The 72,089-nt window shown below is 36.8% G+C and overlaps 7 long non-coding RNA genes across 29 annotated transcripts; 2 read left to right on the forward strand and 5 right to left on the reverse strand.

The window, feature by feature from the left end:
• Positions 1–21,415: 21,415 nt before the first annotated feature.
• On the reverse strand, positions 21,416–23,189 carry LOC116650081 (uncharacterized). 5 transcript variants are annotated; one of them, XR_004303078.2, is made up of 5 exons: positions 23,089–23,189; positions 22,745–23,031; positions 22,495–22,608; positions 22,255–22,284; positions 21,416–22,168 (listed from the first exon to the last, which is right to left on the reverse strand). It is a non-coding gene; the product is annotated as an uncharacterized lncRNA (long non-coding RNA). The 5 variants fall into 5 exon arrangements; XR_004303077.2 differs by having other exon boundaries at positions 21,416–22,124; positions 22,217–22,284; XR_004303079.2 differs by lacking the exon at positions 22,255–22,284 and having other exon boundaries at positions 22,745–22,806; positions 22,860–23,031; positions 23,089–23,187.
• A 43-nt stretch (positions 23,190–23,232) lies between these two features.
• On the forward strand, positions 23,233–23,977 carry LOC116650082 (uncharacterized). The gene is made up of 3 exons (XR_004303081.2): positions 23,233–23,566; positions 23,748–23,844; positions 23,916–23,977. It is a non-coding gene; the product is annotated as an uncharacterized lncRNA (long non-coding RNA).
• A 2,066-nt stretch (positions 23,978–26,043) lies between these two features.
• On the reverse strand, positions 26,044–27,782 carry LOC116650085 (uncharacterized). Of its 3 annotated transcripts, none has more exons than XR_004303097.2 (5): positions 27,652–27,782; positions 27,308–27,594; positions 27,058–27,173; positions 26,817–26,846; positions 26,044–26,729 (listed from the first exon to the last, which is right to left on the reverse strand). It is a non-coding gene; the product is annotated as an uncharacterized lncRNA (long non-coding RNA). The 3 variants fall into 3 exon arrangements; XR_004303096.2 differs by having other exon boundaries at positions 26,044–26,685; positions 26,779–26,846; XR_004303095.2 differs by lacking the exon at positions 26,817–26,846 and having other exon boundaries at positions 27,652–27,781.
• Positions 27,783–27,954: 172 nt separating this feature from the next.
• LOC138911660 (uncharacterized) lies at positions 27,955–28,491 on the forward strand. The gene is made up of 3 exons (XR_011417346.1): positions 27,955–28,100; positions 28,282–28,378; positions 28,450–28,491. It is a non-coding gene; the product is annotated as an uncharacterized lncRNA (long non-coding RNA).
• A 2,112-nt stretch (positions 28,492–30,603) lies between these two features.
• LOC26530584 (uncharacterized) lies at positions 30,604–32,250 on the reverse strand. 4 transcript variants are annotated; one of them, XR_011417343.1, is made up of 5 exons: positions 32,178–32,250; positions 31,949–32,120; positions 31,583–31,895; positions 31,295–31,362; positions 30,604–31,202 (listed from the first exon to the last, which is right to left on the reverse strand). It is a non-coding gene; the product is annotated as an uncharacterized lncRNA (long non-coding RNA). The 4 variants fall into 4 exon arrangements; XR_011417342.1 differs by having other exon boundaries at positions 31,583–32,120; XR_011417344.1 differs by lacking the exon at positions 31,295–31,362 and having other exon boundaries at positions 31,583–32,120.
• A 2,892-nt stretch (positions 32,251–35,142) lies between these two features.
• On the reverse strand, positions 35,143–36,843 carry LOC116650084 (uncharacterized). 7 transcript variants are annotated; one of them, XR_011417341.1, is made up of 5 exons: positions 36,726–36,843; positions 36,365–36,668; positions 36,131–36,245; positions 35,852–35,919; positions 35,143–35,758 (listed from the first exon to the last, which is right to left on the reverse strand). It is a non-coding gene; the product is annotated as an uncharacterized lncRNA (long non-coding RNA). The 7 variants fall into 7 exon arrangements; XR_004303092.2 differs by having other exon boundaries at positions 35,150–35,802; positions 35,890–35,919; positions 36,382–36,668; positions 36,726–36,842; XR_004303091.2 differs by having other exon boundaries at positions 35,151–35,758; positions 36,382–36,668; positions 36,726–36,842.
• Positions 36,844–39,696: 2,853 nt separating this feature from the next.
• On the reverse strand, positions 39,697–41,491 carry LOC26530965 (uncharacterized). Of its 8 annotated transcripts, none has more exons than XR_011417339.1 (5): positions 41,366–41,491; positions 41,009–41,308; positions 40,770–40,884; positions 40,529–40,558; positions 39,697–40,441 (listed from the first exon to the last, which is right to left on the reverse strand). It is a non-coding gene; the product is annotated as an uncharacterized lncRNA (long non-coding RNA). The 8 variants fall into 8 exon arrangements; XR_011417338.1 differs by having other exon boundaries at positions 39,697–40,397; positions 40,491–40,558; XR_004303085.2 differs by lacking the exon at positions 40,529–40,558 and having other exon boundaries at positions 39,699–40,441; positions 41,022–41,083; positions 41,137–41,308.
• Positions 41,492–72,089: the final 30,598 nt, after the last annotated feature.

The following is a 72,089-nucleotide window of genomic DNA, read 5'->3' on the forward strand; positions in this document are numbered from 1 at the left end:
ATTAACAATGGTATCTATATGAAGATTGAAACAGAGTTTGGAATCAAAAATAACGCCTAGACCCTTAACTGTAAGTATACCTTGCAAAGGGATATTGTATAACTGATAAGGTGTAGTACGATTAAAAGTCATAAACATACACTTTGAACAATTTAGATGCAATTGATTGGCCGAACACCAAAGTTGCATAGCGTTCAAATCGTCTTGTAGACGAGAATGATGTAGGGGGTTAGTGTATGATAGAAAAAGTTTGACATCGTCCGCATACATGAGTACACGGGCATGTGATATAACAGAGGGAAGATCATTTATAAAAAGTGTAAAGAGTAAAGGTCCAAGATGACTACCTTGAGGAGCACCAGAAGTAACGTGAACCCTTTTAGAGGTAGTCAACCTCAGTATTACTCTTTGGTTCCTACCTTTTAAATAAGAATTAATCCAAAGTAAAAGGGACAGAGGGAAACCTATTCGGTCAAGTTTAAAAAGTAAAATGTCATGGTGCACAGAATCAAACGCCTTACTGAAGTCAGTGTAAATGACATCAGTTTGCATTTTCGAAAGGAAAGCATCATTTACCAAGGAAGTAAACTCAAGCAGATTGGTCGTAGTTGACCGATTCTTTACGAATCCATATTGAACAGGGGAAACAACTGATTTGCAGAAATGCTGCAAATTCGAAGTGATTATATTTTCAAATAATTAAGGAATAGCAGACAGTTTTGCAATGTCCCTGTAATTTTGTATATCAGACTTCCCACCTTTCTTGTGAGATGGAAAGACAGAAGTTTCAAGGGATAGGTTAAAAAGCTTTAGCAATGGATAGAAAAGGGAAGAACTACACTCCTTGGGTAGACAACTAGGAATATTGTCCGGCCCAGGAGAGTAAGAAGATTTTAGAGAGTTTATAGCTAATAGGAGAGAGGAGTGTGAAATAATGGGGGGAGGTATAGAACTAGCGGAAGAAATAGTATAAGGGTAAGAATTAGTATTAGGACAGACTGAAGAGTAAGTTGATTGGAAAAAATTAGCAAAGAGGTTAGCAGAATCAGTGTCATTGCTAGCTTTATCCATCCCAAGTAAAAAAAGAAGATGGCAAACTTGAAGATTTACGCTTCAAGTTTACAAAATTATAAAACTGTCTCGGATTTCGGGCGAATTGCCTTTTACAACGAATTAGATAATTCTCATAGCATTGAGAATTAAGAAGAAAGAAGTTCGACTTGGCTATGGAATATTTAGCCAAGTCTGTACACGAACCAGACTTTTTAAACTTTTTAAAATCTTTGGATTTTATATTTTTTAGATGTGATAATCTGGGAGTAAACCAGGGTTTTGAAAAAGTAGTCGAAGGAATTGACTTAGGAATACACACATCAAAGAGGGAGTTTAGGGTGATTTTAAAATGGCTGTTTTCATATCAACTGAGTCATATAAGAAAGACCAATCGGTTGAACAAATAAGCTGATTCAGCAAAGAATAATTTCCTTTGCGAAAGCAATAGCGGGGCTTATAGGCTGATGAGCACGAAATGAAAGGATTACAATTTAGCATTGCAATCTCTAAAGTTGGATGATAGACATCCTCAGGAAGAGATAAAGGAGGGGAGTTCTATGAGTTACACATTTCACTACAAAATTATAATACCCTCTTCAAGGGTATAATAATAAGAGAAAAACAAGCAATAGAAGAAGCAACAAGGAACGTTTTTAAAATCCCTCTGACCTTACATTAAATATACGCGACTAGGCGACAGACTGACTATCTCAAACAGACTGTCCTAAGCCCCCTTAAGTTTTAAAATGGTAGTAGTTACCAACAGATGCACATACAGATGCAGCAACCATCAATCACTTTGACGAACCATTAGGCGTTATTCAGGTTTTGAACGAAACCAGTATTTCAAAAAATAAAGAAATCGAGTATTTTGGAAAAAGGAAATTCCCTTAACCTAAATACTGTCGTTAACCAGCCGTAGGACAATTCTCACAGTCCTTTGTCCTTTTACATAACTTGATTATTGGCGTTATATTTTCTCCTTTTCTGCTAGGGCGTCTTCAATTCTCTGTTCCGGCTAGACCAACCAGAAATTATCGCCCCTTATTCCTATCTACGTGCACAACAGACTACACTATACGCAATCCTTTTCGCGTGCTATGCAAAAATTATACTATTTTGCATCACGTTTTCTCCACCAAACTTCCTCTACCCCTAATAAAATCGTTGCTTTCAGGATACCTTCGGGGAGTCACTGACCATTCCCAACTATGAGCAGGGGCATAGCTTGCCGGAAAGGCTTTAAATTTTCCCCCACCGGGTCGGTGAGTTCCCATTACTTTTCTCTTTGTCCTATCTTAACACTCTTTATATCTTACTTTTCTTTACTTTATTAACAATCTTCTTATTTTCTTTTTTCCTATTTATTGTATTTGTATAAAATATATTTCAATAATAACATAAAAACGTCAGTGGTGATTGACTTCGTTTTTAAAATTGTCTTTATTCAAAGTACATATAATGCACTGAGCCTATGGATACATCTATATACTTACGCTGTTATTGGTTGGCAGCTACAAAGAGAGGTAGATTGAGTAGCTTGCATATGCCTGTGTTAGTCAGCTAGAGAGGATAGTGACTGCGCTGCACCAATATATAAAGTGGCTCTGGTCTTGTTTAATGTGTAAGTGTTATTGCATATGACAAAGTGCCGCATACTTTATATTTGTTTATAAGGTGTTCTTTTAAAGGCATATACACACTACAGTGTAATTAGTATGTGATATTACTATATTATCTCTATCCTCTATTCCGATTACTTCATAGGGGTCTAAATATACTGGTTCTAATTTATGTCTAGTATCGTTTCTCAATAAAATTTTATCTCCTACTTTTAAATTAAAGTCAATAACCTTTTTATTATAATATTCTTTATTTTTTGCCTTATGATTTTCTAACATTATCCTGGCTCTTTTATATACGTGTTCTAGTCCAAAACTTTTTTCCTTAGCGTAATCATCTATATTATATATAGAGTCAATATTGTCTATTTTATCAATATATTTTGGCAAGTTGCTGTTTGCCGATAACTTACTCGTATGGACAATAATTGTGTGTCGTGTTAAAACAGAAAACAAACTATTGGAGCCATACATCCCAATCGGTTTTATCAACTGATATATAAGATCGTATGTATTCCTTAAAAGTTGTATGACTTCTTTCTACTGTTCCAACTGTCTGGTGGTGGTGTGCTTTAGACGTTAAATTGTTTAGGTAGTTGCACAGGTCATTTATAATAGAATTTTTAAATTCAGTTCCCATATCCGAAATAAACGTCTTCATAAAACATTCAAATATTGCTTTTGCAGCTGTCTTAGCGGATTTGTTTGGTATATACAAGATATTTTGTTAAGTCGCATATCATTGTAATTATATATTATATATATATTGTAAATACATATTCGTTTCTATTTTCGGATTTTGGTAGTGGGCCTATATTGTCCACTATCACTCTGTCGAACGCATTTATCGGAGTTTCTGTAGTAGTAGTAGGGTCTTTTTATTTTAGCTATCGTTGTTGAAATGCCAGGATGACCTTCTTGTATTGGATCGTCATGATATGTAAACAGTATCGCTACACCCATTAAAAATGAGTATAAGGATATATTGTATTTGTGCAAAATTCAAATGTATGTAAACAGGCAGAAGGAAGCATCTCCGACCCTATAAAGTAAATATATTCTTGATCAGCACCAATAACCGAGTCGATCTAGCTATGTTTGTCTGTCCGTCTGTCCGTATATATGAACGCAAGGATCTCAGAACCCCATAAAGTATATATATTCTTGATCAGCATCAATAGCCGAGACGATCTAGCCATGTCCGCCTGACCTATAAGAGGTAGAGATTTTAGATGTATGTGCTCCTAGTGCCTGCGCAGATCGAGTTTGTTTCCGATAATCAATAACTTACTCTGGTTCCAAGCAATCGATAAAAATCGATATCGATATCATGTTTTTTTGCCAATTTTGGTAAATAATAAGAGCTTGAGTCACCAAACTTGACATATAGCTATAAATAAAATATGTATATGCATTTGATGTTGGAAGAAGAGGGTTCAGGGTATCCCCTAGTCGGGAGCTATAGAACCTCTTACTTGTTATACTCTGTTCCCATGTCCGAGATGAACGTCTTCATTGGACCAAACTTAAGTATGAAATTTTCGAATATAGATTTTGCGACACTATTTGCATTTTAATTTTTAAATGATTACTAAATATTTTGTTAGGTCATATATTAATGTGACTATGTATTCATTGCCATTTTCCGATTTAGGTATCGGACCAACTGTATCCACTATCACTATATGGAAAGCATTCACAGGTGTTTCTGTGAGAGTTAAAGAAGTTTTGTGTGCGTCTTTGTTTTGGACATTTGATATTTATGACTTGTCATATTTTTCCAAGTAGTAGTGTCTTTTTATTTTCGCTAGCATTCATTTTATGCCACTATAACTCCTTGAATTGAGTCGTCATGGTATGTAGACCGTATTTGCTGTATCTCTTTTTCATCGTTTATTTGGGTCACTGGCTGGAGTGGCACTACTCTTAAAGACTTTAATATTTTATTGCCCATATTTTTAAAAGAATCTATTGAAACTGATTGAAAGATCTTTTACTCGGTGCCACTTTGAATTGATTTATTTTTAATATACCGGCTTCTGTTTCAAGCCTTTGGAAGAACTGACCTAAGTCGAAAATTCCATTGGTATAAAAATCGCTTACTTCAATTCTTGAGATAATTTTTTTTTTTCATGTTTAAATAAATATATTCTGTTATGCGCAAGGTCAGTACTTTTCGTACTTCATCATTTGTAATGACTTCATTTACTTGGGCTTAGATACATTTGTATGATTCTGCGTTGGCAGAAGTTCATAATTTTCTACTCTACAGTTTTTATTTTGTCTACTTTGTGGCCTGGTAGTGACTTTCAGGACTTTACGTTGCATAGCTTTGAGTTCTTTAATATTAATACGCGAAATTGAGTCTGCTACGAAATTATCTTTGCCCCTTAGGTGTTCTACTGTGAAGTCGTACTCGTCAAACTCTAACAGCATGCGAGTTAATTTCGAACTGGGATTAGTCATAGAAAAAAGAAATGCCAATGGTCTGTGATCCGTTTTAATAGTAAAGTGTTTGCCATAAGTATATGGTCTAAAATGGGTAATTGCTCAATGAATTGCCGCTAACTCTTGTTCTGTTGTGCTCTTATTGCTTTCCCTTTTTGTAAATGAACGAGATGCATAAGCTATTGGGAGCTGAATTCCGTCACGGTTCTGAGTTAAAATCGCTCCGCAAGCTGGTTTACTAGTATCTGTCATGATGCAAAATGCTTTGAGAAAATCAGGATATAGTAATAATGTGGGGTGCATAAGCTTTTCTTCAAGGTATTGGAATGCGTTTTGGCATTCACTTTACCATTCAAAAGGAACATTCTTTTTACATAATCTAGCTATATGCCGTGAATAATCGGCAACGTTTTTTCTAAATCGACGATAATAATTGTAGATTGGTACAAATAGTCTCGCGCTGTCCGCATCATAAGGGACAGGATAATTTTCGATGACGTCAAATTTCTTGTCATCTGGCAATACACCTTTGTCAGTGCATATGTGACCTAAGAATATCACTTCATGAAAAAAATGAAAAAAAAACATTTTTCTGAATGCAACTTTAGATTATATTTCCTACATATATTAAGAACATAAGTTAAGTTTTTAATCATGTGTTTTTCGGAACATCCTATCACCATTTAGTCATCCATATAAAGGAATGCCTGAGAGGGTTCTAAGCCCGAGAATGCTATAGTCATCATTCTCTGAAATGAATTTGGTGCAATTTTAAGACCAAATGGTAATCGCGTGAAGCGATATAAGCCACTGCTCTTTGAAAAAGATGTTATATTTCTTGTATTTTCTTTAAGTTCAATTTGGTGGAAACCTGACATTAAGTCAAGGCATGAAAAGTTTTTAGCTCTGCCCAGTTTGTCTAGAATATCATCAAAACTGGGGAGTAGGCATTTATCAGAAAGCAGTTTTCTGTTGATTTGGCGATAGTCAATTACTAATCGCCATTTCTTTTCTTCCGACTTTGGTAATGATTTTTTCGGAACTAACAAGAGTGGCTATTATACTCAGCCAATTGATTTAGACTTTGTGGCACGTTGATCTGAATATGTCGCCTGTTGGTGACAGTAATCAATCTTGTGTTTGGGGATTTTATTACCCTTAAGCATTTTCTATTGTGCTCAGATGTGAATTATTATTCATATCTCTTTACCATGGTAATTATTGTATTATATTCCCTTACTAATATTTCTATATGTTATTTTAGTGCCTCCGCTTTTATAACTGCATCTGTACATTTGTAAGATTTATCAAATTTGTAACGAAATACGGCGATATGTTTCGCAATTTCGTGCCATTCTATTCTTTTACTGGACTTTTCTTACTTATGTAAGCGTACTAACCATGTAGTTGCTATACCTAATTATTGGTTTTCTTTTTCTATTAAAGACCAAGAAAAGTACCATTGCCTTTTCTGCTTTATAGCAGTGTATAAGTGGGCTACAGATTCCGCCGAAACCTTCTATATAATCAGTCTCGAACTGATATACTGATACGACTCGCTATGGGAATGTACAACTCTAATCGCATTAATGCTTAAATTTGGAAAGCTTTCGTAAGCGTGATCTATTTTCTCTTTTAAATCCTATATAAGTAAATTTGCCCTACTCATGTATCTTTTTTCAATAATTTTATTATGATTAATATGAATTGTAAGCAGAAATTGTAAAACTGACCTATGGTGATAATTAATAACATGATCTACAACGATTTTGTATCGTCTTGACGTTGTTTACAAAGTGGGCATTATTGTCTTTTGCTTCACTTATTATATTTTTCTTTATTTAACAGTTTTTACATAAATTCAATGAGAAAAAAAATTTTTTGTACGTTCATGAAACAAATTTTTATACCCTGAACCCAGTAAAAATGGGAAAAGGTTATATTGTTCAAAATCCCAATGTATGTAACAGGCAGAAGGAAGCATCTCCGACCCCATAAAGTATATATATTCTTGATCAGCACCAATAGCCACTCGAACTAGCCATGTCCGTCTGTCTGTCTGTCCGTCTGTCCGTCAGTCCGTCTGTCCGTCAGTCCGTATGTATGAACGCAAGGATCTCAGAACTTATAAGAGCTAGAGAAATTGAAATTTTAGATGTAGATGCTCCTAGTGCCTGCGCAGATCGAGTTTGTTTCCGATAATCGATAGTTTACTCCGTTTCCAAGCAATCGATATCGATATCCTGTTTTTTGTGCAATTTTGGTAAATAACAAGAGCTAGAGTAACCAAACTTGACATATAGCTTCATAAATATAATATGTATATGCATTTCATGTTCGAATAAGAGGGTTCAGGAAGCTCCCGACAAGAACCTCTTGCAGTTAAAAAATGTATTTCATGAACGTTAAAAAAAATTTTGTTTTCTTATCGAATATATATAAAAGCAATTCAATTAAAGAGAAATATTCTCTTTCTCTAACCGTATTTGTTAGTGTAAGGCCTATCAGTGTTTAGTATTTTTTCAAGCAGCGGTTTCTCACATAGGCTTTTAGAACTTAATGTTAAAGCAAATTGGGGTGTTCGTAATTATGCAGCCCGTTTGCGTTCTTTCGCACCAACGCGAAGCTGCTGATCTAGGTGGTGAAGACGCTCTGTGTAGCTTTGGCTAACAGAATCATTTCCTTGACCAGTCGCCGTTGCTGCAAGAGTTTCACTCACCATTCACTCCTTTTGTGCTTTGGTATCGCTTTCTTTTCTTGTCGAGCCCGGTACTTAGCTATTGTGAGTGGGAGTGGTCCACCGGCTGGATTTGCCTGCAAGGACTTTTGCAACGTCCGCAAATTCCTTTGTTCAATCGGAACAGCTTTCTCGAACATGGGCTCCTCTGCAATCAATTATTTGGATTTTCAAGTCTTCAGCTGCCTTAGGATACTTTCCACTGCCAACGAATTCAATGTAATTTTTTAGTTGTGCCTGGGACTTTCAAAATTTCCACTTTGATTTTTGCAATGTTTTAATGCTTTTTTTTACCTGGTATTATGCCATTATGCACTTCGCACTTGTTGAACTAGGCTGCAGCCTGTGAGTCCTGTCACGTTCGCCATGTAATAACTCTTGGCAGGATCGGCAGGCAATAACTTTGAACTAATAAGTTCGAGCACAGGCCGTTTTTAGATTGGAGCGTCTGCTTCGTTCTGTTACTTAATTGAGAATCGTTCTTATATGTTCATGTTGGGTTTATATGTATGTATAAGTCTGTTGGTATATACATATGTATGCAGAAGGCATGAATATGTTTTGTATGGTTTGACCACTTGAGCTGCAAAGTGCATGCCCCGCATTCCTACGGACCACGATCGGCTTATGTATAAGCAAAGGATCGTAGAGCGTGTGCGCTGGAATGTTTATGTAATTCTAAGCGGTCTCTTAATGTACTTTGGACATTTGTATATTTGCATTTATTATGACAAGGTGTCACAATGTATTAACGGATTGTTATACCCTTTGATTTATGATAAGGTAGGGTAGATATGCTACACAACTTTTCAACAATGTAATTGACTCCGTAATTTTAGCATTTTCCTTATTAATATACTCTCTCAACGCATTATTTTCACTATTGATATGTCATCAAAAACGTCTTAAGTTTATTCAAGCTATTTGTATTTATACTCTTTAATTTAACATTTTCACTTATAAGATATTCTCTCAATTCATTATTTTCACTATTAATATACGTATACAAATAGTTTTTTGATTTTTGTAAGATTTTCTCAAAACCTTTTTTATTCTCTTCAAATTTTCCAAAAATCGTATTATTATATAAATTAATATTACTTCTCAGTTTAGGAATTTCAATATTAACTTTATTTAAAAGCTCGTTTATAGATTTATCTACTTCATCAACTTTATTATGTACGAGAAGCTCTAAATCCTCTTTTGATTTGTATAACATATTTTCAACATAAACTTTATTGTCAACTGAATCCCTCTTTTTAGCTGAGGAGTATGTCCAAACTTGTCGATCTCATTTTAATAATGTCAGTTAAATACAAATATTTTTCCCATTTATAAATTTATTCTATAATTTTTGGCTTCCGATGTTCTTCAACTATTGAAATTATCTCATTGTTATGATTACTATGACCAGCTGTTTGTGAGGCGATAAGAAGTTTTAATTTATCAACAATTTCAGTAGGATTATCCTAGTACATATATTTTGGTTTATTTGTATTGAACTTCATTATACCACTACCAGATATAGATGATTTTGATTGGTTTGGTGTTGATATGGCAATAGGTACTGTTGTATGAAAAAGAACTTATTAGGATAATTTTGGAAAAAGATGTTTAATTATAGTTAAATATTTTTTCGAACGATTTCCTTTAAGTTGTCCATCTGCTTTGTTATGTTTTCTGTGAACAGAACTTTTTATTAGAATATCTTTAAAATTTGGTAGATCTAGATCGTTATAATTCTGACGAGTATTTTCATAAATTATAAAATATAAGCCTATGGTGAGGTCCCATGTTTCACCAATTTTTCTTCTGATATATGATTAATTCACCATTTAAATCATTATATGGTCCATATGCTTTATCAAGTATCTTTTTTTTAGCTAATTCACTTAGATTAAACATATTTTCAACTCCAACATTAGATTGAGAGTAGAGTTGATTAACTGTTTTATCATAAATATCATCATCATGATCAGCATCAGCACTGATGACTAGTTTGATTGATTCTCGTATTATCATTATCTCATCATTTAATTTCCGTCGTCTAAATTGCGAACTATTTAACTCTGGCTTAATTTCAGTATTTGAAATAAGTGGCGTGTACGACCGCTCTCCTTTCTTCGGTTTCAAAAATGTATTATTTCCTTAATTACTCTTAGTAACGAGTTTCTGCAATGGGGTTGTTATGGGCTTTAATGTTTATTCCGGTTGTATTCAGCTTTACCTTATTTAAACTTTAAAATTTTTATTGATTGTTTTAGCGACATTTCCATATTTTACAATATTCGTAGGCTGGCTCGAGGTCCGGGCTTGTAAAAACAAACATTCAAACAATTTTATTTAATTTTTGTTTCCGCAAACCGTCTTCAGGGCACTAACACCAAACTGTAAGCAACAACAAGTGTAATAGTGTTAACATAGGTACAACAAAATCGAAACTAAGAAAAAGGATCAGTCAATATTAATGGAACTTCATATTAAGACATCAAAATAATGTACAGAAAACAGCACTCGTATGGACAATAATTGTGTGTCGTGTTTAAACAGAAAACAAACTATTGGAGCCATACATCCCAATCGGTTTTATCAATTGATATATAAGATCGTATGTATTCCTTAAAAGTTGTATGACTTCTTTCTACTGTTCCAACTGTCTGGTGGTGGTGTGCTTTAGACGTTAAATTGTTTAGGTAGTTGCACAGGTCATTTATAATAGAATTTTTAAATTCAGTTCCCATATCCGAAATAAACGTCTTTATAAAACATTCAAATATTGCTTTTGCAGCTGTCTTAGCGGATTTGTTTGGTATTGGAAGCTACAAGATATTTTGTTAAGTCGCATATCATTGTAATTATATATTATATATATATTGTAAATACATATTCGTTTCTATTTTCGGATTTTGATAGTGGGCCTATATTGTCCACTATCACTCTGTCGAACGCATTTATCGGAGTTTCTGTAGTAGTAGTAGGGTCTTTTTATTTTAGCTATCGTTGTTGAAATGCCAGGATGACCTTCTTGTATTGGATCGTCATGATATGTAAACAGTATCGCTACACCCATTAAAAATGGGTATAAGGATATATTGTATTTGTGCAAAATTCAAATGTATGTAAACAGGCAGAAGGAAGCATCTCCGACCCTATAAAGTATATATATTCTTGATCAGCACCAATAACCGAGTCGATCTAGCTATGTTTGTCTGTCCGTCTGTCCGTATATATGAACGCAAGGATCTCAGAATCCCATAAAGTATATATATTCTTGATCAGCACCAATAGCCGAGTCGATCTTGTCATGTCCGTCTGTCTGTCTGTCGGTCTGTCTGTCTGTCTGTCCGTCTGTCCGTATGTATGAACGCAAGGATCTCAGAACCTCTAAGACCTAGAGACTGAAATTTTAGATGTAGGTGCTCCTAGTGCCTGCGCAGATTGAGTTTGTTTCCGATAATCGATAAATTACTCCTTTTCCAAGCAATCGCTAAATATCGATATCGATATCCTGTTTTTTGCTCAATTTTGGTAAGTAATAAGAGCTAGAGGCACCAAACTTGACATATAGCTTCTAAAATAGAATATATATATGCATTTGATGTTGGAAGAAGAGGTGTTGGAATAAGAGTGTTCAGGGTATTCCGTAGTCGTGAGGTCCCGGCTAGAACCTCTTACTTGTTAATTTTCTACTACGGGCACCGGCTTGAGTAGCGCTACTCGTAAAAATTTTAATGTTTTGTTGCCCATATTTTTAATTGCTTCCACTGAAATAAGTTTAAATACCTTTTCGCTCGGTGCCAGTTTGAGTTGGCTTATCTCATGTATACCGGCTTCTTTTACAAGCCTTTGGAAAAACTGACCTAAGTCAAATGGTCCATTGTTCGACAGATCGCTAACATTAATTCTTGCTATAACTTTTATTCCATGTTTGAGGAAACATATATTATTTAATATGGGCAAGGCCACTATTCATATACGTTGGGCTCAGAAGCGTTTTCAACAGTTTGCATAGGTAAATCTACTTGATCTTTTTCTAAGCAGAAGTTTTTCTGTTTACTTTGGTGCCTGGTAGAGACTTTCAGGACTAACTTGTAAATCTTTAAGTTCTTTGATGGTTATTCTAGATACTCGACTGTGAAATCGTATTCTTCTAATTCGAGCCGCATACGTGTTAACTTTGAACTAGGACTGACTATTGAAAACAAATAAGTTAATGGTCTGTGATCTGTTCGTCCTGTAAAATGTTTGCCATAAATATATGGTCGAAAATGTGTAATTACCCAGTGTATTGCTGCTAATTCTTGTTCTGTTGTACTCTTATTACTTTCTCCCTTAGTAAATGAACGTAAGCAATTGGGTGTTGGAGCCTATTATGGTTTTGAGTTAAAACCGCTCCACAAGCTTGCTTACATGCATCAGTTATTTTTCAAAATTTATTGCTGAAATTCGGGTATTGTAATAATATTTGGTTTTTAATGCCGATATGAGAAGTTCGAAAGCATACTGGCAGTGGGCTTAACATATTTATACTTTGAACCCATTGAAAATGGTTAAAAGGGGTATATTGTTTTTGTGCAAAATCCAAATGTATGTATCAGGCAGTAGGAAGTATCTCCGAACCCATAAAGTGTATATATTCTTGATCAGCATCAATAGCTGAGACGATCTAGCCATGTCCGCCTGACCTATAAGAGGTAGAGATTTTAGATGTATGTGCTCCTAGTGCCTGCCCAGATCGAGTTTGTTTCCGATAATCGATAACTTACTCTGGTTCCAAGCAATCGATAAAAATCGATATCGATATCCTGTTTTTTTTGCAATTTTGGTAAATAATAAGAGCTTGAGTCACCAAACTTGACATATAGCTATAAATAAAATATGTATATGCATTTGATGTTGGAAGAAGAGGGTTCAGGGTATCTCCTAGTCGGGAGCTATAGAACCTCTTACTTGTTATACTCTGTTCCCATGTCCGAGATGAACGTCTTCATTGGACCAAACTTAAGTATGAAATTTTCGAATATAGATTTTGCGACACTATTTGCATTTTAATTTTTAAATGATTACTAAATATTTTGTTAGGTCATATATTAATGTGACTATGTATTCATTGCCATTTTCCGATTTAGGTATCGGACCAACTGTATCCACTATCACTATATGGAAAGCATTCACAGGTGTTTCTGTGAGAGTTAAAGAAGTTTTGTGTGCGTCTTTGTTTTGGACATTTGATATTTATGACTTGTCATATTTTTCCAAGTAGTAGTGTCTTTTTATTTTCGCTAGCATTCATTTTATGCCACTATAACTCCTTGAATTGAGTCGTCATGGTATGTAGACCGTATTTGCTGTATCTCTTTTTCATGGTTTATTTGGGTCACTGGCTGGAGTGGCACTACTCTTAAAGACTTTAATATTTTATTGCCCATATTTTTAAAAGAATCTATTGAAACTGATTGAAAGATCTTTTACTCGGTGCCACTTTGAATTGATTTATTTTTAATATACCGGCTTCTGTTTCAAGCCTTTGGAAGAACTGACCTAAGTCGAAAATTCCATTGGTATAAAAATCGCTTACTTCAATTCTTGAGATAATTTTTTTTTTCATGTTTAAATAAATATATTCTGTTATGCGCAAGGTCAGTACTTTTCGTACTTCATCATTTGTAATGACTTCATTTACTTGGGCTTAGATACATTTGTATGATTCTGCGTTGGCAGAAGTTCATAATTTTCTACTCTACAGTTTTTATTTTGTCTACTTTGTGGCCTGGTAGTGACTTTCAGGACTTTACGTTGCATAGCTTTGAGTTCTTTAATATTAATACGCGAAATTGAGTCTGCTACGAAATTATCTTTGCCCCTTAGGTGTTCTACTGTGAAGTCGTACTCGTCAAGCTCTAACAGCATGCGAATTAATTTCGAACTGGGATTAGTCATAGAAAAAAGAAATGCCAATGGTCTGTGATCCGTTTTAATAGTAAAGTGTTTGCCATAAGTATATGGTCTAAAGTGGGTAATTGCTCAATGAATTGCCGCTAACTCTTGTTCTGTTGTGCTCTTATTGCTTTCCCTTTTTGTAAATGAACGAGATGCATAAGCTATTGGGAGCTGAATTCCGTCACGGTTCTGAGTTAAAATCGCTCCGCAAGCTGGTTTACTAGTATCTGTCATGATGCAAAATGCTTGAGAAAATCAGGATATAGTAATAATGTGGGGTGCATAAGCTTTTCTTCAAGGTATTGGAATGCGTTTTGGCATTCACTTTACCATTCAAAAGGAACATTCTTTTTACATAATCTAGCTATATGCCGTGAATAATCGGCAACGTTTTTTATAAATCGACGATAATAATTGTAGATTGGTACAAATAGTCTCGCGCTGTCCGCATCATAAGGGACAGGATAATTTCTTGTCATCTGGCAATACACCTTTGTCAGTGCATATGTGACCTAAGAATATCACTTCATGAAAAATAAAAATAAACATTTTTCTGAATGCAACTTTAGATTATATTTCCTACATATATTAAGAACATAAGTTAAGTTTTTAATCATGTGTTTTTCGGAACATCCTATCACCATTTAGTCATCCATATAAAGGAATGCCTGAGAGGGTTCTAAGCCCGAGAATGCTATAGTCATCATTCTCTGAAATGAATTTGGTGCTATTTTAAGACCAAATGGTAATCGCGTGAAGCGATATAAGCCACTGCTCTTTGAAAAAGATGTTATATTTCTTGTATTTTCTTTAAGTTCAATTTGGTGGAAACCTGACATTAAGTCAAGGCATGAAAAGTTTTTAGCTCTGCCCAGTTTGTCTAGAATATCATAAAAACTGGGGAGTAGGCATTTATCAGAAAGCAGTTTTCTGTTGATTTGGCGATAGTCAATTACTAATCGCCATTTCTTTTCTTCCGACTTTGGTAATGATTTTTTCGGAACTAACAAGAGTGGCTGTTATACTCAGCCAATTGATTTAGACTTTGTGGCACGTTTATCTGAATATGTCGCCTGTTGGTGACAGTAATCAATCTTGTGTTTGGGGATTTTATTACCCTTAAGCATTTTCTATTGTGCTCAGATGTGAATTATTATTCATATCTCTTTACCATGGTAATTATTGTATTATATTCCCTTACTAATATTTCTATATGTTATTTTAGTGCCTCCGCTTTTATAACTGCATCTGTACATTTGTAAGATTTATCAAATTTGTAACGAAATACGGCGATATGTTTCGCAATTTCGTGCCATTCTATTCTTTTACTGGACTTTTCTTACTTATGTAAGCGTACTAACCATGTAGTTGCTATACCTAATTATTGGTTTTCTTTTTCTATTAAAGACCAAGAAAAGTACCATTGCCTTTTCTGCTTTATAGCAGTGTATAAGTGGGCTACAGATTCCGCCGAAACCTTCTATATAATCAGTCTCGAACTGATATACTGATACGACTCGCTATGGGAATGTACAACTCTAATCGCATTAATGCTTAAATTTGGAAAGCTTTCGTAAGCGTGATCTATTTTCTCTTTTAAATCCTATATAAGTTATTTGCCCTAATCATGTATCTTTTTTCAATAATTTTATTATGATTAATATGAATTGTAAGCAGAAATTGTAAAACTGATAATTAAGATCTACAACGATTTTGTATCGTCTTGACGTTGTTTACAAAGTTGGCATTATTGTCTTTTGCTTCACTTATTATATTTTTCTTTATTTAACAGTTTTTACACAAATTCAATGAGAAAAAAAATTTTTTGTACGTTCATGAAACAAATTTTTATACCCTGAACCCAGTAAAAATGGGAAAAGGTTATATTGTTCAAAATCCCAATGTATGTAACAGGCAGAAGGAAGCATCTCCGACCCCATAAAGTATATATATTCTTGATCAGCACCAATAGCCACTGGAACTAGCCATGTCCGTCTGTCTGTCTGTCCGTCTGTCCGTCAGTCCGTCAGTCCGTCAGTCCGTCTGTCCGTCAGTCCGTATGTATGAACGCAAGGATCTCAGAACTTATAAGAGCTAGAGAAATTGAAATTTTAGATGTAGATGCTCCTAGTGCCTGCGCAGATCGAGTTTGTTTCCGATAATCGATAGTTTACTCCGTTTCCAAGCAATCGATATCGATATCCTGTTTTTTGTGCAATTTTGGTAAATAATAAGAGCTAGAGTAACCAAACTTGACATATAGCTTCATAAATATAATATGTATATGCATTTCATGTTCGAATAAGAGGGTTCAGGAAGCTCCCGACAAGAACCTCCTGCAGTTAAAAAATGTATTTCATGAACGTTAAAAAAAATTTTGTTTTCTTATCGAATATATATAAAAGCAATTCAATTAAAGAGAAATATTCTCTTTCTCTAACCGTATTTGTTAGTGTAAGGCCTATCAGTGTTTAGTATTTTTTCAAGCAGCGGTTTCTCACATAGGCTTTTAGAACTTAATGTTAAAGCAAATTGGGGTGTTCATAATTATGCAGCCCGTTTGCGTTGTTTCGCACCAACGCGAAGCTGCTGATCTAGGTGTTGAAGACGCTCTGTGTAGCTTTGGCTAACAGAATCATTTCCTTGACCAGTCGCCGTTGCTGCAAGAGTTTCACTCACCATTCACTCCTTTTGTGCTTTGGTATCGCTTTCTTTTCTTGTCGAGCCCGGTACTTAGCTATTGTGAGTGGGAGTGGTCCACCGGCTGGATTTGCCTGCAAGGACTTTTGCAACGTCGGCAAATTCCTTTGTTCAATCGGAACAGCTTTCTCGAACATGGGCTCCTCTGCAATCAATTATTTGGATTTTCAAGTCTTCAGCTGCCTTAGGATACTTTCCACTGCCAACGAATTCAATGTAATTTTTTAGTTGTGCCTGGGACTTTCAAAATTCCCACTTTGATTTTTGCAATGTTTTAATGCTTTTTTTTACCTGGTATTATGCCATTATGCACTTCGCACTTGTTGAACTAGGCTGCAGCCTGTGAGTCCTGTCACGTTCGCCATGTAATAACTCCTGGCAGGATCGGCAGGCAATAACTTTGAACTAATAAGTTCGAGCACAGACCGTTTTTAGATTGGAGCGTCTGCTTCGTTCTGTTACTTAATTGAGAATCGTTCTTATATGTTCATGTTGGGTTTATATGTATGTATAAGTCTGTTGGTATATACATATGTATGCAGAAGGCATGAATATGTTTTGTATGGTTTGACCACTTGAGCTGCAAAGTGCATGCCCAGCATTCCTACGCACCACGATCGGCTTATGTATAAGCGAAGGATCGTAAAGCGTGTGCGCTGGAATGTTTATGTAATTCTAAGCGGTCGCTTAATGTACTTTGGACATTTGTATATTTGCGTTTATTATGACAAGGTGTCACAATGTATTAACGGATTGTTATACCCTTTGATTTATGATAAGGTAGGGTAGATATGCTACACAACTTTTCAACAATGTAATTGACTCCGTAATTTTAGCATTTTCCTTATTAATATACTCTCTCAACGCAATATTTTCACTATTGATATAAGTCATCAAAAACGTCTTAAGTTCATTCAAGCTATTTGTATTTATACTCTTTAATTTAACATTTTCACTTATAAGATATTCTCTCAATTCATTATTTTCACTATTAATATACGTATACAAATAGTTTTTTGATTTTTGTAAGATTTTCTCAAAACTTATTTTATTCTCTTCAAGTTTTCCAAAAATCGTATTATTATATAAATTAATATTACTTCTCAGTTTAGGAAATTCAATATTAACTTTATTTAAAAGCTCGTTTATAGATTTATCTACTTCATCAACTTTATTATGTACGAGAAGCTCTAAATCCTCTTTTGATTTGTATAATATATTTTCAACATAAACTTTATTGTCAACTGAATCCCTCTTTTTAGCTGAGGAGTATGTCCAAACTTGTCGATCTCATTTTAATAATATCAGTTAAATACAAATATTTTTCCCATTTATAAATTTATTCTATAATTTTTGTCTTCCGATGTTCTTCAACTATTGAAATTATCTCATTGTTATGATTACCATGACCAGCTGTTTGTGAGGCGATAAGAAGTTTTAATTTATCAACAATTTCAGTAGGATTATCCTAGTACATATATTTTGGTTTATTTGTATTGAACTTCATTATACCACTACCAGATATAGATGATTTTGATTGGTTTGGTGTTGATATGGCAATAGGTACTGTTGTATGAAAAAGAACTTATTAGGATAATTTTGGAAAAAGATGTTTAATTATAGTTAAATATTTTTTCGAACGATTTCCGTTAAGTTGTCCATCAGGTTTGTTATGTTTTCTGTGAACAGAACTTTTTATTAGAATATCTTTAAAATTTGGTAGATCTAGATCGTTATAATTCTGACGAGTATTTTCATGAATTATAAAATATAAGCCTATGGTGAGGTCCCATGTTTCACCAATTTTTCTTCTGATATATGATTAATTCACCATTTAAATCATTATATGGTCCATATGCTTTATCAAGTATCTTTTTTTTAGCTAATTCACTTAGATTAAACATATTTTCAACTCCAACATTAGATTGAGAGTAGAGTTGATTAACTGTTTTATCATAAATATCATCATCATGATCAGCATCAGCACTGATGACTAGTTTGATTGATTCTCGTATTATCATCATCTCATCATTTAATTTCCGTCGTCTAAATTGCGAACTATTTAACTCTGGCTTAATTTCAGTATTTGAAATAAGTGGCGTGTACGACCGCTCTCCTTTCTTCGGTTTCAAAAATGTATTATTTCCTTAATTACTCTTAGTAACGAGTTTCTGCAATGGTGTTGTTATGGGCTTTAATGTTTATTCCGGTTGTATTCAGCTTTACCTTATTTAAACTTTAAAATTTTTATTGATTGTTTTGGCGACATTTCCATATTTTACAATATTCGTAGGCTGGCTCGAGGTCCGGGCTTGTAAAAACAAACATTCAAACAATTTTATTTAATTTTTGTTTCCGCAAACCGTCTTCAGGGCACTAACACCAAACTGTAAGCAACAACAAGTGTAATAGTGTTAACATAGGTACAACAAAATCGAAACTAAGAAAAAGGATCAGTCAATATTAATGGAACTTCATATTAAGACATCAAAATAATGTACAGCAAACAGCACTAATGACCCACTGCATGAAAAGCAATCACACGCCAAATTTTTAAGACACAACAATCTGACAATTAATTAACACTACAACAAACGGCACACATAGGAAATGCTACACATAATTAACACACCCACTAACAACCGACTAAACTACAAGACAGACACAGAAAACAAAAAGAAAAAGCGTTCACTTCTACAGACACCTTTTAAACAGCCAAACAGCTTCAGTTTGAATCTCCACGTCAAAAGGCGCAGATGTGTAAAAAATTGTATGTAAAATGTTCAAATTAATGTTTATCTGTAATCTAATTGTTAATTATTTCTTGTATCTTGGTGTTAGTGCCCTGAAGCAGGTTTGCCGATGTGCAACCGAAATATATCGGAATCAAAAATTAAATAAAATTGTTTTAATGTTTGTTTTTACAAACCCGAACCAACGAACCTTTTTTTTTTCAAAACATTTCTAGTCTTTGATTATTCCTTTTATTTTATTTTATTTTATTAATGGTGGACAAAACGAGTATCTTCCTCATTATTCAATAGATTATATAAAAGATAATAGACTTATATGCTAAAAGCCTAGTTGAAGAACACAATTTTCTAAATAGCATCACCGACCGATGGAGGTGTTTTATTTGCCCATTTGCAGCTGTGCCCCTTTTCACAGCTAAGTGACGCTATTAGAGCCTACATTTAAGCAGAAGGTTGTAAGTAGGAAAAAAGTCTTCTGAAGTAAAACTAAAAATAATGCTCATTTGCTGTATTAATTAAAAAAATACAATAAATAGTCGAAAAGATAGTAAGTTTGCTAATAAAGTAAGGAAATGTAAGTAACATCATCATCATCATCATCCACATCAGCATAGACATCAGTTTGATTGATTCTTGTATTAGCATCAATAAAATCGTCATCATCATCATCGTAATCATTCCCATCATTTAGTTTCCGTCGTCTAAAATGCGAACTATCTAACTCTGGCTAAGTTCCAGTATTTGAATTAAGGTGCATGCTCTTCTTTCTTCGGTTTCAAAAATGTATTATTTAATTTATAACTCTTAGTAACGAGTTTCTGCAATGGTGCTGTTATGTGCCTTTCTTCCAATTGTAAAGCAGATGAAGCATTACCTAATTTAATACTTTAAAATTTTTTTTTTCAAAACATTTCTAGTCTTTGATAATATATATATGGATCATTTTTTATGCAATAGAGAGAAATGGAGATTGTATATACCGTATACAATAAAAAACAAGAGGTTCTAGTCGGGAACTCACGACTAGGCAGAAGGAAGCATCTCCGACCCCATAAAGTATATATATTCTTGATCAGCATCAATAGCCGAGTCGATCTAGCCATGTCCGTCTGTCTGTCCGTCCGTCCGTCCGTCTGTCCGTATGTATGAACGCAGGGATCTCAGAACCTATAAGAGTTAGAGACTTGAAATTTTAGATGTAGGTGCTCCTAGTGACTGCGCGGATAGAATTTTCTTTCCGATAATCGATAACTCTCGTTCCAAGCAATCGATAAATTTTGGTAAATAAAAAGAACTTGAGTCACCAAACTTGACATATAAATTCAAAAATAGAATATATATATGCATTTGATGTTGGAAGAAGAGGGTTCAGGGTATCCCCTCGTCGGGAGCTCTCGAATAGAACCTCTTGTTTTTTGTTTGTTTTCATTGCGTTCGTAACGAAAAATGCAGAAACTTTTTTTCCAATGCTTCAGTTAGATGCTTTGACTCTCTCCCAATCCTTATCATCTAAATTTACATCAGCTATGTGCCGTTTGCCTAATTCTTTGTTTTCTGAATATGCTATATCGTGCTTCCGGCTAGCTGCGTCTAATTGGCTAATGCCTTTATCCCCATGCTGTATGCGTTCTTTAAGTTTCATACCTGGGCCACAAAATTGATACCCCGGTAAATGCCATGCAATCGGAAGGCTATTAATTATGTTATTAACTAGACTACCTCCATAATAGGCATTTTGCTTACGACTGAATCTTTTATAAAAACAAAGAAACATTTTTATTGATACCTAATCGCTGAAGGTATATCAATGAATGATATTAATTTTGCGAGAATAAAATCATTAAACAGGCATTTGAAAAAAGAATATAGAAGTGAGAAATATGATGTTTCTTCCAATGAAAATAATATTCGACACAGTGTGTTATTACCAAACTCAATTGTATGTCCATCTAACTACGGAAAGACAAATGAGATGATCAGCTTAATAGAGAGTCCAAATTTAAATTTAAAAATATGTAGTTATACTCAATATCATTATTTCAACCGAAATATGAAAACTAAAAAATCTAGTAACCCCAATAAAACGTGTTATACCACCTGAGAAAGCTAAGCATAGCTCGATAATGATATTTGATGATGTAGCATGTGAAAAAAAATATATGTTCATACTCTTGTATGGGTCGACATAAAAACATCGACTCATTTTATTTATGTCAAACGTATACACGCATACCAAAACATCTTGTGCGCGATATTGTCAATTTAATAATAATATTCAATCAAGACCAACTTAATATAGAGCACATTTATCAAGATCATGTGGGAAACATTTTCGAAACATATATACAAATTTGTCAGTTATTGCATTTGACGTTATCGGCAGCACCGAGGGTTTACTTAGTTGGTTGCGTGCGATATTATCGGCCATGCCGATATCTTTTTGTCATATGGTCAGAGTATGCGGGGTCAAGCTGGGCCGGCGGCGGAGCTCAAATTTTTGAAGGGTGGCAACTCCAAACTTGCGATCCACGGCGCCACGATTGCTATTGGCCGCCCGGTTCACTCTTAATAAAAATATGAGGAAAGTGGATCGCATGCCCTTGGATATGCCCTTGACCGTCATTTGGGCCATTGACCCAAAAAAATGCAGCTGTGCAGATGGGTAGCAACGGTGCCCGCCTCGCCAATGTATGCACCGATGATGTTGCTGCCCAAATGTACGGAGAATTCGACTTTGTCAGCGGTCCACAGCGGACGTACCGGCTTGCAGTTAAGAATTTTTGAAGTTGGATATTTATTTTTTGCGGCGGCCACGGGCGAGACCACGCCCATATCATCCGAGTGAGTCTGTTCCATTTCGTGCCTCCTCACCTGAGTAAACGGCAGAGTCAGACGCAGACTTTCCATTGTGCTCCCTGAAAGAGAACCGATTTTTTTGTTATTAAAAACATAAAAATAATCACGACTAATTTAAATTAAGTAAATTTCCGAAAGTGCGAACCGGGAATGAAAGGGCCCAAAATTATTGCGTCTGCTGGGTAAAGAATGAAGTTAAAAGTTTTGATTTTGGACAACTTATGCACGAGTGATACCCACTTATACGTATATATATATGTTACGCACCTCAGGTACATATGCCCCCCACACACAGAGCTCTTTAGGCAGGCAAGGTAATATAAGCGCTTCGGTATACACGCATTTATTTTAGCGGGTACTTGCTCCCCATTGGTGAAATAATTACCTGTGTTTATATTTCTCCCCTTGTTTTCCTTTCCTTTGTTGACTGGCAATAACTTCTGGCCGTTTTTTTATTGGTTTCCGGTATTGTATGAAGGTCGCCAACAAAAAATGTATTCTTTACAAAAAAAAAGGAAATTTAATATATAGATAACTCATCAGTGAAGCAAAGTTGAAAGATGGAAAAAAAATTGAAATTTAAAACTTATATCCATTATTCTAAAAATAAGAATATACCAAGTTATCGTATGCACCTGGTTAAAAATGCCGGAAATGTTGCCGAGCACGAAATTATAAATAACAGCTTGAAGATAACCTGCAGGGGAATAAGAAATAAGATTAAATGTTAATAACGATAAGAAATGCAACCAATTATATGCCGTATCTGAAGAGAGAAATGCCCGGCTAAATTTTCTTTGATGGGGAGAGTTGGCATAACAGCCGGCACAGGCTGATGGCCATCTAATGGCAAAATGTGGGAGACGAGTAGGTGATTGTCTCATGGTTGGGCGGGTACGCTGGGTCCGGACCAGGGCCCGATCTGGAAGAGTAAGGTGTATAAATAGTGTTTTTTGTTAATTTATATTGAGTGTCTCACCTTTGTTGTTTACATGTTCATAGTTGTTACAGATGCTTATTTGGTTTATGAGTTAGAAGTTCCGATTGTTTGACGTTATCGATTTGTGGTTCGCTTTTGCATAGTGCTGTGTAAGTCTGTTTTGCTACAGACGTGTAGCTTCGTTGTTATCGATTGTGCGGACTGCTGGCCTGGGATGGAACTACACCCAGAGAAACCGATGAGCCAGCCGGCGTGGACCAAGCAGTTCCGTAACAATATGGCGCCCAAATTAAGAAAGCACTCGGCTTCTTTGAAGTCGGTGCGTAATCAAAAAAAAATCAATACGATATAAATGAAGGTACAGAGAAAAGGATGGCTTCAGGACCCAACCCGCTGAAGTTTTATGTGGCACGAGTCGGTAGCTAATAATCGCGTAGATGTAGTGGAATCCGAGAAGTACGACGAAAGTAGAGAATATCCATTAACATGAGAAGTTTTCTTGTAGTGGTTGCTGACGGTAAGTCACGTTCGCATGTTGGCAAAACGTTCGTAACCGTTTATCGTAACCTGGTGGTAGCCGCCACGACAAAATAACTTATGACATAATGTGATATTAGGGTACTCTTACCAGAGTTTGTTAATGTTTTTTATTTGTTTTGTCCCACTCTGTGCTAACGTTTGGGGTGTGCTGGCCGTAGTTAAATGAGCTTCGGAGACAGGTGACCCAGGACGATATAAAGCTGATCCTGCGCCGCACCTGTCACACAGTCAAAAGGCGCAGATGTGTAAAAAATTGTATGTAAAATGTTCAAATTAATGTTTATCTGTAATCTAATTGTTAATTATTTCTTGTATCTTGGTGTTAGTGCCCTGAAGCAGGTTTGCCGATGTGCAACCGAAATATATCGGAATCAAAAATTTAATAAAATTGTTTTAATGTTTGTTTTTACAAACCCGAACCTTTAACGAATCTTTAACATTTTTTTCACAACATTTCTAGTCTTTGATTATTCCTTTTATTTTATTTTTTTTTATTAATGGTGGACAAAACGAGTATCTTCCTCATTATTCAATAGATTATATAAAAGATAATAGACTTATATGCTAAAAGCCTAGTTGAAGAACACAATTTTCTAAATAGCCGACCGATGGAGGTGTTTTATTTGCCCATTTGCAGCTGTGCCCCTTTTCACAGCTAAGTGACGCTATTAGAGCCTACATTTAAGCAGAAGGTTGTAAGTAGGAAAAAAGTCTTCTGAAGTAAAACTAAAAATAATGCTCATTTGCTGTATTAATTAAAAAAATACAATAAATAGTCGAAAAGATAGTAAGTTTGCTAATAAAGTAAGGAAATGTAAATAACATCATCATCATCATCATCCACATCAGCATAGACATCAGTTTGATTGATTCTTGTATTAGCATCAATAAAATCGTCATCATCATCATCGTAATCATTCCCATCATTTAGTTTCCGTCGTCTAAAATGCGAACTATCTAACTCTGGCTAAGTTCCAGTATTTGAATTAAGGTGCATGCTCTTCTTTCTTCGGTTTCAAAAATGTATTATTTAATTTATAACTCTTAGTAACGAGTTTCTGCAATGGTGCTGTTATGTGCCTTAATGTTTCTTCCAATTGTAAAGCAGATTAAGCATTACCTAATTGAATACTTTACAAATTTTTTTTTTCAAAACATTTCTAGTCTTTGATAATATATATATGGATCATTTTTTATGCAACAGAGAGAGATGGAGATTGTATATACCGTATACAATAAAAAACAAGAGGTTCTAGTCGGGAACTCACGACTAGGCAGAAGGAAGCATCTCCGACCCCATAAAGTATATATATTCTTGATCAGCATCAATAGCCGAGGCGATCTAGCCATGTCCGTCTGTCTGTCCATCCGTCTGTCCGTATGTATGAACGCAGGGATCTCAGAACCTATAAGAGTTAGAGACTTGAAATTTTAGATGTAGGTGCTCCTAGTGACTGCGCGGATAGAATTTTCTTTCCGATAATCGATAACTCACTCTGGTTCCAAGCAATCGATAAAAATAGATATCGATATCCTGTTTTTTGGGCAATTTTGGTAAATAAAAAGAACTTGAGTCACCAAACTTGACATATAAATCCTAAAATAGAATATATATATGCATTTGATGTTGGAAGAAGAGGGTTCAGGGTATCCCCTCGTCGGGAGCTCTCGAATAGAACCTCTTGTTTTTTGTTTGTTTTCATTGCGTTCGTAACGAAAAATGCAGAAACTTTTTCTCCAATGCTTCAGTTAGATGCTTTGACTCTCTCCCAATCCTTATCATCTAAATTTACATCAGCTAAGTCCCGTTTGCCTAATTCTTTGTTTTCTGAATATGCTATATCGTGCTTCCAGCTAGCTGCGTCTAATTGGCTAATGCCTTTATCCCCATGCTGTATGCGTTCTTTAAGTTTCATACCTGGGCCACAAAATTGATACCCCGGTAAATGCCATGCAATCGGAAGGCTATTAATTATGTTATTAACTAGACTACCTCCATAATAGGCATTTTGCTTACGACTGAATCTTTTATAAAAACAAAGAAACATTTTTATTGATACCTAATCGCTGAAGGTATATCAATGAATGATATTAATTTTGCGAGAATAAAATCATTAAACAGGCATTTGAAGAAGCTAAAAAGAATATAGAAGTGAGAAATATGATGTTTCTTCCAATGAAAATAATATTCGACACAGTGTGTTATCACCAAAATCAATTGTATGTCCATCTAACTACGGAAAGACAAATGAGATGATCAGCTTAATAGAGAGTCCAAATTTAAATTTAAAAATATGTAGTTATACTCAATATCATTATTTCAACCGAAATATGAAAACAAAAAAATCTAGTAACCAAAATAAAACGTGTTATACCACCTGAGAAACCTAAGCATAGCTCGATAATGATATTTGATGATGTAGCATGTGAAAAATAATATAATATATGTTCATACTCTTGTATGGGTCGACATAAAAACATCGACTCATTTTATTTATGTCAAACGTATACACGCATACCAAAACATCTTGTGCGCGATGTTGTCAATTTAATAATAATATTCAATCAAGACCAACTTAATATAGAGCACATTTATCAAGATCATGTGGGAAAAATTTTCGAAACATATATACAAATTTGTCAGTTATTGCATTTGACGTTATCCGCAGCACCGAGGGTTTACTTAGTTGGTTGCGTGCGATATTATCGGCCATGCCGATTTTTTGAAGGGTGGCAACGCCAGACTTGCGATCCACGGCGCCACGATTGCTATTGGCCGCCCGGTTCACTCTTAATAAAATATGAGGAAAGTGGATTGCATGCCCTTGGATATGCCCTTGACCGTCATTTGGGCCATTGACCCAAAAAAATGCAGCTGTGCAGATGGGTAGCAACGGTGCCCGCCTCGCCAATGTATGCACCGATGATGTTGCTGCCCAAATGTACGGAGAATTCGACTTTGTCAGCGGTTCACAGCGGACGTACCGGCTTGCAGTTAAGAATTTTTGAAGTTGGATATTTATTTTTTGCGGCGGCCACGGGCGAGACCACGCCCATATCATCCGAGTGAGTCTGTTCCATTTCGTGCCTCCTCACCTGAGTAAACGGCAGAGTCAGACGCAGACTTTCCATTGTGCTCCCTGAAAGAGAACCGATTTTTTTTGTTATTAAAAACATAAAAATACTCACGACTAATTTAAATTAAGTAAATTTCCGAAAGTGCGAACCGGGAATGAAAGGGCCCAAAATTATTGCGTCTGCCGGGTAACGAATGAAGTTAAAAAGTTTTGATTTTGGACAACTTATGCACGAGTGATACCCACTTATACGTATATATATATGTTACGCACCTCAGGTACATATGCCCCCCACACACAGAGCTCTTTAGGCAGGCAAGGTAATATAAGCGCTTCGATATACACGCATTTATTTTAGCGGGTACTTGCTCCCCATTGGTGAAATAATTACCTGTGTTTATATTTCTCCCCTTGTTTTCCTTTCCTTTGTTGACTGGCAATAACTTCTGGCCGTTTTTTTTATTGGTTTCCGGTATTGTATGAAGGTCGCCAACAAAAAAATGTATTCTTTACAAAAAAAAGGAAATTTAATATATAGATAACTCATCAGTGAAGCAAAGTTGAAAGATGGAAAAAAAATTGAAATTTAAAACTTATATCCATTATTCTAAAAATAAGAATATACCAAGTATCGTATGCACCTGGTTAAAAATGCCGGAAATGTTGCCGAGCACGAAATTATAAATAACAGCTTGAAGATAACCAGCAGGGGAATAAGAAATAAGATTAAATGTTAATAACGATAAGAAATGCAACCAATTATATGCCGTATCTGAAGAGAGAAATGCCGGGCTAAATTTTCTTTGATGGGGAGAGTTGGCATAACAGGCGGCACAGGCTGATGGCCATCTAATGGCAAAATGTGGGAGACGAGTAGGTGATTGTCTCATGGTTGGGCGGGTACGCTGGGTCCGGACCAGGGCCCGATCTGGAAGACTAAGGTGTATAAATAGTGTTTTTTGTTAATTTATATTGAGTGTCTCACCTTTGTTGTTTACATGTTCATCGTTGTTACAGCTGCTTATTTGGTTTATGAGTTAGAAGTTCCGATTGTTTGACGTTATCGATTTGTGGTTCGCTTTTGCATAGTGCTGTGTAAGTCTGTTTTGCTACAGACGTGTAGCTTCGTTGTTATCGATTGTGCGGACTGCTAGCCAGGGATGGAACTACACCCAGAGAAACCGATGAGCCAGCCGGCGTGGACCAAGCAGTTCCGTAACAGTATGGCGCCCAAATTAAGAAAGCACTCGGCTTCTTTGAAGTCGGTGCGTAATCAAAAAAAAATCAATAGGACTTCAGGACCCAACCCGCTGAAGTTTTATGTGGCACGAGTAGGTAGCTAATAATCGCGTAGATGTAGTGGAATCCGAGAAGTACGACGAAAGTAGAGAATATCCATTAACATGAGAAGTTTTCTTGTAGTGGTTGCTGACGGTAAGTCACGTTCGCATGTTGGCAAAACGTTCGTAACCGTTTATCGTAACCTGGTGGTAGCCGCCACGACAAAATAACTTATGACATAATGTGATATTAGGGTACTCTTACCAGAGTTTGTTAATGTTTTTTATTTGTTTTGTCCCACTCTGCGCTAACGTTTGGGGTGTGCTGGCCGTAGTTAAATGAGCTTCGGAGACAGGTGACCCAGGACGATATAAAGCTGATCCTGCGCCGCACCTGTCACACAGTCAAAAGGCGCAGATGTGTTCAAAATTGTATGTAAAATGTTCAAATTAATGTTTATCTGTAATCTAATTGTTAATTATTTCTTGTATCTTGGTGTTAGTGCCCTGAAGCAGGTTTGCCGATGTGCAACCGAAATATATCGGAATCAAAAATTTAATAAAATTGTTTTAATGTTTGTTTTTACAAACCCGAACCTTTAACGAATCTTTAACATTTTTTTCACAACATTTCTAGTCTTTGATTATTCCTTTTATTTTATTTTATTTTATTAATGGTGGACAAAACGAGTATCTTCCTCATTATTCAATAGATTATATAAAAGATAATAGACTTATATGCTAAAAGCCTAGTTGAAGAACACAATTTTCTAAATAGCATCACCGACCGATGGAGGTGTTTTATTTGCCCATTTGCAGCTGTGCCCCTTTTCACAGCTAAGTGACGCTATTAGAGCCTACATTTAAGCATAAGGTTGTAAGTAGGAAAAAAGTCTTCTGAAGTAAAACTACAAATAATGCTCATTTGCTGTATTAATTAAAAAAATACAATAAATAGTCGAAAAGATAGTAAGTTTGCTAATAAAGTAAGGAAATGTAAGTAACATCATCATCATCATCATCCACATCAGCATAGACATCAGTTTGATTGATTCTTGTATTAGCATCAATATAATCGTCATCATCATCATCGTAATCATTCCCATCATTTAGTTTCCGTCGTCTAAAATGCGAACTATCTAACTCTGGCTAAGTTCCAGTATTTGAATTAAGGTGCATGCTCTTCTTTCTTCGGTTTCAAAAATGTATTATTTAATTTATAACTCTTAGTAACGAGTTTCTGCAATGGTGCTGTTATGTGCCTTAATGTTTCTTCCAATTGTAAAGCAGATTAAGCATTACCTAATTTAATACTTTAAAAAATTTTTTTTTCAAAACATTTCTAGTCTTTGATAATATATATATGGATCATTTTTTATGCAATAGAGAGAGATGGAGATTGTATATACCGTATACAATAAAAAACAAGAGGTTCTAGTCGGGAACTCACGACTAGGCAAAAGGAAGCATCTCCGACCCCATAAAGTATATATATTCTTGATCAGCATCAATAGCCGAGTCGATCTAGCCATATCCGTCTGTCTGTCCGTCCGTCCGTCCGTCTGTCCGTATGTATGAACGCAGGGATCTCAGAACCTATAAGAGTTAGAGACTTGAAATTTTAGATGTAGGTGCTCCTAGTGACTGGGCGGATAGAATTTTCTTTCCGATAATCGATAACTCACTCTGGTTCCAAGCAATCGATAAAAATAGATATCGATATCCTGTTTTTTGGGCAATTTTGGTAAATAAAAAGAACTTGAGTCACCAAACTTGACATATAAATTCTAAAATAGAATATATATATGCATTTGATGTTGGAAGAAGAGGGTTCAAGGTATCCCCTCGTCGGGAGCTCTCGAATAGAACCTCTTGTTTTTTGTTTGTTTTCATTGCGTTCGTAACGAAAAATGCAGAAACTTTTTCTCCAATGCTTCAGTTAGATGCTTTGACTCTCTCCCAATCCTTATCATCTAAATTTACATCAGCTATGTGCCGTTTGCCTAATTCTTTGTTTTCTGAATATGCTATATCGTGCTTCCGGCTAGCTGCGTCTGATTGGCTAATGCCTTTATCCCCATGCTGTATGCGTTCTTTAAGTTTCATACCTGGGCCACAAAATTGATACCCCGGTAAATGCCATGCAATCGGAAGGCTATTAATTATGTTATTAACTAGACTACCTCCATAATAGGCATTTTGCTTACGACTGAATCTTTTATAAAAACAAAGAAACATTTTTATTGATACCTAATCGCTGAAGGTAGACCAATGAATGATATTCATTTTGCGAGAATAAAATCATTAAACAGGCATTTGAAGAAGCTAAAAAGAATATAGAAGTGAGAAATATGATGTTTCTTCCAATGAAAATAATATTCGACACAGTGTGTTATTACCAAACTCAATTGTATGTCCATCTAACTATGGAGAGACAAATGAGATGATCAGCTTAATAGAGAGTCCAAATTTAAATTTAAAAATATGTAGTTATACTCAATATCATTATTTCAACCGAAATATGAAAACTAAAAAATCTAGTAACCCCAATAAAACGTGTTATACCACCTGAGAAAGCTAAGCATAGCTCGATAATGATATTTGATGATGTAGCATGTGAAAAACAATATAATATATGTTCATACTCTTGTATGGGTCGACATAAAAACATCGACTCATTTTAAACATCTTGTGCGCGATATTGTCAATTTAATAATAATATTCAATCAAGACCAACTTAATATAGAGCACATTTATCAAGATCATGTGGGAAACATTTTCGAAACATATATACAAATTTGTCAGTTATTGCATTTGACGTTATCCGCAGCACCGAGGGTTTACTTAGTTGGTTGCGTGCGATATTATCGGCCATGCCGATTTTTGAAGGGTGGCAACGCCAGACTTGCGATCCACGGCGCCACGATTGCTATTGGCCGCCCGGTTCACTCTTAATAAAATATGAGGAAAGTGGATCGCATGCCCTTGGATATGCCCTTGACCGTCATTTGGGCCATTGACCCAAAAAAATGCAGCTGTGCAGATGGGTAGCAACGGTGCCCGCCTCGCCAATGTATGCACCGATGATGTTGCTGCCCAAATGTACGGAGAATTCGACTTTGTCAGCGGTTCACAGCGGACGTACCGGCTTGCAGTTAAGAATTTTTGAAGTTGGATATTTATTTTTTGCGGCGGCCACGGGCGAGACCACGCCCATATCATCCGAGTGAGTCTGTTCCATTTCGTGCCTCCTCACCTGAGTAAACGGCAGAGTCGACGCAGACTTTCCATTGTGCTCCCTGAAAGAGAACCGATTTTTTTTGTTATTAAAAACATAAAAATACTCACGACTAATTTAAATTAAGTAAATTTCCGAAAGTGCGAACCGGGAATGAAAGGGCCCAAAATTATTGCGTCTGCCGGGTAAAGAATGAAGTTAAAAAGTTTTGATTTTGGACAACTTATGCACGAGTGATACCCACTTATACGTATATATATATGTTACGCACCTCAGGTACATATGCCCCCCACACACAGAGCTCTTTAGGCAGGCAAGGTAATATAAGCGCTTCGGTATACACGCATTTATTTTAGCGGGTATTTTGGTATCTTGCTCCCCATTGGTGAAATAATTACCTGTGTTTATATTTCTCCCCTTGTTTTCCTTTCCTTTGTTGACTGGCAATAACTTCTGGCCGTTTTTTTATTGGTTTCCGGTATTGTATGAAGGTCGCCAACAAAAAATGTATTCTTTACAAAAAAAAAGGAAATTTAATATATAGATAACTCATCAGTGAAGCAAAGTTGAAAGATGGAAAAAAAAATTGAAATTTAAAACTTATATCCATTATTCTAAAAATAAGAATATACCAACTTATCGTATGCAACTGGTTAAAAATGCCGGAAATGTTGCCGAGCACGAAATTATAAATAACAGCTTGAAGATAACCTGCAGGGGAATAAGAAATAAGATTAAATGTTAATAACGATAAGAAATGCAACCAATTATATGCCGTATCTGAAGAGAGAAATGCCCGGCTAAATTTTCTTTGATGGGGAGAGTTGGCATAACAGCCGGCACAGGCTGATGGCCATCTAATGGCAAAATGTGGGAGACGAGTAGGTGATTGTCTCATGGTTGGGCGGGTACGCTGGGTCCGGACCAGGGCTCGATCTGGAAGAGTAAGGTGTATAAATAGTGTTTTTTGTTAATTTATATTGAGTGTCTCACCTTTGTTGTTTACATGTTCATCGTTGTTACAGCTGCTTATTTGGTTTATGAGTTAGAAGTTCCGATTGTTTGACGTTATCGATTTGTGGTTCGCTTTTGCATAGTGTTGTGTAAGTCTGTTTTGCTACAGACGTGTAGCTTCGTTGTTATCGATTGTGCGGACTGCTGGCCAGGGATGGAACTACACCCAGAGAAACCGATGAGCCAGCCGGCGTGGACCAAGCAGTTCCGTAACAATATGGCGCCCAAATTAAGAAAGCACTCGGCTTCTTTGAAGTCGGTGCGTAATCAAAAAAAAATCAATACGATATAAATGAAGGTACAGAGAAAAGGATGGCTTCAGGACCCAACCCGCTGAAGTTTTATGTGGCACGAGTAGGTAGCTAATAATCGCGTAGATGTAGTGGAATCCGAGAAGTACGACGAAAGTAGAGAATATCCATTAACATGAGAAGTTTTCTTGTAGTGGTTGCTGACGGTAAGTCACGTTCGCATGTTGGCAAAACGTTCGTAACCGTTTATCGTAACCTGGTGGTAGCCGCCACGACAAAATAACTTATGACATAATGTGATATTAGGGTACTCTTACCAGAGTTTGTTAATGTTTTTTATTTGTTTTGTCCCACTCTGTGCTAACGTTTGGGGTGTGCTGGCCGTAGTTAAATGAGCTTCGGAGACAGGTGACCCAGGACGATATAAAGCTGATCCTGCGCCGCACCTGTCACACAGTCAAAAGGCGCAGATGTGTAAAAAATTGTATGTAAAATGTTCAAATTAATGTTTATCTGTAATCTAATTGTTAATTATTTCTTGTATCTTGGTGTTAATGCCCTGAAGCAGGTTCGCCGATGTGCAACCGAAATATATCGGAATCAAAAATTTAATAAAATTGTTTTAATGTTTGTTTTTACAAACCCGAACCTTTAACGAATCTTTAACATTTTTTTCACAACATTTCTAGTCTTTGATTATTCCTTTTATTTTATTTTATTTTATTAATGGTGGACAAAACGAGTATCTTCCTCATTATTCAATAGATTATATAAAAGATAATAGACTTATATGCTAAAAGCCTAGTTGAAGAACACAATTTTCTAAATAGCATCACCGACCGATGGAGGTGTTTTATTTGCCCATTTGCAGCTGTGCCCCTTTTCACAGCTAAGTGACGCTATTAGAGCCTACATTTAAGCAGAAGGTTGTAAGTAGGAAAAAAGTCTTCTGAAGTAAAACTAAAAATAATGCTCATTTGCTGTATTAATTAAAAAAATACAATAAATAGTCGAAAAGATAGTAAGTTTGCTAATAAAGTAAGGAAATGTAAGTAACATCATCATCATCATCATCCACATCAGCATAGACATCAGTTTGATTGATTCTTGTATTAGCATCAATAAAATCGTCATCATCATCATCGTAATCATTCCCATCATTTAGTTTCCGTCGTCTAAAATGCGAACTATCTAACTCTGGCTAAGTTCCAGTATTTGAATTAAGGTGCATGCTCTTCTTTCTTCGGTTTCAAAAATGTATTATTTAATTTATAACTCTTAGTAACGAGTTTCTGCAATGGTGCTGTTATGTGCCTTAATGTTTCTTCCAATTGTAAAGCAGATTAAGCATTACCTAATTTAATACTTTAAAAATTTTTTTTTTCAAAACATTTCTAGTCTTTGATAATATATATATGGATCATTTTTTATGCAATAGAGAGAGATGGAGATTGTATATACCGTATACAATAAAAAACAAGAGGTTCTAGTCGGGAACTCACGACTAGGCAGAAGGAAGCATCTCCGACCCCATAAAGTATATATATTCTTGATCAGCATCAATAGCCGAGTCGATCTAGCCATGTCCGTCTGTCTGTCCGTCCGTCCGTCCGTCTGTCCGTATGTATGAACGCAGGGATCTCAGAACCTATAAGAGTTAGAGACTTGAAATTTTAGATGTAGGTGCTCCTAGTGACTGCGCGGATAGAATTTTCTTTCCGATAATCGATAACTCACTCTGGTTCCAAGCAATCGATAAAAATAGATATCGATATCCTGTTTTTTGGGCAATTTTGGTAAATAAAAAGAACTTGAGTCACCAAACTTGACATATAAATTCTAAAATAGAATATATATATGCATTTGATGTTGGAAGAAGAGGGTTCAGGGTATCCCCTCGTCGGGAGCTCTCGAATAGAACCTCTTGTTTTTTGTTTGTTTTCATTGCGTTCGTAACGAAAAATGCAGAAACTTTTTCTCCAATGCTTCAGTTAGATGCTTTGACTCTCTCCCAATCCTTATCATCTAAATTTACATCATCTATGTGCCGTTTGCCTAATTCTTTGTTTTCTGAATATGCTATATCGTGCTTCCGGCTAGCTGCGTCTAATTGGCTAATGCCTTTATCCCCATGCTGTATGCGTTCTTTAAGTTTCATACCTGGGCCACAAAATTGATACCCCGGTAAATGCCATGCAATCGGAAGGCTATTAATTATGTTATTAACTAGACTACCTCCATAATAGGCATTTTGCTTACGACTGAATCTTTTATAAAAACAAAGAAACATTTTTATTGATACCTAATCGCTGAAGGTATATCAATGAATGATATTAATTTTGCGAGAATAAAATCATTAAACAGGCATTTAAAGAAGCTAAAAAGAATATAGAAGTGAGAAATATGATGTTTCTTCCAATGAAAATAATATTCGACACAGTGTGTTATTACCAAACTCAATTGTATGTCCATCTAACTACGGAAAGACAAATGAGATGATCAGCTTAATAGAGAGTCCAAATTTAAATTTAAAAATATGTAGTTATACTCAATATCATTATTTCAACCGAAATATGAAAACAAAAAAATCTAGTAACCAAAATAAAACGTGTTATACCACCTGAGAAAGCTAAGCATAGCTCGATAATGATATTTGATGATGTAGCATGTGAAAAACAATATAATATATGTTCATACTCTTGTATGGGTCGACATAAAAACATCGACTCATTTTAAACATCTTGTGCGCGATATTGTCAATTTAATAATAATATTCAATCAAGACCAACTTAATATAGAGCACATTTATCAAGATCATGTGGGAAACATTTTCGAAACATATATACAAATTTGTCAGTTATTGCATTTGACGTTATCCGCAGCACCGAGGGTTTACTTAGTTGGTTGCGTGCGATATTATCGGCCATGCCGATTTTTTGAAGGGTGGCAACGCCAGACTTGCGATCCACGGCGCCACGATTGCTATTGGCCGCCCGGTTCACTCTTAATAAAATATGAGGAAAATGGATCGCATGCCCTTGGATATGCCCTTGACCGTCATTTGGGCCATTGACCCAAAAAAATGCAGCTGTGCAGATGGGTAGCAACGGTGCCCGCCTCGCCAATGTATACACCGATGATGTTGCTGCCCAAATGTACGGAGAATTCGACTTTGTCAGCGGTTCACAGCGGACGTACCGGCTTGCAGTTAAGAATTTTTGAAGTTGGATATTTATTTTTTGCGGCGGCCACGGGCGAGACCACGCCCATATCATCCGAGTGAGTCTGTTCCATTTCGTGCCTCCTCACCTGAGTAAACGGCAGAGTCAGACGCAGACTTTCCATTGTGCTCCCTGAAAGAGAACCGATTTTTTTTGTTATTAAAAACATAAAAATACTCACGACTAATTTAAATTAAGTAAATTTCCGAAAGTGCGAACCGGGAATGAAAGGGCCCAAAATTATTGCGTCTGCCGGGTACAGAATGAAGTTAAAAAGTTTTGATTTTGGACAACTTATGCACGAGTGATACCCACTTATACGTATATATATATGTTACGCACCTCAGGTACATATGCCCCCCACACACAGAGCTCTTTAGGCAGGCAAGGTAATATAAGCGCTTCGATATACACGCATTTATTTTAGCGGGTACTTGCTCCCCATTGGTGAAATAATTACCTGTGTTTATATTTCTCCCCTTGTTTTCCTTTCCTTTGTTGACTGGCAATAACTTCTGGCCGTTTTTTTATTGGTTTCCGGTATTGTATGAAGGTCGCCAACAAAAAAATGTATTCTTTACAAAAAAAAAGGAAATTTAATATATAGATAACTCATCAGTGAAGCAAAGTTGAAAGATGGAAAAAAAATTGAAATTTAAAACTTATATCCATTATTCTAAAAATAAGAATATACCAAGTTATCGTATGCACCTGGTTAAAAATGCCGGAAATGTTGCCGAGCACGAAATTATAAATAACAGCTTGAAGATAACCTGCAGGGGAATAAGAAATAAGATTAAATGTTAATAACGATAAGAAATGCAACCAATTATATGCCGTATCTGAAGAGAGAAATGCCCGGCTAAATTTTCTTTGATGGGGAGAGTTGGCATAACAGCCGGCACAGGCTGATGGCCATCTAATGGCAAAATGTGGGAGACGAGTAGGTGATTGTCTCATGGTTGGGCGGGTACGCTGGGTCCGGACCAGGGCCCGATCTGGAAGACTAAGGTGTATAAATAGTGTTTTTTGTTAATTTATATTGAGTGTCTCACCTTTGTTGTTTACATGTTCATCGTTGTTACAGCTGCTTATTTGGTTTATGAGTTAGAAGTTCCGATTGTTTGACGTTATCGATTTGTGGCTCGCTTTTGCATAGTGCTGTGTAAGTCTGTTTTGCTACAGACGTGTAGCTTCGTTGTTATCGATTGTGCGGACTGGTAGCCAGGGATGGAACTACACCCAGAGAAACCGATGAGCCAGCCGGCGTGGACCAAGCAGTTCCGTAACAGTATGGCGCCCAAATTAAGAAAGCACTCGGCTTCTTTGAAGTCGGTGCGTAATCAAAAAAAAAATCAATACGATATAAATGAAGGTACAGAGAAAAGGATGGCTTCAGGACCCAACCCGCTGAAGTTTGATGTGGCACGAGTAGGTAGCTAATAATCGCGTAGATGTAGTGGAATCTGAGAAGTACGACGAAAGTAGAGAATATCCATTAACATGAGCAGTTTTCTTGTAGTGGTTGCTGACGGTAAGTCACGTTCGCATGTTGGCAAAACGTTCGTAACCGTTTATCGTAACCTGGTGGTAGCCGCCACGACAAAATAACTTATGACATAATGTGATATTAGGGTACTCTTACCAGAGTTTGTTAATGTTTTTTATTTGTTTTGTCCCACTCTGTGCTAACGTTTGGGGTGTGCTGGCCGTAGTTAAATGAGCTTCGGAGACAGGTGACCCAGGACGATATAAAGCTGATCCTGCGCCGCACCTGTCACACAGTCAAAAGGCGCAGATGTGTAAAAAATTGTATGTAAAATGTTCAAATTAATGTTTATCTGTAATCTAATTGTTAATTATTTCTTGTATCTTGGTGTTAGTGCCCTGAAGCAGGTTTGCCGATGTGCAACCGAAATATATCGGAATCAAAAATTTAATAAAATTGTTTTAATGTTTGTTTTTACAAACCCGAACCTTTAACGAATCTTTAACATTTTTTTCACAACATTTCTAGTCTTTGATTATTCCTTTTATTTTATTTTATTTTATTAATGGTGGACAAAACGAGTATCTTCCTCATTATTCAATAGATTATATAAAAGATAATAGACTTATATGCTAAAAGCCTAGTTGAAGAACACAATTTTCTAAATAGCATCACTGACCGATGGAGGTGTTTTATTTGCCCATTTGCAGCTGTGCCCCTTTTCACAGCTAAGTGACGCTATTAGAGCCTACATTTACGCAGAAGGTTGTAAGTAGGAAAAAAGTCTTCTGAAGTAAAACTAAAAATAATGCTGTATTATTTGCTGTATTAATTAAAAAAAAAAAAATAAATAGTCGAAAAGATAGTAAGTTTGCTAATAAAGTAAGGAAATGTAAGTAACATCATCATCATCATCATCCACATCAGCATAGACATCAGTTTGATTGATTCTTGTATTAGCATCAATAAAATCGTCATCATCATCGTAATCATTCCCATCATTTAGTTTCCGTCGTCTAAAATGCGAACTATCTAACTCTGGCTAAGTTCCAGTATTTGAATTAAGGTGCATGCTCTTCTTTCTTCGGTTTCAAAAATGTATTATTTAATTTATAACTCTTAGTAACGAGTTTCTGCAATGGTGCTGTTATGTGCCTTAATGTGTCTTCCAATTGTAAAGCAGATTAAGCATTACCTAATTTAATACTTTAAAAATTTTTTTTTTCAAAACATTTCTAGTCTTTGATAATATATATATGGATCATTTTTTATGCAATAGAGAGAGATGGAGATTGTATATACCGTATACAATAAAAAACAAGAGGTTCTAGTCGGGAACTCACGACTAGGCAGAAGGAAGCATCTCCGACCCCATAAAGTATATATATTCTTGATCAGCATCAATAGCCGAGTCGATCTAGCCATGTCCGTCTGTCTGTCCGTCCGTCCGTCCGTCTGTCCGTATGTATGAATGCAGGGATCTCAGAACCTATGAGTTAGAGACTTGAAATTTTAGATGTAGGTGCTCCTAGTGACTGCGCGGATAGAATTTGCTTTCCGATAATCGATAGCTCACTCTGGTTCCAAGCAATCGATAAAAATCGATATCGATATCCTGTTTTTTGGGCAATTTTGGTAAATAAAAAGAACTTGAGTCACCAAACTTGACATATAAATTCTAAAATAGAATATATATATGCATTTGATGTTGGAAGAAGAGGGTTCAGGGTATCCCCTCGTCGGGAGCTCTTGAATAGAACCTCTTGTTTTTTGTTTGTTTTCATTGCGTTCGTAACGAAAAATGCAGAAACTTTTTCTCCAATGCTTCAGTTAGATGCTTTGACTCTCTCCCAATCCTTATCATCTAAATTTACATCAGCTATGTGCCATTTGCCTAATTCTTTGTTTTCTGAATATGCTATATCGTGCTTCCGGCTAGCTGCGTCTAATTGGCTAATGCCTTTATCCCCATGCTGTAAGCGTTCTTTAAGTTTCATACCTAAGCCACAAAATTGATACCCCGGTAAATGCTATTCAATCGGAAGGCTATTAATTATGTTATTAACTAGACTACCTCCATAATAGGCATTTTGCTTACGACTGAATCTTTTATAAAAACAAAGAAACATTTTTATTGATAACTAATCGCTGAAGGTAGATCAATGAATGATATTAATTTTGCGAGAATAAAATCATTAAACAGGCATTTGAAGAAGCTAAAAAGAATATAGAAGTGAGAAATATGATGTTTCTTCCAATGAAAATAATATTCGACACAGTGTGTTATTACCAAACTCAATTGTATGTCCATCTAACTACGGAAAGACAAATGAGATGATCAGCTTAATAGAGAGTCCAAATTTAAATTTAAAAATATGTAGTTATACTCAATATCATTATTTCAACCGAAATATGAAAACTAAAAAATCTAGTAACCCCAATAAAACGTGTTATACCACCTGAGAAAGCTAAGCATAGCTCGATAATAATATTTGATGATGTAGAATGTGAAAAACAATATAATATATGTTCATACTCTTGTATGGGTGGACATAAAAACATCGACTTATTTTATTTATGTCAAACGTATACACGCATACCAAAACATCTTGTACGCGAAATTGTCAATTTAATAATAATATTCAATCAAGACCAACTTAATATAGAGCACATTTATCAAGATCATGTGGGAAACGTTTTGGAAACATATATACAAATTTGTCAGTTATTGCATTTGAAGTTATCGGCAGCACCGAGGGTTTACTTAGTTGGTTGCGTGCGATATTATCGGCCATGCCGATATCTTTTTGTCATATGGTCAGAGAATGCGGGGTCAAGCTGGGCCGGCGGCGGAGCTCAAATTTTTGAAGGGTGGAAACTCCAGACTTGCGATCCACGGTGCCACGATTGCTATTGGCCGCCCGGTTCGCTCTTAATAAAAATATGAGGAAAGTGGATCGCATGCCCTTGGATATGCCCTTGACCGTCATTTGGGCCATTGACCCAAAAAAATGCAGCTGTGCAGATGGGTAGCAACGGTGCCCGCCTCGCCAATGTATGCACCGATGATGTTGCTGCCCAAATGTACGGAGAATTCGACTTTGTCAGCGGTTCACAGCGGACGTACCGGCTTGCAGTTAAGAATTTTTGAAGTTGGATATTTATTTTTTGCGGCGGCCACGGGCGAGACCACGCCCATATCATCCGAGTGAGTCTGTTCCATTTCGTGCCTCCTCACCTGAGTAAACGGCAGAGTCGGACGCAGACTTTCCATTGTGCTCCCTGAAAGAGAACCGATTTTTTTTGTTATTAAAAACATAAAAATACTCACGACTAATTTAAATTAAGTAAATTTCCGAAAGTGCGAACCGGGAATGAAAGGGCCCAAAATTATTGCGTCTGCCGGGTACAGAATGAAGTTAAAAAGTTTTGATTTTGGACAACTTATGCACGAGTGATACCCACTTATACGTATATATATATGTTACGCACCTCAGGTACATATGCCCCCCACACACAGAGCTCTTTAGGCAGGCAAGGTAATATAAGCGCTTCGGTATACACGCATTTATTTTAGCGGGTACTTGCTCCCCATTGGTGAAATAATTACCTGTGTTTATATTTCTCCCCTTGTTTTCCTTTTCTTTGTTGACTGGCAATAACTTCTGGCCGTTTTTTTATTGGTCTCCGGTATTGTATGAAGGTCGCCAACAAAAAAATGTATTCTTTACAAAAAAAAAGGAAATTTAATATATAGATAACTCATCAGTGAAGCAAAGTTGAAAGATGGAAAAAAAAATTGAAATTTAAAACTTATATCCATTATTCTAAAAATAAGAATATACCAACTTATCGTATAAACCTGGTTAAAAATGCCGGAAATGTTGCCGAGCACGAAATTATAAATAACAGCTTGAAGATAACCTGCAGGGGATTAAGAAATAAGATTAAATGTTAATCACGATAAGAAATGCAACCAATTATATGCCGTATCTGAAGAGAGAAATGCCCGGCTAAATTTTCTTTGATGGGGAGAGTTGGCATAACAGCCGGCACAGGCTGATGGCCATCTAATGGCAAAATGTGGGAGACGAGTAGGAGATTGTCTCATGGTTGGGCGGGTACGCTGGGTCCGGACCAGGGCCCGATCTGGAAGAGTAAGGTGTATAAATAGTGTTTTTTGTTAATTTATATTGAGTGTCTCACCTTTGTTGTTTACATGTTCATAGTTGTTACAGCTGCTTATTTGGTTTATGAGTTAGAAGTTCCGATTGTTTGACGTTATCGATTTGTGGTTCGCTTTTGCATAGTGTTGTGTAAGTCTGTTTTGCTACAGACGTGTAGCTTCGTTGTTATCGATTGTGCGGACTGCTGGCCAGGGATGGAACTACACCCAGAGAAACCGATGAGCCAGCCGGCGTGGACCAAGCAGTTCCGTAACAATATGGCGCCCAAATTAAGAAAGCACTCGGCTTCTTTGAAGTCGGTGCGTAATCAAAAAAAAATCAATACGATATAAATGAAGGTACAGAGAAAAGGATGGCTTCAGGACCCAACCCGCTGAAGTTTTATGTGGCACGAGTAGGTAGCTAATAATCGCGTAGATGTAGTGGAATCCGAGAAGTACGACGAAAGTAGAGAATATCCATTAACATGAGAAGTTTTCTTGTAGTGGTTGCTGACGGTAAGTCACGTTCGCATGTTGGCAAAACGTTCGTAACCGTTTATCGTAACCTGGTGGTAGCCGCCACGACAAAATAACTTATGACATAATGTGATATTAGGGTACTCTTACCAGAGTTTGTTAATGTTTTTTATTTGTTTTGTCCCACTCTGTGCTAACGTTTGGGGTGTGCTGGCCGTAGTTAAATGAGCTTCGGAGACAGGTGACCCAGGACGATATAAAGCTGATCCTGCGCCGCACCTGTCACCCAGTATACCCTAAGGGTGCCCAGAAGTGCGACAGAAACCAAATAGCCTTCAAGGTAGCGTTGCTTAAATGCCGTTCGTCAGTCAAACTGACGAGCTGAGCATTTGACGAATGCTTAAGTGTTGTCCACTGTCCAGATTATGCGTAGATTAGTTAGCCTGTGTTAGGATTTGTCTTCTCTCCCCTAAGTATTTGCAATTAATTAGAAAGAAACAATTTTATTTTTGTGAGTGTTTTTGTGGTCGATGTGTATTAATTTATTATTCTTTATTAGTAAGATTTGTTAGTGGGTGTTTATTTATATATTAATTTATTAAGAATATTGGTAAAGTTTTTTTTTTATATAAGGGTAGTAAGCCTTGTAGAAGAGAGGGGTACAGTTCTCAAAAGGGATAAGTATGGCTGAGCAACAGGTTTCTGAATGGGCTTCTGACGCTGATGGGGCGTCGGCTCTGCCACCGCCGCGCCCGGCTGGGGGCCTGGTGCGAACGCCAATGAATTTCCGGGGATTTCCAGAGAGACAGATCCCGGAAGAGGGTCACCTGGTAGACTTGGAGAAAGAATTGGCGCAACAAGATAAACCTCCACGGAACCTGGAGATCCCAAAAGCCCCGAAAGACTCAGTGCTCAGGCCCACCAAACGCATCGGCATGCTCTGCCATCTGGCATCAGCGAGTCCATCCGCGAGGAGATGCGAGCTGGCTTCATGGAAATGAAGGGCATCATTGATGTGATCAGGCCACCACGAACAGGCGCCATCCCGAAAGAACGAGAAGTGTTCCAGCGCGAAGCATTTTCACCACCGGTGCCACCGAAGCCACATAGACAAGGCGCACGAGGGGCGGAGTATTCGTCCAGCAGCCCAGTTTACGTTGCAGATGCTCAGTCGAGGAACTGGCGTAACCAGAATAACCGCCATTTCCGAGTAGAGGACCGGAGAGCGGATGATTTTCAACCAGAGGAGGCGTACGCCAACGTACGAGAAATAGCGTGCATGAAGCTCGAGCGGTGGAACGTCAAATTTGACGAGGACTTCTTGTTCCGCCTGGAGTTCCTGCAGAGGCAGTATCAATGCCCGTGGAAGGAGGTCCTGCGCGGTTTCCACCTGCTCCAGACCGGCCGCGCCCGCGAGTGGTATTGGATGCACGTGCGGCATTCTAGGGTCGACACCTGGATGCAACTGCGGCATGCCCTCTTGGACAGGTTCCGGGGCTGATGCAGGAGCTATTACAACGAGAGCAACAGGACAGCGAAGGGGTAGATGATTATATCCACCACATGCGTCAACTCGCCGCGCGATTCCAGAAGCCGCTGAGAGACCGCGAACTGGTGAAGATTATAAAGCGCGGTTTGAAAGAAAGTCTGGCGAAATATATCTATGCCATGGACGTACTCACCGTGGATGAGCTGCGCCAAAAGTGCCTAGAAGTGGAGAGGCACATGGGTCGCAGAAGCCGGACGGCGTACCTGCCGCCGTCGCGTTGTCCACAAGGAACGAGGCCCGTAGTCCACGAGGTTGCGGTACCACCACATCGTACAGAAACGCCGCCGGGAGAACTGGAGGAAGCATTCGTGCGAGGCAGGAACTCATCCCGACTTGTATGCTGGAACTGCAGACAGTTCGATCACGTCTTTAGAGACTGCCTGTCTAAGGAGCGGAAAATATTCTACTATAGGTGTGGAAAGCCGGACACTTTCTGCTCCCAGTGTGAAAACTGTCCGGGAAACGCGTTCCAGGACGGCGACCGCGGGGAAGCAGGAGAGGGGTGCTTACCAAAGCCAATAATCATTGGAAAGGAGACGGAGAATTGGAATAAGGATCAGGATAAGGCTAATTATAATAATAATATAAGCAAAGAGAAACACTTAGGGGCTTACCATATAAAGAACGTGTTCGGGCATACATGTCGGCCCGAAATAGAATATTTGGTGAGCGACAGCTGAAAGGGATGACACTAGCCACCCGGAGACGCAGGAATACCCGGCGGCAGGTCGTCGAAGCGGTGAGACGGGAGGATAGTATAGACCCACGCGTATTCGCCGAAGTGGAAGTCGCCAAGATGAAAGGGTTGTTGGACACGGGGGCCTCAGTCAGTCTGCTGGGACGAGGATGCCGGGAGTTAGTGGAGGAACTGGGATGGGAAGCGTGGCCATACGAATCGATGGTGAGGACAGCGGCGGGTGCCAATCGCGCCTGTGAAATACGAGAATAGAAAGGAAGATGTCGTATTTTACATGTGCCCGGACCTGCGACAGGAACTATACCTGAGATTGTACTAGAGCTGCTCGGACCGGCCAGAAAGTCCGAAACACCCCCAGAGGCATTTGAGGTAACGGTAGCGAACCCAGAGGTGGCCTTTTACCGGGACGACGACGACTGCGCGGCGGATCCGGAAATGTGGGACCTGGACAAAGAGTCAGTTGGAAAGCGTGAGAAGGATGGCCTAGGGAAAACTCACATGCTGCAGTACCGATTTCAGCTGATCGTGGGAGCAGAACCCGTGAAGGACAGACGTTATCCGCTTCTCCGGCCAAACAGGAGATCGTGTGGGCCGAGGTAGATCAAATGCTAAAGTCAGGCATCATCGAGGAGTGTGACAGCCCCTGGAGCAACCGGACGACGGTGGTGATGAGGCCTGGGAAGAACACGTTTTGCTTAGACGCCAGGAAATTAAATAGTGTGACGGTAAAGGACGCTTACCTGCTTCCATGCATCGAGGGCATCCTATCGCGAATCGACGAGACTCATTTTATCTCTAGCGTCGACCTTAAGTTCGCGATCTGGCAAATCGAGATGGAGGGGAAGAGCAGGGCGTATACGGCGTTAACCGTACCAGGGAGGTCACTGTACCAGTTCCGCCACATGCCGTTCGGGCTCTGCGACGCCGCTCAACAACTTTGCGGGCTCATGGACAAGGTAATCCCGTTGAATCTGAGGTCCAACGTGTTCGTATACCTAGACGATTTGCTGATAATATCGGCAAATTTTCCAACACACCTAAAATACTTGGAATTGGTGGCCGAGTGTCTGAGGAACGCGAACCTCACCATAGGCATGGCAAAGTCAAAATTCTGCTTCCGCAACATAAACTACCTGGGTTTCATCATAGGCGGCGGGACGCTGCGCATGGATCCGGGAAGAGTTGAAGCGATCCGGAACATCCCGAATCCGAGAACGGTCAAGGAACACGAAGCTCCTTAGGTACAGCGGGGTGGTATCGACGATTCATAAAGAACTTCGCCGAGAGATCGGTACCGTTGACTGATGCCCTTAAGAAGAGAACGAGTAGATTTGTGTTGAGAGACGAGGCCATAGATGCCAAAGAAAGCTTGAAGTTAGCCCTCACCACAGCCCCGGTGTTAGTCCACGTGGATTTTCGAAGACCAATCTTCATCCAATGCGACGCATCTCACTACGGAGTAGGAGCCGTGTTGTTCCAGCTAGACGACGAGCAACAAGAAAGACCGATCGCATTCTTCTCGACCAAACTCAACAAGCACCAGATCAAATATTCGGTGACCGAGAAGGAATGCCTAGCCGCCAAACTGGCCATACATCGATTCCGACCGTACGTGGAGATGATGCCGTTCACAGTTATCACCGATCATGTGAGCCTGCAGTGCTTATGAGTCTCAAAGACTTGAGGGGTAGATTAGCCAGGTGCTCCCTTCCGCTAGTTCTATACCTCCTCCCATTATTTCACACTCCTCTTTCCTATTAGCTATAAGCTCTTTAAAATCTTCTTACTTTCCTGGGGCGGACAATATTCCTAGTTGTCTACTCAAGGAGTGTAGTTCTTCCCTGTTTTATCCGTTGCTAAAGCTTTTTAATCTATCCCTTGAAACTTCTGTCGTTCCTAAATTATTTGAAAAAATAATCACTTCGAGTTTGCAGCATTTCTGCAAATCAGTTATTTCCCCTGCTCAACATGGATTCATAAAGAATCGGTCAACTACGACTAATCTGCTTGAGTTTGCATAGGCTGACTACCTCTAAACGGGTTCACGTTACTTCTGGTGTTCCTCAAGGTAATCATCTTGGACCTTTACTTTATACTCTTTACAAATGATCTCCCCTCTGTTATATCACATGCCCGTGTACTCATGTATGCGGACGATGTCAAACTTTTTCTATCATACACTAATCCCCTACGTCATTCTCGTGTACAAGACGATTTGAACGCTTTGCAACTTTGGTGTTCGGCCAATCAATTGCATCTAAATTGTTTAATGTATGTGTATGACATTTAATCGTACTACACCTTATCTTGTCAGTATATATTTAAGGATCTAGGCGTTATTTTTGATTCTAAGCTCTGTTTCAATCTTCGCATAGATACCATTGTTAATGCGGCAAAAGTTGTACTTGGATTCTAAAGAGTTTATTGATCCTTTTAAAACAAAACTTCTGTACATCTCTCTTGTTCGCCCTATCCTTGAATTCTGCTCTTGCATCTGGTCTCCACAGTATAACAATAGCCAGGATCGTATTGAATCTGTTTAGAAGCAATTTTTGCTTTTTGCCTTACGAGGTTTAAATTGGGACCCTTATCTTCGGTTGCCATCCTAGTCCAGCAGGCTGCTTCTTCTCAACCTTCCATCGTTAACCAACCATAGGACAATTCTCGGTGTTGTCATTCTACATAAGTTGATTATTGGCGACATAGATTCACCTTTTAGCTATGAGCTATGAGCAGGGGCATAGCTTTCCGGACAGACTGAAAAATTTTCCCCCACATGGACTTCCCATTACTTTACTTTTCTCTTTGTCCTACCTACCTAACATTCATTATCTAACTTACATTTCTGTACTTTATTAACAATCTTCTTACTTTCATTGTTCCTAATTATTCTATTTTCTTTATTAATATAGCAAATTAAGATTATTTTTAATTTTACTTAAGAACACTTTTTTCCTACTTACAACCTTCTGCTTAGACGTAGGCTCTAATAGCGTCACTGACAAAATTAGCTATAAGAAGTGGCACAGCTGGCCCGACTGGCAAATAAAACACCTCATCGGTCGCTGATGCTATGTAGAAAATTGTATTCTTTAACTAGGCCTTTAGCATATAATATGTCTTTTTATTTTATTTTTATCTTTTATATAATCTTTTGAATAATGAGGTAGACACTCATCTTGTCGACCATTAATAAATAAAAATAAATAAAATAAATTATCCAAATAATATAAGTAAACATTAAAATAATACAACGTCGTTTCAAATTTATTCACCACGGAAAAGCTGGAGACCACATTTTTGGAGCTCATTCTGATAAAATTGTTTAACTTGTGTTGTGCTGTTGATTGTTGTTGTGCCGTGATCTTTTGCGATTTTCAAGAAGAAAAGTAAAACATCGTTGCTGAAATTCTATAAATTGTGAATTTCCTAGAATTGCGAAAATCAGCAGAACCAAAGCAACATCAAGAGGAACGAGAAATCGATTAAAGAGGCAACGAAGAAGGCGATCAAAGGGAGACAAAGCCTATTAGACACGACGACATGTGTGTTTACAGACAACGCAAGCAAGAGGCTGGTGTGTTCGTGCTGTTGAGCAAAACAAGCGTGTTCGAAGACGAGAGAAGAGCGGTCGTTGTTGTTGTGCAGAAGGAGAAACGGCGAGGGCAGTGAGTTCCGCGATCAACATACTGTTAAGTAACATTGGTATTTCTATACACATTTACATACAGTTTCAAGCATTTAATTTAATTTTCATATATTTTCAATACTTTTAAAATTAAATAGTTTAGTGGTAAAATGAGTAGAGACGAGGTCTTGGCATTGCTCGTGGTGGATTGATGTATTAAACTAACGGAGTTAGGCCTGAGTACAAGTGATAGAAAAGCGGAATTGCAAAATAGGCTGCTTACTCACTTTGGACTTCCAGTTAATAATGATCAAGAAAACAGTGCTGAGAGAGATGAGGATTCATTTAGAACGGTAAACGACAATGCATCGCTAGTATGTATGGCTAGGTCATATTTCACCTTTGAAGGATATCGAAGGTAGTATGATACAATTCTCTGGGTCGAACACCCCAGACATAAATCAGTGGATTGAAGAAATTGAGGAATGTGCACTTACGGTAGAGTGGATCCAGATGCAGTTGTTCATTTATGCAAATCAGTTGCTTGTTGGTGCGGCGGTATTATAGCAGCCAACGAGATATTGGCGATTGGAGTACTTTGACAGTTGAGATGAGAAATGGTTGACAGGCATTTGCGAGTCTTATAGTAACATTTGGAAGATTAACAATCCCAGTGCAGATAGATGGAATCGATATGCATGTCGGGTTTCATATAATTTCCGATGAAATTATTTATACGCAGCCAGTGAGACATTCGTGATTGGACGACATTGAAAGTTGCATTGTACGATGAGTTTGCTGCAAGGTTATCATCGGCAGAAATAAATCGAAGGCTTAACATGCGTCAGCAGAAAAAAAGTGAAACACTGCATGAATATTTGTATGCGCTGATGGAGATAGCGAATCCGATGGATATGGATTTGGAAGAAGAAAGTTTAATAGAATACTTCATTGAATGTATACCGGATACCAGAGCAAATAAAATTCTATTGTATCAAGATAGAAATATTCAGCAGCTGAAGATGCAGATTGAAGGGTACCAAAAGATGCGAGGGCCGTTAAAGCACTCGCTTAGATAAAAACAAGTAAGAGTTTCTAGTCGGGAGCTCCCGACTAGGGGATACCCTGAATATGGTGACTCTAGCTCTTATTATTTTTCTTATTCTTTTCTTATTATTTACCAAAATTGCCAAAAAAAAAAAAAAAACAGGATATCGATATTGATTTTTATCGATTGCTTGGAAACGGAGTAAGTTATCGATTATCGGATATCGCGGGTACTAGGAGCACCTACATCTAAAATTTCAAGTCTCTAGCTCTTATAGGTTCTGAGATCCTTGCGCTCATACATAAGGACGGACGGACGGACGGACAGACTGACGGACATGGCTAGATCGACTCGTCTATTGATGCTGATCAAGAATATATATATTTTTTTAGGTCGGAGATGCTTCCTTCTGCCTGTTACATACATTTTGATTTCACACAAATACAATATACCCTTATACCCATTTTAATGGGTTCAGGGTATAAAAACACTACTTAGACAAAAAATACTTGCAGGTCGACAAAAATAAGAACATCGCAGGGAAAAGATCGTTGGCGGTAGGAAAAAGTTCCAAGTGTGGTGATCTATCACTTTTACGCAAAGAATATGCGCAAGACGCTATTTTGGGTAGAACGATTCTGAACATAGTGTACACAGATTTGCTAGGGAAGGTGAATTCAAGAATCTAAGCTATAGTAAAAAGAAAGCCCAGGGCTTATGCGCCGATTTAATTAATGGATTCAAAAACCTATTTATGCTGACCTCAAAGCAAAGTGAGACCGGTAATGAGGTTTTCCTGGCAGGTGCGACACAGATCCAGTCAAATAGAGTAAGAAGGATGATAAACGAGGATAATCCGAAGAAAAGTGTAACTTCTCCCGTAGAAATGAAGATAGTGTTAATGGATGAGATACCAGTTTACCAGCATCCAAAGCGATTACCGTTAAGTGAGCAAAAGGATGTAGACGATCAAGTTCAAGAGTGGCTTGCAGACAAGATTATACAGCCCAGTACATCCGAATATGCTTCACCCATTGTGCTAGTAGCAAAGAAAAACGGGAAAAAGCAACTATATTGCGGCTATCGCAGGTTGAATGAAAAGATAATGCGCGATAACTCTCCGATGGTACAAATGGACAGCGTTATTGACAAGTTGCATGGAGCACTGATTTTTACTACATTGGATTTGACGAATGGATATTTCCACGTACCAATCGAGGCACAGTCACAGAAATACAGATCCTTTGTAACGCAGAAAGGGCAGTATTAGTTTTTGTATATACCATTTGGTATCTGAAACTCCCATGCAGTGTTTACGCGATTTATTATGTCTGTTATGCGTGAACTTATAAGCGAGAAAGAAGGGCTATCTTCGGCACGCCAAAGATCTAATACCCTTGCAGACCCAACCTTTTCATAATGCTCATAGTGCTTTGCCCCTATCTAAGAAGTACCGGGAAAATAGTAAATGCCGAATTTGGTCAAGATATCTTGATAATCAAAATGTTTTTTCATACGACTTCATTTTCGACCGATCGTTCCTATGGCAGCTATATGATAGAGTAGTCCGATCTTAATAGAATTTTGCATATATAAGAGGAACATAGTAAAACTAATAAATGCTGAGTTTAGTCAAGATATCTTGAAAACCAAAATGTTTTTTCATCCAAAAAATTAATTTTCGACCGATCATTCCTATGGCAGCTATATGATACAGCGGTCCGATATTAATAGGATTTTGCATATATATGAGGAGTAAAGTAAAACTAATAAATGACGAGTTTGGTCAAGATATTTCGAAAAACAAAATGTTTTTTCATCCAAAAACTTAATTTTCGACCGATCATTCCTATGGCAGCTATATGATATGGTGGTCCGATCTTAATAGGATTTTGCATATATATGAGGAGCAAAGTAAAACTAATAAATGCCGAATTTGGTCAAGATATCTTGAAAAACAAAATGTTTTTCATACAAAAACTTAATTTTCGACCGATCGTTCCTATGGCAGCTATATGATATAGTGGTCCGATCTTAAAGTAAAGTAAAACTAATAAATGCTGAGTTTGATCAAGATATCTTCATAAACAAAATGTTTTTTCATACAAAAACTTAATTTTCGACCGATTGTTCCTATGGCAGCTATATGATATAGTGGTCGGATCTTATTAGGATTTTGCATATATGAGGAGTAGAGTAAAACTAATAAATGCCGATTTTGGTCAAGATATCTTGATAAACAAAATGTTTTTTCATACAAAAACTTAATTTTCGACCGATCGTTCCTATGGCAGCTATATAATATAGTGGTTCGATCTTAATAGGATTTTGAATATATATGAAGAGTAAAGTGAAACTAATAAATGCCGAGTTTGGTCAAGATATCTTGATAAACAAAATGTTTTTTCATACAAAAACTTAATTTTCGACCGATCGTTCCTATGGCAGCTATATAATATAGTGGTCCGATCTTAATAGGATTTTGGTTTATATGAAGAGTAAAGTAAAACTAATAAATGCCGAGTTTGGTCAAGATATTTTGAAAAACAAAATGTTTTTTCATCCAAAAACTTAATTTTCGACCGATCATTCCTATGGCAGCTATATGATATAGCGGACCGATATTAATTGGATTTTGCACATATATGAAGAGTAAAGTAAAACTAATAAATGACGAGTTTGGTCAAGATATTTTGAAAAACAAAATGTTTTTTCATCCAAAAACTTAATTTTCGACCGATCATTCCTATGGCAGCTATATGATATAGCGGTCCGATCTTAATAGGATTTTGCATACATATGAGGAGCAAAGTAAAACTAATAAATGCCAAGTTTGGTCAAGATATCTTGAAAAAAAAAATGTTTTTCATACAAATACTTAATTTTTGACCAATCGTTCCTATGGCAGCTATATGATTTAGTGGTCCGATCTTAATAGGATTTTGCATATATATGAAGTGTAAAGAAAAACTAATAAATGCCGAGTTTGGTCAAGATATTTTGAAAAACAAAATGTTTTTTCATCCAAAAACTTAATTTTCGACCGATCATTCCTATGGCAGCTATATGATATAGCGGTCCGATATTAATAGGATTTTGCACATATATGGAGAGTAAAATAAAACTAATAAATGACGAGTTTGGTCAAGATATCTTGAAAAACAAAATGTTTTTTCATACAAAAACTTAATTTTCGACCGATCGATCCTATGGCAGCTATATGATATAGAGGTCCGATCTTAATAGGACTTTGTATATAGATGAGGAGTAAAGTAAAACTAATAAGTGCCGAATTTGGTCCAGATATCTTGAAAAACAAAATGTTTTTCATACAAAAACTTAATTTTCGACCGATCGTTCCTATGCCAGCTATATGATATAGTGGTCCGATCTTAAAGTAAAGTAAAACTAGTAAATGCTGAGTTTGGTCAAAATATCTTGATAAACAAAATGTTTTTTCATACAAAAACTTAATTTTCGACCGATCGTTCCTATGGCAGCTATATGATATTGTGGTCCGATCTTAATAGGATTTTGCATATATATGAGGAGCATAGTAAAACTAATAAATGCCAAGTTTGGTCAAGATATCTTGAAAAACAAAATGTTTTTCATACAAAAACTTAATTTTTGACCAATCGTTCCTATGGCAGCTATATGATATAGTGGTCCGATCCTAATAGGATTTTGCATCTATATGAAGAGTAAAGTAAAACTAATAATTGCCGAGTTTGGTCAAGATATCTTGATAAACAAAATGTTTTTTCATACAAAAACTTAATTTTCGACCTATCGTTCCTATGGCAGCTATATGATATTGTGGTCCGATCTTAATAGGATTTTGGTTTATATGAAGAGTAAAGTAAAACTAATAAATGCCGAGTTTGGTCAAGATATTTTGAAAAACAAAATGTTTTTTCATCCAAAAACTTAATTTTCGACCGATCATTCCTATGGCAGCTATATGATATAGCGGACCGATATTAATTGGATTTTGCACATATACGAAGAGTATAGTAAAACTAATAAATGACGAGTTTGGTCAAGATATTTTGAAAAACAAAATGTTTTTTCATCCAAAAACTTAATTTTCGACCGATCATTCCTATGGCAGCTATATGATATAGCGGTCCGATCTTCATAGGATTTTGCATATATATGAGGAGCAAAGTAAAACTAATAAATGCCAAGTTTGGTCAAGATATCTTGAAAAACAAAATGTTTTTCATACAAAAACTTAATTTTTGACCAATCGTTCCTATGGCAGCTATATGATATAGAGGTCCGCTCTTAATAGGACTTTGCATATAGATAAGGAGTAAAGTAAAACTAATAAGTGCCGAATTTGGTCTAGATATCTTGAAAAACAAAATGTTTTTCATACAAAAACTTAATTTTCGACCGATCGTTCCTATGCCAGCTATATGATATAGTGGTCCGATCTTAAAGTAAAGTAAAACTAGTAAATGCTGAGTTTGGTCAAAATATCTTGATAAACAAAATGTTTTTTCATACAAAAACTTAATTTTCGACCGATCGTTCCTATGGCAGCTATATGATATTGTGGTCCGATCTTAATAGGATTTTGCATATATATGAGGAGCATAGTAAAACTAATAAATGCCAAGTTCGGTCAAGATATCTTGAAAAACAAAATGTTTTTCATACAAAAACTTAATTTTTGATTAATCGTTCCTATGGCAGCTATATGATATAGTGGTCCGATCCTAATAGAATTTTGCATCTATATGAAGAGTAAAGTAAAACTAATAAATGCCGAGTTTGGTCAAGATATCTTGATAAACAAAATGTTTTTTCATACAAAAACTTAATTTTCGACCGATCGTTCCTATGGCAGCTATATGATATAGTGGTCCGATCTTAATAGGATTTTGGTTTATATGAAGAGTAAAGTAAAACTAATAAATGCCGAGTTTGGTCAAGATATTTTGAAAAACAAAATGTTTTTTCATCCAAAAACTTAATTTTCGATCGATCATTCCTATGGCAGCTATATGATATAGCGGACCGATATTAATTGGATTTTGCACATATATGAAGAGTAAAGTAAAACTAATAAATGACGAGTTTGGTCAAGATATTTTGAAAAACAAAATGTTTTTTCATCCAAAAACTTAATTTTCGACCGATCATTCCTATGGCAGCTATATGATATAGCGGTCCGATCTTAATAGGATTTTGCATATATATGAGGAGCAAAGTAAAACTAATAAATGCCAAGTTTGGTCAAGATATCTTGAAAAACAAAATGTTTTTCATACAAAAACTTAATTTTTGACCAATCGTTCCTATGGCAGCTATATGATTTAGTGGTCCGATCTTAATAGGATTTTGCATATATATGAAGTGTAAAGAAAAACTAATAAATGCCGAGTTTGGTCAAGATATTTTGAAAAACAAAATGTTTTTTCATCCAAAAACTTAATAATTGGTCAAGATATCTTGATAAACAAAATGTTTTTTCATACAAAAACTTAGTTTTCGACCGATCGTTCCTATGGCAGCTATATGATATAGTGGTCCGATCTTAATAGGATTTTGCTTATATATGAAGAGTAAAGTAAAACTTATAAATGCCGAGTTTGATCAAGATATTTTGAAAAACAAAATGTTATTTCATCCAAAAACTTAATTTTCGACCGATCATTCCTATGGCAGCTATACGATATAGCGGTCCGATATTAATAGGATTTTGCACATATATGAAGAGTAAAGTAAAACTAATAAATGCCGAGTTTGGTCAAGATATCTTGATAAAAAAAATGTTTTTTCATACAAAAACTTAATTTTCGACCGATCGTTCCTATGGCAGCTATATGACATAGCAGTCCGATCGTAATAGGATTTTGCATATATATGAGGAGCATAGTAAAACTAATAAGTGCTGAGTTTGGTCAAGATATGTTGAAAAACAAAATGTTTTTTTATCCAAAAAGTTCATTTTCGACCGATCGTTCCTATGGCAGCCATATGATATAGCAGTCCGATCTTAATAGGATTTTGCATATATATGAAGAGTAAAGTAAAACTAATAAATGCCGAGTTTGGTCAAGATATTTTGAAAAACAAAATGTTTTTGCATCCAAAAACTTAATTTTCGACCGATCGATCCTATGGCAGCTATATGATATAGCAGTCCGATCTTAGTAGGATTTTCATATATATGAAGAGGAAAGTAAAACTAATAAATGCCGATGTTGGTCAGGATATCTTGATAAACAAAATGGTTTTTCATACAAAAACTTAATTTTCGACCGATCGTTCCTATGGCAGCTATATGATATAGCAGTCCGATCTTAATAGGATTTTGCATATATATGAAGAGTAAAGTAAAACTAATAAATGCCGATTTTGGTCAGGATATCTTGATAAACAAAATGTCTTTTCATACAAAAACTTAATTTTCGAGCGATCGTTCCTATGGCAGCTATATGATATTTTATTTATTTATTTATTTATTAATGGTCGACAAAACGAGTGTCTTCCTCATTATTCAAAAGATTGTACAATAGAATTATATGCTAAAAGCCTAGTTAAAGGATACAATTTTCTACATAGCATGCCAGTATTGCCAGTCCGGCCAGCTGTGCCCCTTTTCACAGCTAATTTTGTCAGTGACGCTATTAGAGCCTACATCTAAGCAGAAGGTTGTAAGTAGGAAAAAAGTGATATCAAGTAAAATTAAAAATAATCTTAATTTGCTATATTAATAAAGAAAATACAATAAATAGGAAAAAAGTAGGTAGGAAAATTGTTAATAAAGAAAAGCAATGTAAGTTAGATAAAGAGTGTTAAGTAGATAGGACAAAGAGAAAAGTAATGGGAAATCAGCCTGTCCGGCAAGCTATGCCCCTGCTCATAGCTGGGAATGGTCAGCGACTTCCCGAAGGTATCCTGAAAGCAACGGTTTTATTAGGGGTAGAGACAGTTCGGTAGAGAAAACGTGATGCAAACTATTATAATTTTTACATAACACGCGAAAAGAATTGTGCATAGCGTAATCTGCACGTAGATAGTAATAAGGGGCGATAATTTCTGGTTGGTCTAGCCGGAACAGAGAATTGAAGACGCCCTAGCAGAAAAGGAGAATCTATGTCGCCAATAATCAACTTATGTAGAAGGACAACACCGAGAATTGTCCTACGGTTGATTAACGACGGAAGGTTGAGAAGAAGCAGTCTGCTGGACTAGGACGGCAACCGAAGATTAGGGTCCCAATTTAAACCTCGAAAGGCAAAAAGCAGAAATTGCTTCTGAACAGAATCAATACGATCCTGGCTGTTGTTATACTGTGGAGACCAGATGCAAGAGCAGTATTCAAGGATAGGGCGAACAAGAGAGATGTACAGAAGTTTTCTTATAAAAGGATCGATAAACTCTTTAGACCATCGTTTAATGAATCCAAGTACACCTTTTGCCTCATTAACAATGGTATCTATATGAAGATTGAAACAGAGCTTGGAATCAAAAATAACGCCTAGATCCTTAACTGTTAGTATACGTTGCAAAGGGATATTGTCGATTGTATAAATGACAAGATAGGGTGTAGCCGAACACCAAAGTTCGGCCGAACATAGCGTTCAAATCGTCTTGTAGACGAGAATGATGTAGGAGGTTAGTGTATGACAGAAAAAGTTTGACATCGTCCGCATACATGAGTACACGAGCATGTGATATAACAGAGGGAAGATCATTTATAAAAAGAGTAAAGAGTAAAGGTCCAAGATGACTACCTTGAGGAACACCAGAAGTAACGTGAACCCTTTTAGAGGTAGTCAACCTCAGTATTACTCTTTGGGTCCTACCTTTTAAATAAGAATTAATCCAAAGTAAAAGGGACAGAGGGAAACCTATTCGGTCAAGCAGATTGGTCGTAGTTGACCGATTCTTTACGAATCCATGTTGAACAGGAGAAACAACTGATTAGCAGATGCTGCAAATTCGAAGTGATTATTTTTTCAAATAATTCAGGAATAGCGGACAGTTTTGAAATGCCCCTGTAATTTTGTATATGAGACTTCCCACCTCTCTTGTGACGAGGAATGATATAAGATTCTTTCCAAAGAGATGGAAAGACAGAAGTTTGAAGGGATAGATTAAAAAGGTTTAGCAATGGATAAAAAAAGGGAAGAACTACGCCCCTTGAGTAGACAACTAGGAATATTATCCGGCCCAGGAGAGTAAGAAGATTTTAAAGAGTTTATAGCTAATAGGAGAGATGAGTGTGAAATAATGGAAGGAGGTATAGACCTAGCGGAAGAAATAGTATACGGGTAAGAATTAGTAATAGGACAGAAGAGTTGATTGGAAAAAATTAGCAAAGAGGTTAGCAGAATCAGTGTCATTGCTAGCTTTATCCATCCCAAGAAAAAAAGAAGATGCCGAACTTGCGCTTCAAGTTTACAAAATTATAAAACTGTCTCGGATTTCGGGCGTATTGCCTTTTACAACGAATTAGATAATTCTCATAGCATTGAGAATTAAGAAGAAAGAAGTTCGACTTGGCTATGGAATATTTAGCCAAGTCTGTACACGAACCAGACTTTTTAAACTTTTTAAAATATTTGGATTTTACATTTTTTAGATGTGATAATCTGGGAGTAAACCAGGGTGGTTTTGAAAAAGTAGTCGAAGGAATTGACTCAGAAATACACACATTTAAGACGGAGTTTAGGGTGATATAAAAAAAATTAATGGCTGTATTCATATCAACTAAGTCATATAAGAAAGACCAATCGGTTGAATAAATAAGCTGATTCAGCAAAGATTAATTTCCTTTGCGAAAGCAATAGCGGGGCTTATTGGCTGATGAGCACGAAATGAAAGGATTACAATTTAGCATTGCAATCTCTAAAGTTGGATGATAGACATCCTCAGGAAGAGATAAAGGAGGTGACCTAGACACATTAGAAATAAGGTAATCGTTAACAAATACAAGGTTATGTTTTCTGTTCAATGATTAGAAAGTGAATTGATTTGAAACAACGAAAGATCAAGCATGCAGTCTATAAAATCGTGCTGTGCTGTGGGCACTAGATAAATTTCAGCAGTGAATAATGATCAAGAGATGTTCGGCAAATTAAAATCACCCAACACCATTAATAGGTCATTATCACGCACGTGTGAGGAAACTTCTTTAATACAAGTAATATGGTTCATATAAACTTGAATATCAGAAGAAGGTGGGACATAAGAGCATGTTACATAGATATTCCGTGTAGGAAAAGACACCTTAACTGAGACAATCTCAGCGTCAGTAGGCGTACTAAAACCGAATAGTTCAGACTGGAGAGTGGCTTTAACGGCAATTAACACCCCACCACCTCGAGTCGGCCGATTATTTTTAAACAAAATAAAGTTATTCGGTAAAATCTCAAAATCAGATATGGTTGAGTTTAACCATGTTTCTGAAAATGCTATTATGTCCGAATCGAAGGAAGTGCTGGCAATGAAAAGATTTTTAAGCCTTGAAGTGAGACCTCTGACATTCTGATAATGAATAAAGATTTGGTCAGAAGATGAAGCTAGTTTTTTGGGGCAGAAATGGTACCCTGTATTAAAGAGACTGGAAAGGTGACAGGCTAGTTACGCTTTTTAGGCTTGAACTCATGAACAATCATGTGTGGTGGCCAAAATTTGGGATCACAAATGATTGGGAACATATCATGTGAAACATTTATTTTGAATGATGATATTTCACGAGGGGTGCAGAAATTAAATTTAGTTATTGACACGCTAGCAGAAGATTTGCTAGCAATATAGGCTGCCAATGACTCAGAAGTGGTGTCCGACGAAAGTCGAGACACAAAAACTTGCCTACGAGGGGCAACTACCGTTAAAGTAGGCGGTGATGGGGCTGTAGGTAATACAGGAGTTGGAGGAACTAACGAGGCACAATGATTGTTTTTAACAATCTGGGCAAGATTGCGCGCAGGTCTACCTTTGCGGCCAGGAGGTGTCGGGCCTGAGGCAGTTTGATTAACTGGGACGGGATCAGGTACGGGCAGGTAGAGGGCATTTGCAAAATTTGAGGCTCCAGACGGTGATTAGTTGGGGACTCGAATTTATATTTACCAAGAGACTTGCTTAGACACATTATTCAATTTAAGGAATTGATTTCTCACAGAATTAAACATTATACATTGGCGATTGCAGCGATCTTGTCGCAATCACGCCCAGTGAGACCTGCACATTTAGCATGCATCATATTCTCACACAGCCAGCAATTAACATATTGCGGCAGTGCAGAATCGTCAGTCAGTGCACGGTTTCTTACAGCACGACATAATTATTAAATGCGTATGCAAGTTACGTGAGCGCAAAGCAAAACGAAAACGGTGCACAAGATAGAGCAAGTAAACACCCAAAAAACAATTATTCGTACACAAACAAATTGTTTGGTGCGAAAAGCAATAGAAAGAAATTTACGAGAGCGCGATGCACAAGCAGAAAGTATGCAGCGTACACACGCACAAACAAGTGTATGCACAGGGGAGCACCAAGGCAAAAGAATCAAAACAGCCAATAACAACAAACACGGAACTGACGCCGCGTTTTATAAAATGCAATAATTAACAGACACGCTGCACAACAGAATATAACAGAATATAAAAGCTTTTTAAATAAAGCACCGAAATATGCAAAATTTTGAAATAACAAGCAGGATAAAAGCGCAAAAATATATAAAAATCTTGGAGCACAAGTAAAACACGTCAATCACTCTCAACTGAGAACTCTCTCGGGATATATAGTATAGTATAGTAGTAGTATAGGATGAAAAAGTGGTCCGATCTTAATAGGATTTTGCATATATATGAAGAGTAAAGTAAAACTAATAAATACCGAGTTTGGTTAGGATATCTTGATAAGCAAAATGGTTTTTCATACAAAAACTTAATTTTCGACCGATCGTTCCTATGGCAGCTATATGATATAGTGGTCCGATCTTAATAGTATTTTGCATATATATGAGGAGTAAAGTAAAACTAATAAGTGCCGAATTTGGTCTAGATATCTTGAAAAACAAAATGTTTTTCATACAAAAACTTAATTTTCGACCGATCGTTCCTATGGCAGCTATATGATATAGTGGTCCGATCCAGCTGGTTTTCACATATGTGCTGCGTGCAACAGAAAGAGGGAATTCTGCAAAGTTTCATTAAGATACCTTTAAAACTGAGGGACTAGTTCGCATAGAAACAGACAGACGGACAGGCGGACAGACGGACAGACCTACGTGGCTATATCGACTCTCTGTTGATGCTGATTAAGAATATATATACTTTATGGGGTCGGAGATGTCTCCTTCTATGCGTTACACATTACACGACAAAATTATAATACCCTCTGCAAGGGTATAGTAATGGTGATGCAGTCGTGTACAGGGATGACATCGTCATTCCATGCATAGATGTTAAGGAAGGCTTACAAAAATTGCAAAAAGTTCTTGAGGTGGCAGGGATGAATGGCTTGCGTATTAATTGGAGCAAGTGTCAGATTTTGCAGAAGATACATTTTTTAGCGTATATTTTTGAAAACGGTACTATTAAACCAAGTGAGGAGCAAACGCAGGCGGTGTCAACTTTTCCAATACCCCGCGATAAAAAAGGTGTCAACGTTTCCTTGACTTGACTTCTTATATGAGGAAATTTTTCGAGCGATATGCAGTAATCGCTAAGCCGTTGTCAGACATGATTAGAAAAGATTCAAAGTTTGCATTTAAGGAATTACAGCAGTTGGCATTTGAACAGTTGAAAATGGCGTTAACCAGTAAGTCAGTTCTTATGTTATACAATCCTCAATTGGCTCAGGTACGAAAATGAGACATGTAGATGTATTAAGCAGAATAGCTTGTTTCGTTCTGACTGACAGCGTGATGCATTGGTTAAGGGAAGCGCAGTTAGCTGACGATTGGACAAAAGTAGTAAGAGATTTGGTAGAGATTAAGGGATTCGAGAACTTTTACATTTTGGAGATAATAGTCTTCGGTATTTGGGGAAGTGTTTTGAGTTAGTATGTCCGTGGAAGATCTCGTACGGTGTATATTTTGTTGTTGAATGGATAAAGTAATTGTATGTTGTCAACGTCTCGATGAAAATGTCTTCATGGTCGCAGTTGATTTTTTCTGTATTTCTTTTGCTTAAAATTATTCTGTATATCTCTGTTAGAGACGAATGGAGTCTTTCTACTGGGGAATTACTCGATGATTGTTGAAATAAAGTAAATTGCACTAATATGTTATATTGTGCGCAAAAATCTTTCAAAAATTGTTTTCAAATTCGGAACCCTAATCGCAAATTAGGTTTTTCCGGATTCCGAATGTAGGAAGAAAATTCATCATGGATTTAACTATGTTTAAACTATCTCTGGTCGGAATTGTAAAGCCTGGAGCATATTTTGAGAATTTGTCAATGATAGTCAAGATGGTTTTTCCATTAATGGCATAAATGTCTGTGTGTATTATCTGCAAAGGGCATGACGTGGTTTCTATTTCAGAAGATTCTAGTTTTTCTTTTTGTTTTTGTTTCTAGTTTTTGGTCTTTGATAACGGGAAATATATGCATCTTCTTAGGTGAGCTACTGTCTCGTCTATTTCCCTGTGGTGGTTTGCCACGTGGTATTGGCGCATTTCTAATTCTTGTTCGTTTGGAACGGTTATGTGTCTTAGTAGTGTGACACTTCTAATTACTTTATAACTGAGTTTATATACATATTTATAATTGTAAAGCTGTGAACATAAAAGCTGAGTCTTTGTCTGCTTTTATTTCGAGGTGTTTACCCATTTCGTCTGGTTTCTAACCAGTCTCTACTTTTTATTTCTATTAATAACGCAAATTTTGAATAGATATCAATGCAAGATAAAAATTGTTTATCTCCTACTATGTTAAAATGCATTACATATTTTTATCGGATATTAACGATTTCCGGAGTTATTTCGAAAGTTCATTTTGTATCACTGTGTTCTGTTTTTGCGATGTTGCATTGTCACATTCGTTTATTAGATTTTGAATTAAATTTTGATAATCTGGGAAATAGTGGGTTTCTTTGAACCAATTGATAGTTTTTTCAATTCCTGGATGTAATAATTCTTTATGTTTTTTTAATATAAGTTCTTTGAATTCTGCGAATGCTTGAAGGTCTATTAATTTTGTACTAGTTTTCATTGCCTTTGTTGAATTATTCGGACCTATTATTTCTAAGTAGGCTTCTTGAAAAATTGGAAAATCTGCTTCGTAGTGGAAGTAAAGTACACTTTTCTTTGTGCATAAGTATTCTTATATTAATTCTTTGGCATGCGCGTTAGTCATGGCTTTGTATGTAAATTTTACGTTTATGACAGTAATTCGTAACTTTTATATCGTTCTCGGTTCCTTTTTCAAATTCTATTTGTCGATTATAATAATTAAGAGGTCTTTCTGTGATTTGGAAATGGTTACTGTTGTCTTCTTGAGCACTATGCTCTTGTGATAATTGTATCTTCGCCTAAGAAGTTTTCGTTTAATTGAATTCCGGACAAAGCATCCGCCACTTAATTTTCTTTTCCAGGGACGTATTTAATTTGGAAATCAAACTCATTTAGCTTAATTTTCTAACGTTGTAATTTCATGTTAGGTTCTTTCATGTTATTTAACCAGACGAGTGGTCTGTGATTTGAAATTGTCGACCAAAGAAATAGGACCTAAAGTATTAAGTGGCCCAAACGATTGCTAATAATTCTTTTTCAATCGTTGAATAACTTATCTCATGCTCGTTGGGGGTTCTACCAGCATGTCATATAGGCTTATGCTCTTGCGAAAGGACGGCCCTTATTGCCATATTACTCGCGTCTGAAGTTAATGAAAATGGTTTTTCGAAGTTAGGGTATATTAACATTGGGTCGTATGTTATGAGTACTTTTTTCTTTTCAAACGCTAATTAGTAGTCTTTGTCATTTATATTGATTATTGCTCCCTTTTTTAATTTAAGTGTTAATGGTTTTACTATATTAGCGAAATTTGGTATAAATTTCCTATAGAAACCACATAATCCTAGAAATGATTTAATTTCTTTTGGGGTTTTTGGAAATGGGAATTTCACAATCGCTTGTATTTTGTTGGGATTTGGTTTTATACCCTCAGTTGCGATGATGTAACCGAGAAATTCAGATTCTTTTCTCATAAACTCGCATTTATCCAACTGTAGTTTTAAGTTAGCTTCTCTAAGCTTCTTAAATACTTGTTGTAGCGACAAAATGTGTTCCTCCAATGAAGTCGAAAAAATAATAATGTCGTCTAAGTAGACCAGACAATCCTTAAAAATTAAATCTTCTAAGAGATTGTTCATACAACGTTGGAACGTTGCAGGTGCATTCTTAAGACCAAATGGCATGCGAGTGTACTCGTAATGGCCATGTTTAGTCGAAAATACGGTCTTGGATATTGAACCAGGATCCATTTGGATTTGGTGGAAGCCTTTGGCTAGATCAATGGTTGTGAAATATTGACATTTTTTAGGTTTGTCTAATGTTTCATCCATGAACGGGATAGGGTATTTATCATTAAAAGTTGATTCTTTGAGATTGCGGTAATCTATAACTAACAGGATCTTTTGCTTTCCAGGTGCATCGTTTTTCTTTACTGGTGAGCAGTAAGGGGATTTGGATTTACGTATGATATTTTGTTTTATCATATCGCTTATTTGTTTATTTACTTCCTCATCGTATATTTGAGGATATTTGTATAGACGCTTGTAAATTGGGTCCTCATGTTTTGTAAGAATTTTGTGTTTAATTGTACTAGTGTAAGTCAAAATGTCACCGTCATGGTACTGGATATCACGAAATTCATGTCAAACTTTTTTAATTTTTTCTTTTTCTTCTGAGTTTAGGTGCTCTAGCTTAAACTCATTGTTTTCTATTAATTCGTTATTAATAGCGACGTTAAATGGTCTGTCCTCTGTTGAGGGTGGATCAAGGCACTCTTGTGCGTACATGTCCTCTTCGACCTCTTCGTCATTATATCTAAAACAAAAGTTAAATTGTCCTAAGGTTACGGATCCTTGTGCATAGTCTATTTTTGCTTGACATGCTTCAAGGTATTCTCTCCCAATCTGAACATCATAATGCTCTGAGAAGTCGTGAATATATTTTTGTGTACTCTCGCACAAATTTTGATTGCTCCTAATCGTATACTTTGTTTTAATTCAATAACACCATTTATGGTGTGAAGCTTTAATGTTTCGGTAAACTGGAAAATTTAAGCGGTTTGTTTTCATTAGATTTATGGTTAAACCTGTGTCAATGACACATTTTAGAACTTCGTCATTTATAATCAACTTTATGGATTTCTTCTGTTTGTTCTGAGGCTTGCTGATGAAAATTTTTGGATGTATCCATTTTCATCTGCCCACTGTTGCTATCTCTTTGACGTTTAGTCGGAGGGTTTGGCGCATTCAAGCGTGAATGGGACTGATTTTGATAGTTTAAAGGATTTTGAGATCTACCTTGACTTAATTTCTGTTGGAACTCGTGGTGAGCTTTCTGATTGTCTTCGGACTTGCTGTACTGTTTATTTTGTACGTGATAACTCTGATTCGTGTTGGAATAACCACTTGAACTGGTGGTTGGGTTAGCATTCTGCTGATAATTTCCCATGTTCCTACGATTGTTATTTTGATTTCCCTGAACATTATTATTTTTACGGTTTTCCGTAACGCAATTTTCATATAATCCCTCTCTTTGAGCTACTTGCTTTAGTTTTTGTGTCGACGTAATGTCGTATCTGGCTAACATCATGAAAATCCTATCTGGTAATTTTTTTGTAATTACATTTTTGATTGTGTTAGTGTCGTGTGCTATTGTTATGTATATTTTCTAATGCTAACATTTTTAATATAACAAAAGATTTATTTTCGAGATCCTCGATGAACTTACGGCCGTTTCCTTAATAATTCGTGTTGTATTAGCGTCGAAGGAGTTCTTCAAATGGTGTTTGCACTTTATACTCTTCAATCAATGCGTTTCTCAGCTCCTGCCATGTGATGGCTTCTGTCCTTTGTGAAATTCTCTGAGCATCTCCAGTGACTTGCAATGCGATGGCTCCTTATAAGATGCTGTGTTGTCTAACATCTCGGGTTGGATAAAGGTGTACGATGTAATCGATCCTTTCAATGAAAGCGCTTAGATTTTCCGTTGACCCGGAAAAGCTTGGCACCTGTCTTAGTTGTGAAAGGGCCTGGTTGAGGTGTTGTTCTGATAATTCCATGGTCATCTTAGTGTAATACACTTTTTTTTTTCGTTAGATGATTTTTTTTGTTTTAAATATTTTTGAGTTTGTAGTTTTTGAACTTTTTTGTTCTTTGATTTTGCACTTTTATTTCCTTGCACTTTCTTTTAAATTTAGATTATAATTTGTGATGCATGATTGTTTTAATGTTGGTTAATGTTGGCAAAGCCAGTCGTTATTAACTGTAGTAGCTCTAGTGACCCGAAGGTTCTTGTGCGGATACCTATTCGAGAAAACGTTTGATACACACCGACAAAAATTTCGGTCGCGACTGCGCGTTAGATCTGGGAATTATTTAACCTTTAGCGATCTTTACTTTTTCCTGGTCTGGTTAAATTTCTATAAAAGAATATATTTCAATTAATTATTTTCTCTAACGGCTACTTTTGTTGAGTACATTCAGATTTGCTTCCCGAATATGAACTTATTTATCTAACTGTTGCGGTCGCTTAGCAAACTTCGCTTTGAGAGAGCTTGAGTAAAAATTGAGTGAAGTTTGAGCTGTGTCAGCAGTTATGCGTGGGATAGTGCTCTGATGGGAACATTGACACTGGCGTGATATTTAGGGTGAATTGTTTATGTCTAGCAAGGGGGCAGTTTGATCTTGACCTATGTCGATGTTATCGCCCGGCTCTTTGTTTACAATATTAGAAATGTTTATACTTGTGTTTATCCTTATATGCTAGGTGATGTTAAAGGGTGGGTGTGACTATGGATATGTCACTATATATATGCTATTAAAGATCAGCGTGGGACTGCTGACTTAGCTTAGCTCATAAGCGGTGATCATCTTACACTCTCACTTGAAATGGTCTTGCTTGTGAACAGCAACAATGTGTAGCTGATATATTTATGCTTAACCGATGTTACTTTACTGCTATAGTGTACCCTCAATATATACACATAAAGCATTGGGTAGATAAATTCTTTATTTTGTTATTATATATAATTAAGTTGCTAAAAGTTTCTTCGGTTTTTGTTATGTTAGCCGTTAAACAGTCGTAATCTGTCAGAATGTCTATGGTTCCTGTTTTAAATATGAGATAGCCGTTATGGGCTTTAATTGGATTAATTTCAAAGATAGTAATATAATAATTAGTTTAATCTGGTGCTTGTATATTTTGATCGCTGTGTGTTATTGACCTGTAATTGATAAATATGCTTTGATTAGTCCTCTTTTTCTTTTTGAATTAGGTCTTGTAATTTATTTTTATTCCCAATTTCATAATTTATTAATTTTTTTTTTGAGGTTATTTATAATTTTTTCTTTTAATAAAGAGTGTCATACTCTGGTGTACCTGCGTATATGGAAACGTCTTTTGGTGTTCTGTTAGTCGTTTTGTGCTTTGTTTTATGATTGTACGTGTAGAGTATAGTTTCAAATTTTGTAAGTTTATTTTCCAAGTCTGAGTCACTGTTTCTTAATTTTTCGTTAACCGTCTTATGAAATCGTTCTACGTCGGATATGCCATTTTAACTAGTGGTTATATTAATATTTACTGCTTCTGATTTTAGCCATAATTGTAAAGCTGAACACATAAAAGCTGAGTCTTTGTGAGCATTTGTTTCCATGGGCTTACACAGTTGATTGAATATTTGTATTATAGCTCGTTTAGTTTCTAACCGTTCTCTTCTTTTTATACCCTTGCAGAGGGTATTATAATTAGGTCATGAAATGTGTAACGCTTAGAATGAGACATCTTCGACCCCATAAAGTATATATATTCTTGATCAGCATCAACAGCCGAGTCGATAGAGGCATGACCGTCTGTCCGGCTGTCCGTCTGTCTGTTCCTATGCGAACTAGTCTCTTAGTTTTAAAGCTATCTTAATGAAATTATAAAATAATAATGTTGCACGCAGCACATATGTGAAAACCAGCTGGATCGGACCCCTATATCATATAGCTGCTATAGGAACGATCGGTCGAAAATTAAGTCGTATTAAGAAACAAAATATTTTCCAAGAAATCTTGACCAAACTCGGCTTTAATTAGTTTAACTGAACTACTCATATACATGCAAAATCCTATTAAGATCGGACCACTATATCATATAGCTGCCATAGGAACGATCGGTCGAAAATTAAGTTTTTGTATACAAAAACATTTTGTTTATCAAGATATCTTGACCAAACTCGTCATTTATTAGTTTTACTATGCTCCTCATATATATGCAACATCCTATTAAGATCGGTCCACTATATCATACAGCTGCCATAGGAACGATCGGTCAAAAATTAAGTTTTTGTATGAAAAAACATTTTGTTTCTATGATATTTTGACTAAACTCGTCATTTATTAAATTTACTTTACTCCTCACATTAATGCAAAATCCTATTAAAATCGGACCACTATATCATATAGCTGCCATAGGATCGATCGGTCGAAAATTAAGATTTTGTATGAAAAAACTTTTTGTTTTTCAAGATATCTTGACCAAGGTCGCCATTTATTAGTTTTACTCTTCTCCTCATATATATACGAAATCCAAGATCGGGCCAGTATTTCCTAAAGCTGCCATAGGAACGATCGGTTGAATATTAAGTTTTTGTATGAAAAAACATTTTGTTTATCAAGATATCTTGACCAAACTGGGCATTTATTTGTTTTACTTTACTCTTCATATATGTGCTAATCTGTGGGCGATATATCTTGCCCAAACTCGGCATTAACTATTTTCCCTGTGCTTCTTAGATACGGGCAAAGCTCTATAAGCATTATGAGAAGGTTGTGTCTGCAAGAGTAATAGATCTTCGGCGTGCCGAAGATAGCCTTTCTTTCTCGTTATTAATGATGCAAATTTTAAATAGATATCAAAGCAAGATATAAATTGTTTATCTCATACTATATTGAAATCCATTACATATTTTTCTCGGATATAAGCGAATTCCGGAGTTATTTCGAAAGTTCATTTTGTATCACTGTGTTCTGTTTTTGCGATGTTGCATTGTCACATTCGTTTATTAGATTTTGAATTAAATATTGATGATCTGGAAAATAGTGGGTTTCTTTGAACCATTGATAGTTTTTTCAATTCCTGGATGTAATAATTCTTTGTGTTTTTTTAATATTAGTTCTTTGAATTCTGCGAATTTTTTACTGATTTTCTTTGTTGAATTATTCGGACTTATTATTTCTAAGTTGGCTTCATCAAAAATTGGAAAATCTGCTTCGTTGTTGAAGAATAGAACACTTTTATTTGTGCATAAGTATTCTTTTATTAGTTCTTTGGCATATTCGTTCTTTAACGGTCTTAAAGGAATAGATCTATTGAAACAATTAAGAGCTAAAATAGACCTTGAAAGTTAAATTCTTCAGATACTAAAAAGAAAAAAGCCGGTTAAGTTTTACATTCAGGAGACGCAACTAGGCGTTGAAATGACTCTCTTAGACGCACAGTACCAGACAAAACCGGACATAAAAAAAAAATCAAATCAAGTATCTTGGACATGTTGTAAAATCAGACGGTACTAAGCCAAACCCGTCAAAGATCGAAGCTAAAAAAAAATTTTCTGTATAGAAAAAAAATAAAAATAAACAAAATAATTGTTGGCTTTGATGGGTAATTACAGGAAATTTATAAAATACTTGGGGGTAAAATTGCTTTGAAAATTATTTTGAAACTGATCGGAAGCTAAATAATCAACATTCATACCAACTTTTTCTGCTAATTTACCACTCTTGCGGTTGGAATTTTCAAATCGTTACAACATGTACAACATATACACTTTATGGAATCGGAAATGTCTACTTCTATGAGTTACACATTTCACGACAAAATTATTGTCTGGTTACGCAGCCAAAACAACTGGAGCGACCTCGCAACTGATAAAAGCAGCATCTTAATTTTATCTTATAATACTCGCTCTGCAAAGCAAGTGCGTAAATTTCGCTCTTAAGAATTCATTTACATAGAGCTGCCGCTCTTCGCTGTAACGATCGTTTTATTGCCCTATCTTTACTTATGCGAAGGCCTCGATGCTGCGCATCGAGTTAGTTAAGTCAGTTCGCTTCATGCATTTTTACGCATCGGCCACTTGCATTACTCAAAATTATAACTAATAATTGTCTCTTCGCCAAAATTGGCACGTACTAATTCGGGTTCACTTGCCTATATATAAACTATATAAACTTTATATACATACATACTTATCGCCGTCGCTTTGCCTACTCTCTCGGTCGTTTAAAGTCTCTGCTACTTATGTAAAAGCTATTGCCGTTCCTTCATTACATAGCTTGACACTTGCGTTCGCCGAAGTTCTTATTGTACAACTATTGTTTTTTGAACGGTTTGCATGTACTAGCGATCAACGTTGTTAGTTACTCAGCTAGTTTCACACGCGCTTTCTATCACGCTTCTAATGGCAAGCGAAAATAATACCTCTAGTGCAGTGCCCTCTGCCAACAGGGTGACCTTTCTGAAGCGCAAAGCCATTTCAATTTATGACAGTTTGCAAACACTTCGAAATGCTCTAAAAAATTCGCCACTTAGTGCAATTGATAAGTGCGGTCTTAGTGTTAGGCTGAAGCAAATCGAGCGGCTTCAGACCTCATTTGATATTACTCACACTAGCCTCGAAGAACTAGACTTTGATGAAATCGGTAACCAATTGCGTGAGGACTTCGACGAGTTAGCAGTTTCTATGGAAATTTCGGTTCGGAGTGAAATTGCGAAACGTGTCTCAATATTGTCCTGCTCAACATTTCGCGACCAATCTGTGCTGCCCTCGCAGACAGTTAGAGCTAAGGCACCGCCAACACTACCCTCAATAAAGTTGCCTACGTTCAGTGGTGGTTACACAGAATGGGCAGACTTTTATTCTATGTTCACAACCATCATAGAAAATCATCCTGATCTAGCAGATATCGAAAAGCTGCAGCATCTTCGATCGTACCTGAAGGATACAGCGCTGGACGCGATTCGATCATTGGAAATAACAAACGATAATTATGCCATAGCACTTAATTTATTGGAGAAAAGGCTTAATAATAGACGTTTGGTTTTTCAGACACACATACTTGAGATATTGGAGCTCAAGAGGGTGGCAGGTGGATCGGCCGTGTCGCTAAGGGAGTTATCCGACCAATTCAACGCACATTTTCGCGCGCTAAAGAGCATGGGCAACTCCGAACAAATCGCTGGATGCATCATTGTGCAGATTATTTTACAAAAGATGGACCCAATATCACAAGCCAAATGGGAAGAAAGGCTAGAGGATTCGTCGTTCGTTAATTTGATACCATCGTGGGAGCATATGGCTACGTTTCTGGAGCAGAGATGCCGAACAATGGAAACCGTAAATTTTGCTATGTCAAGCTATGCCCCTAGCCATCAGGTGGGAAAAACTACAGCAATTAACACCAGTCGATCGTCATTTATCGCCATTAACCACGTCTTTTGTGACAGCCCTGGTCATAGTATATATAATTGTTCTCGATTTGGAAATTTGACCCCTGCATTACGGCTTAGGGAGGCAAAACGAGTTGCATTGTGCTTGAATTCATTCGATCATGCAGCTCTGGATGCTGTCGGACCTGCGGGGCGAAACATCATTCTCTGCTGCATTTAAACAATTCCGTATTTCCGTCTGGTCAGCTGACTGAGCCTGCAAATTCATCGCCGATAGCCCATGCCTCTTCCGCTAAGTCATCGCCATCTACCTCCACATCTCTTGTTGCCCAGTATTTCAGTAGTGATGTTGTCGTCTTGGCTTTGACTTTGATACCTTGTCGTGCCCTTTTGGATTCTGGTTCTCAGCTTCACCTTATAACGTCACAGCTTCAGCCAAAGAAGCACAAGTCCTCAGCCATTGTATCTGGTCTAGGAGATTCTCGTTTTAAAACAGAAGGAAACACGGTCACTATCACAATACAGTCTCAAGTCTCTGAATACTCAACATACCTTACAGCTCTGGTAGCGCCTAACATAACTGATAGTCAAGCGAGTTTAACTATCAACACGACGAATTGGAACATTCCCGATAACATAAAACTTGCAGATCGATCTTTCTTAAAACCTCAACGCGTGGACTTGCTACTTGGAGCTAGCCTGTTTTACGACGTTCTCAGCGTCGGCCAGATAAGGCTTCTCCCAGGACTACCGTGTCTTCAAAAAACACGGCTTGGTTGGGTAGTTTCTGGAGGCGGACCCCGCTTGAGTGGTTCTATGTTAATGGCAAAGCAGACTGCGGGCAAACTTGAGTCAAGTTCTGAAGAACGTGCTGATTAATTGGTTCGAAGATTTTGGGAGATAGAATGCTGCTTGGAAAGTACACCTACCACTTCAAAGGAAGAAAACATCTGTGAAGAACATTTCGTAAAGACTCATATCAGATTGCCTAGTGGCCAATATTCAGTTCGCTTACCCTTTAAGCGAAGTTTGGAATGTCTGGGGACGTCATACCAACAAGCCTTTCGTCGGATGGATCTTGGTCATATGTCGCTTGTTGCTCCAGAGTCTATAAGACTTTGTCAATACTTTCTTCCTCATCACTGTGTCTTTAAAGAAGTCAGTTCAACGACAAAATTGCGAGTCGTTTTCGACGGCTCAGCAGCTACCTCGTCAGGTTATTCATTAAATGAGCTATTGATGGTTGGACCTGTTATTCAAAGCTCGCTGTTTCATATTCTTCTTCGCTTTCGTAATTTCACGATCGCCCTAACAGGAGATATTGGAAAAATGTATCGCTGCGTACGCGTTTCAGCACCGGATGACTTTCTCCAATGCATTCTGTGGCGAGACTCGCCAGAACAGGATATAAAGATTTTTAAGCTGGATACAGTTACATACGCAACGAAGCCAGCTTCATTCCTCTCTATCCGTGCTATGCATCAGCTATCTATGGATGAGGAAACTAATTTTCCAATTGGATATCGGAGTTTGCGGCGTGACTTCTACGTTAATGACCTCATTTCAGGGGGTGATTTAATTCAAGAAGCAAAGGAACTTCTTAATCAGACGGCTTGAATCTTGGCAAGTGGGGGCTTAAAGTTGCGAAAGTGGTGCTCAAACAATTCTGCTGTACTGAAAGGGATATCCGTAGAGAACAGAGAATCTTCCCTAAAGTTTGATGATGGTA

The sequence above is a fragment of the Drosophila virilis genome, unplaced genomic scaffold (assembly GCF_030788295.1).
Source record: "Drosophila virilis strain 15010-1051.87 unplaced genomic scaffold, Dvir_AGI_RSII-ME tig00001840, whole genome shotgun sequence".
Lineage (NCBI taxonomy): Eukaryota > Metazoa > Arthropoda > Insecta > Diptera > Drosophilidae > Drosophila > Drosophila virilis.